The 67456-nt window shown below is 52.8% G+C and overlaps 6 protein-coding genes and 1 long non-coding RNA gene across 17 annotated transcripts in view; 4 read left to right on the top strand and 3 right to left on the bottom strand.

Moving 5' to 3' along the window:
- Positions 1-24975, top strand: part of luzp1 (leucine zipper protein 1) — a 28155-nt gene extending 3180 nt beyond the window's left edge. Inside the window, exons 2-5 of one of the 4 annotated variants that reach the window (XR_007382427.1) lie at positions 14571-17819; positions 21613-21826; positions 22097-23887; positions 24200-24975. Coding sequence is in view for 1 of the 4 variants with exons in the window: in XM_048975744.1 (XP_048831701.1) it covers positions 14847-17819; positions 21613-21783 (3144 nt within the window). In the remaining 3 variants the exon portion in view is untranslated. Of the gene's footprint in view, positions 1-14570; positions 17820-21612; positions 21827-22096; positions 23929-24195 lie in introns of those variants that run through there. The other 3 variants (XR_007382426.1, XR_007382425.1, XM_048975744.1) reach the window with 3 other exon arrangements.
- A 1296-nt stretch (positions 24976-26271) lies between these two features.
- On the bottom strand, positions 26272-34935 carry kdm1a (lysine (K)-specific demethylase 1a). Its single transcript, XM_048975745.1, is given in 22 exon segments — positions 26272-26987; positions 27078-27200; positions 27202-27225; positions 27319-27446; positions 27540-27654; positions 28661-28848; positions 28937-29069; positions 29180-29291; positions 29385-29458; positions 29551-29685; positions 29785-29875; positions 29970-30112; positions 30672-30689; positions 31222-31316; positions 31574-31655; positions 31856-31962; positions 32225-32317; positions 32412-32490; positions 32705-32838; positions 32928-33093; positions 33414-33725; positions 34834-34935. Coding segments are annotated over 21 exon segments (2514 nt in total). The 5' UTR covers positions 33702-33725; positions 34834-34935; the 3' UTR covers positions 26272-26801.
- Positions 34936-35054: 119 nt separating this feature from the next.
- On the top strand, positions 35055-39161 carry tmem30b (transmembrane protein 30B). Of its 3 annotated transcripts, none has more exons than XM_048975749.1 (8): positions 35055-35310; positions 36179-36386; positions 36542-36649; positions 36748-36849; positions 36927-37014; positions 37106-37243; positions 37429-37635; positions 38187-39161. In XM_048975749.1, exons 2-8 carry the CDS (start codon positions 36204-36206, stop codon positions 38363-38365), a joined length of 1005 nt encoding a protein of 334 aa, XP_048831706.1. In that variant the 5' UTR covers positions 35055-35310; positions 36179-36203; the 3' UTR covers positions 38366-39161. The 3 variants fall into 3 exon arrangements, with proteins under 3 accessions (XP_048831706.1, XP_048831707.1, XP_048831705.1); XM_048975750.1 differs by having other exon boundaries at positions 35055-35315; XM_048975748.1 differs by lacking the exon at positions 35055-35310 and adding an exon at positions 35322-35957.
- A 144-nt stretch (positions 39162-39305) lies between these two features.
- On the top strand, positions 39306-43681 carry LOC125708167 (dnaJ homolog subfamily C member 8-like). The gene is made up of 9 exons (XM_048975751.1): positions 39306-39784; positions 39963-40064; positions 40189-40245; positions 40421-40487; positions 40824-40918; positions 41360-41431; positions 42090-42181; positions 42282-42357; positions 42859-43681. The coding sequence occupies exons 1-9, from the start codon at positions 39710-39712 to the stop codon at positions 42979-42981; spliced, it is 759 nt and encodes a 252-aa protein (XP_048831708.1). The 5' UTR covers positions 39306-39709; the 3' UTR covers positions 42982-43681.
- Positions 43482-44081, bottom strand: LOC125708168 (uncharacterized). Of its 5 annotated transcripts, none has more exons than XR_007382428.1 (3): positions 43960-44081; positions 43690-43890; positions 43482-43555 (listed from the first exon to the last, which is right to left on the bottom strand). It is a non-coding gene; the product is annotated as an uncharacterized LOC125708168 (long non-coding RNA). The 5 variants fall into 5 exon arrangements; XR_007382430.1 differs by having other exon boundaries at positions 43757-43890; XR_007382431.1 differs by having other exon boundaries at positions 43623-43823.
- A 578-nt stretch (positions 44082-44659) lies between these two features.
- ptafr (platelet-activating factor receptor) lies at positions 44660-49684 on the top strand. 2 transcript variants are annotated; one of them, XM_048975747.1, is made up of 2 exons: positions 44660-46093; positions 46891-49684. In XM_048975747.1, the coding sequence occupies exon 2, from the start codon at positions 46895-46897 to the stop codon at positions 47960-47962; it is 1068 nt and encodes a 355-aa protein (XP_048831704.1). In that variant the 5' UTR covers positions 44660-46093; positions 46891-46894; the 3' UTR covers positions 47963-49684. The 2 variants fall into 2 exon arrangements, with proteins under 2 accessions (XP_048831704.1, XP_048831703.1); XM_048975746.1 differs by having other exon boundaries at positions 46088-46192.
- A 2970-nt stretch (positions 49685-52654) lies between these two features.
- LOC125708169 (uncharacterized) lies at positions 52655-57483 on the bottom strand. Its single transcript, XM_048975752.1, has 5 exons — positions 57329-57483; positions 54690-54977; positions 53696-53839; positions 53550-53577; positions 52655-53083 (listed from the first exon to the last, which is right to left on the bottom strand). The coding sequence occupies exons 1-5, from the start codon at positions 57366-57368 to the stop codon at positions 52963-52965; spliced, it is 621 nt and encodes a 206-aa protein (XP_048831709.1). The 5' UTR covers positions 57369-57483; the 3' UTR covers positions 52655-52962.
- Positions 57484-67456: the final 9973 nt, after the last annotated feature.

Genomic DNA, 67456 nt, shown 5'->3' with positions numbered 1-67456 from the left:
GTTGTCCGCCCGGAAGCGCCCCGGGTCCGCGGCACTGCCGGACCTCCGGACCGCATCGCCGAACTCTCCTGTTTCATAGTCTTCAGCTCCTTCTTCCATATAAGTACATTTCTCCGTGACTCAATACCTTTGGCGGGCTGAAGCAGGCGTCTCTGCCCCGCTGCCCGGAGTGTGATTCGGCCCTTGGTGCCGACTTCGGACCTCCGGCTTCGGACGTGCAGGCGAACACGCCGATAATGCAGATACATGCGTATGCGCTGCCTGCGCTGTGTACAGAAAGCACCGCCTGCAACTGCCCCATCCTGCTCTACGCGCTCCTGTCATTTCCCTGCTGCAGTTTTGGTTATTCTGGCGCAGACCCCTGGCTTGTTAAACCGAATCCCTGTTCTGTCTGAGGAAGGCTACTGCAGCCCACGCGAAGACATCGATGTCAGCAAACATTTAGGGTCTACTGTAGCATGCTGAGCCCAGCTCGCATCCCTGGGGGGCTGCACTTCATGTGCCCCCCAACCTCCCCGTCCCCCCTTGGGAGTTGTGTGCCTACGTCAGCCTCTGCTACGAGGGACAGCTGCACCAAGGTGCCTTTTCTGGGGGAGGCAGGCAGCATCGGTGACTGCGGACGGGAGTTAGACGCAGCATCCGGGTGTGCAGGCCCCAGGTGTGGTGAGTGGAGATGTGCTGTGACCTGTCTGAGAGACGCGGGCCGGTGAGCCACCCCCCCCCCCCAAGCCCAGAGGCGGCGCTGCCACGCAGGCATGGCTGGGCCAGGGTGGGGGCGCACAGCCGAGCCTGCTGGTGCTCTCTTCCTCTGCCTACCTGTCTTGCCTCCATTTAGCTGTGAGTGGTCGTCAGTGTCTCTGCTATTGACGGCTGTCTGGCTGATTAACGTTCCCCCCCCCCCCTGCCGCCTGGGTGGTAGAACATGAGTTTTCCATTTATCGGTGGCATGAGGGGCAGAGGTTGAGCATCATGGGAGTTCGGGGTTGGCGGCAGGTTCACCGGAGAGCACAGGTGGTGTCACGCAGACCTACGTCACCTGGCCGTCTATGACATGTTTACATAGTGCTGCGAGTTCAGTGGCCATGACCAGCGGGGGGGGCAGTGTCAGGAACAGTCTGCAGTAGCGGATTATGGCAGCTAGTGGTCTGTTCGCCGGGGCCCTGGGGGGTCGCAGGACCCGTTCCGCTGTTTCTGTGAAACGCTTCCCTCTGCTTGGCTTTTGTTCTGCTCCTGCGTTCGCTGAGTGACAGAGCGGCTGGATAATGGTCGCCCCACCCCGCCACGCCCGGCTGTGCCACGCCCGGCTGTGCCCCCCCCCCGCCTTGTTTTTGTTTTGCCATGTGAATGGCCAGCTTGCCCTCCAGCAGCCTGGCGCATACCTAGGTGAGGCTTGTGGCAGGGGATGCTGGGTAGTCCTGCATTGTTACCTGTCTGCTGGAATTGGGAGGGGAGGGCCTGTGTCATTCCTGTCACACTTGCTGCTTTGCTGCCTGCATCGCGACGACCATGGAAGAGGAGACACACACACACACACACACACACACACACACTCCGTGTTAGGAGGTGGGCCGGCTTTTGTGGAATCCAGCCCAGAGACACGGGTGAAAGTAGGCCGGTGAGCAGGTTTACTCACGCCGCTTCGTCGTCATGGTGATTGATGCCAGCGTGTCTCACGTCATGTGACGCACTGCTGGGGGTGCACTGACCTGAGTGGGGAGGCGGGTGCACGCTTGGCCAGGCTGTGGGTTTAACAGCGCCTTCCTAATTTGGCCCTGGGTACGAAGGCCCAGAATGCACGCTACAGCGGGTCGGTGGGGTTGTTGGGGACGGGTTTTTCTGGACATTTGGGTGAGCCATGGTAAGTGTGGGTTGGTGTATTGGGGGGGGGGACTTGGGGGGCTGTAAAATAGATCTCAGAGATGATTTGCCCATATGGTGAGCTTGCCGTGTGCTTCTTGCTACGTTAGCTGCCCGCCCCCATTACAGCCCAAATCGGAGACAGATGGGGGAATGTGAGCGTGTCTGACAGACCCAGGCAGGTCTACGTTTGTGTCTGAGTGATCTGTGTCACGCTGGGGGCCAGTGTAACGCAAGCTTGTCACCATAGCGGTCCCTATCGCAGCCCAGGCTGCGTCCTTCCTGGCGTGGGGGGGGGGGGGTGCTCGTGGTGGGCTGGCAGGCTGCTGTCTGTCTGAGGGAGGCGGGGGCCCAGGTCAGGGCCTTTGCATGTCGTCGGTGGAACTTCAGCCCAGAAGGGACTGGAAGCTGTCAGGACAGTTTTCTGTCTAAAAAGCAGAGGCTGGTGCCCTATTTTCAGAAAATGCTATCATCCACAACCCCCCCCCCCCCCCATGGGTCCCCCGCTGGAGGGGGAGAGGGGCTGGGTACCAAACACCTGTATCAACATCCTAAAATGGGCTTTCATAAATCGGCCCCTTTCCAGCCTTGCTTGGGAGGGGGAGGGGGGATGTGAATGGACCCCCCCCATCCCAGCTCTGGCTGTGTGGGCCCTCAGAATGAAGCCCACTCAGCACCCTGAGCTCACCCTAACTTTGTAAATGTCAAGTACACACAGAGCAGAGTTTCACAGGTAACACTTGACGCTGTGATCATTGTGCTAGTCTATTGGGGCTTCTGGGCTTCTGGGCTCTAGCAGAAATGGCCTGAGAGCCATTGCCTCGCTCGCCCCTCTCGCCCTTCCCCGCTCGCCCGCCCCTCTCGCCTTTCCCCGCTCGCCCGCCCACCCGCCCCTCTCTCCTTCCCCGCTCGCTCGCCCCTCTCGCCCTTCCCCGCTCGCCCGCCCCCTCTCGCCCTTCCCCGCCCACCCGCCCCTCTCGCCCTTCCCCGCTCGCCCCGCCCACCCGCCCCTCTCTCCTTCCCCGCTCGCTCGCCCCCTCTCGCCCTTCCCCGCTCGCCCGCCCCTCTCGCCCTTCCCTGCTCGCTCGCCCCTCTCGCCCTTCCCCGCTCGCCCGCCCCTCTCGCCCTTCCCCGCCCACCCGCCCCTCTCTCCTTCCCCGCACGCTCGCTCGCCCCTCTCGCCCTTCCCCACTCGCTCACCCCTCTCATGCTACCCTACTCGCCCGCCCCTCTCGCCCTTCCCCACTCGCTCACCCCTCTCATGCTACCCTACTCGCCCGCCCCTCTCGCCTTTCCCCCGCTCGCCCGCCCACCCGCCCCTCTCTCCTTCCCCGCTCGCTCGCCTACCCCCTTTCGCCCTTCCCAGCTCGCTCACCCCTCTCATGCTACCCTACTCGCCCGCCCCTCTCGCCTTTCCCCGCTTGCTCGCCCGCCCGCCCCTCTCGCCTTTCCCCGCTTGCTCGCCCGCCCGCCCCTCTCGCCTTTCCCCGCTCGCTCGCCCGCCCGCCTGCCCCTCTCTCCTTCCCCGCTCGCTCGCCTACCCCCTTTCGCCCTTCCCAGCTCGCTCACCCCTCTCATGCTACCCTACTCGCCCGCCCCTCTCGCCTTTCCCCGCTCGCTCGCCCGCCCGCCCCTCTCGCCTTTCCCCGCTCGCTCGCCCGCCCGCCTGCCCCTCTCTCCTTCCCCGCTCGCTCGCCTACCCCCTTTCGCCCTTCCCAGCTCGCTCACCCCTCTCATGCTACCCTACTCGCCTGCCCCTCTCTTCTTTCCCCTGCTTGCTTTCTTGCACGCCCTGTTCTCTCTCTTTTCCCTGTTGCTCCTTTTTCCGCTGCTCAGGCATTTACATTATAAATAGTGCCTGTTCTGTTTGATCCGGCGCGGTGCTTGCGGGCTGGAATGTTGCTTTTGGCCGGGCCTGGCCAGTGCTGGAGCTCAGGGGTTCTGCAGACGCACCGAAAGTGTGTGGCCCATTCCAGCGGACCCGTCTGTGATGTGGTGACCCCGTGCCTGGCACAGAGCTGACTCCAGCGAGCTCTGGCTGCGTTTAGGATCTGCCCCGACACGCCGGTGTGACGGCCGTCCTCGCAGACCCGCGTCACACGGCCTGTTGTTCTGGGTGCGCCCCGGATTGTGACGTCCTGTGCCTTTTGTCCATGGTAATGCAGCGAGGGGGGTGGGGCCAGCGCCCCAGACGGCCTTCTCAGGAATGACACACTTTCCCAGGCGTGTTTTGCTGTGGCATCTATTTAAGCTTTTTGCCCCCTCCCCCCTTGCCGACGTGCACAGTCAGAGATGCAGACAGATACAGGCACGCTGTGTCTGCCTTTGCTGCTTTCTGTACCATAAGGTTTCTTCTGTTGAACTGGTGTACCCTGTGATGTCACAGCTCACAGCATGGGGGGTAGTCTTTGTGCCTGTGGGCTATTCCCCCCAAGCGGTGTGTGGATGGTGTTTGAGGCCCTGGTTTAGTGTTGGGGGGGTCAGAATGGCCGTCCTGCGGTCCTAAGTTAGTGGTCGACTCACCTCCTGTACTGCCTGTTTCCTGTCCTCCCTCTCTCCCTCTGGCTTGCCCGCCCCTTGGCCCCAAAGACAAAACACCGGAGCCCCCCCCCCTCCCCCAAGCCCGCTAATCACGCACAGGAAGTGGCTTTCATGCGGAACAGTGCTGCCAGCATTTTTAGGTGTAGCACTGGGGCTCTGAATCACCGTGCTAGGCAGGCCCTCCTCCTCTTCCCTTTTTTCTCCTCCTCCTTTGCTCTCCTCTCCTGGTCCTGTCATTTTTTTCCTCCTTTGCCCTCCTTCCCTTTATTCCCCTCCTTTGCTCTCCTCTCCTGGTCCCTTCTTTCTTTGCCCTCCTCTTCCCTCTATTCTCCTCTTCCTTTGCTCTTCTCTCATGGTTCCCTAATTCTTTTCTTGCTTTGCTCTCCTCTCCTCATCCCTTCATTCTTTTCTTCCTTTGCTGCCCTCTTCCCTCTATTCTCCTCCTCCTTTGCTCTCCTCTCCTGGTCCCCTAATTCTTTTCCTCCTTTGCCCTCCTCTTCTCTCTATTCTCTTCCTCCTTTGCTCTCCTCTCCTGGTCCCCTAATTCTTTTCCTCCTTTGCCCTCCTCTTCCCTTTATTCTCTTCCTCCTTTGCTCTCCTCTCTTGGTCCCCTAATTCTTTTCTTCCTTAGCCCTCCTCTTCCCTCTATTCTCCTCCTCCTTTGCTCTCCTCTCCTGGTCCCTTCATTCTTTTCCTCCTTTGCCCTTCTCTCTGTTCTCCTCCTCCTCCTTTGCTATCCTTCCCTCTCTTCTCCAATGGGATATGCTCGTGAGGACCTTACACCCCCCCCCCAGTTCCTTTACATGCTGCAGAGCCCCTGAATGCTGATGAAACTCGACACCCGGCCTGCTGCTGCTACTAGGATTCTGAGCTTGTCAGGGATCCCGTCCTGGAACCAATTACAGTCCGGGCAGCCATGGTGGGTGGAGCCAGGCTCTGCCGCTGGCTGGTCGCGTCATAGGTGTGTCCGTCTGTGTGTGTTTATGTCTGTGTGTGTTTCTGTGTGCTGTGATGGTGTGGCTGGGGGGGTGGGGGTCCTCCACGTGTGCTGAAAACAGAGCTTGGAGCGAGGAGTATGTAAGGGTGGACTTGGGGGGGGGGCAAGGGGAAGATTTTAATGATTTTAAAGAGAGAGCAGGAGGAGGAGCGAGATTGCAGTGTCACAGACGTCAGTCACAGGATTAAAGTCTCAGCATGTAACCCTGTGTCTGTAACCCTGTGTCTGTAACCCTGTGTCTGTAGCCCTGTGTCTGTAGGCATGTGTCTGCAGTTCTGAGCTTACAGTGCTATGCCTCTATCCCTGTGCCTGTGGTCTCGTGTCTGCGGCTCTGCGCCTCTAGCACTGTGTTTGTGGCTCTGTGCCTGTGGCTCTGTGCCTGTGGCCCTGTGACTATGGCTTTGTGTCTATAGCCCTGTGTCTGAGGCTCCATGCTGGCGGTTTTGTTATTGTAGCCCTTTGCAACTGTGCCGGTGGCTCTGTACTTGTAGTCCTGTGTCTGTGGCCCTGTGTCTGTGGCCCTGTGTCTGCGGCTCTGTGTGTGTGGCCCTGTGTCTGTGGCCCTGTGTTTGCGGCTCTCTGTCTCTGTCTGTCTGTGGCCCTGTGTCTGCGGCCCTGTGTCTGCGGCTCTCTGTCTCTGTCTGTCTGTGGCCCTGTGTCTGTGGCCCTGTGTCTGCGGCTCTCTGTCTGTGGCCCTGTGTTTGCGGCTCTCTGTCTGTGGCCCTGTGTTTGCGGCTCTCTGTCTGTGGCCCTGTGTTTGCGGCTCTCTGTCTGTGGCCCTGTGTTTGCGGCTCTCTGTCTGTGGCCCTGTGTTTGCGGCTCTCTGTCTGTGGCCCTGTGTTTGCGGCTCTCTGTCTGTGGCCCTGTGTTTGCGGCTCTCTGTCTGTGGCCCTGTGTTTGCGGCTCTCTGTCTGTCTGTGGCCCTGTGTTTGCGGCTCTCTGTCTGTCTGTGGCTCTCTGTCTGTGGCTCTCTGTCTGTGGCTCTGTGTTTGCAGCTCTCTGTCTGTCTGTGGCCCTGTGTTTGCGGCTGTCTGTCTGTGGCTCTGTCTGTGGCCCTGTGTTTGCGGCTGTCTGTCTGTGGCTCTCTCTGTGGCCCTGTGTTTGCGGCTGTCTGTCTGTGGCTCTCTCTGTGGCCCTGTGTTTGCGGCTCTCTGTCTGTCTGTGGCCCTGTGTTTGCGGCTGTCTGTCTGTGGCTCTCTCTGTGGCCCTGTGTTTGCGGCTGTCTGTCTGTGGCTCTCTCTGTGGCCCTGTGTTTGCGGCTCTCTGTCTGTCTGTGGCCCTGTGTTTGCGGCTCTCTGTCTGTCTGTGGCTCTCTGTCTGTGGCCCTGTGTTTGCAGCTCTCTGTCTGTGGCCCTGTGTTTGCGGCTCTCTGTCTGTGGCTCTCTGTCTGTGGCCCTGTGTCTGCGGCTCTCTGTCTGTCTGTGGCCCTCTGTCTGTGGCCCTCTGTCTGTGGCCCTCTGTCTGTGGCCCTCTGTCTGTGGCCCTCTGTCTGTGGCCCTGTGTCTGCGGCTCTCTGTCTGTGGCCCTGTGTTTGCGGCTCTGTACCGCGGTTTTGATTCACTGTTGCTTTTACTAATAAAGTACTCAGTATGACATTTGTCATTTTCTCAGTAATTGTCAGAAATTGAGACGTTTGTCATTTTCGCAGCGCTGTTATATTTGCATTTAGTGGCATTTAGTGGCTGTAGCCCCCACACACACCCCTCCTCCCCCAAATGCAGTATGTGCAACCCCCTCTGTTACCGTGGCGCCCTTTATGGTTTCCCAAAAGCCCTTCGCTTAGGGCAAGCTGACATGCACAGTCTGACATGCACAGTCTGACATGCACAGTCTGACTCTCCGCGGCCTGACCAGTTTGCAGCCCTTTCTGTTTGCTTAACGCGGTGTGTGTCATCGGCCCGCCGCAGAGGGGGTCACACAGCACGGTATGCAAGGAGGCTATCTCTGCACCAGCCACAGTCACGCGCCTGCACACTGCCTGTGTTAACCCCTTGTCTATGTACTGCCTGGCTGTACTAAACACCATTGATTAAGGCAATTAAGGGAACCACACATTGATGAGGGTTCAATAATTACTTCTCTAGTCATAATTTAGTTTCTGACTGACCTGGGGTCTGTTTTCAGCGCTGTCCCCATTTGTGGCTGCCCCTCACTTCTCGCTTCACTCCTGAATCTTCACAGGTTTAAGCTTTGGGGAGCGGACCTTAATGAGAGCAGCAGGGCAGTCGTCTGTGTCTCAGCCAGTAGCTCTCCAGTAGCGGGCACACAGGGAGCACTTGAGGTAGAGAAGTAAGTGTGTGTGTGAGACAGGAAAGCTCATTAGAATGTCCGGAAGGTTCTACATTCCAGGCTCCTGCTTCTAATCCTTTGGGTGTGGAGTCAGCATGTGTGCTCACGTGTGTTCAGCTAATGTGATGCTCAGTGTCGAGTGTGAGTGACCCCTTGTGGCTGTGTTGACCTTCCCAGTCACGGCATTCACCTTAAAGTGGTGGTGGGAGCTAGTGTTCAGCTGAACAGAGTTGTGTTCAGTTGCTCTAGCCTGATCTGTGTTGTGTTTGATTGCTCTGGCAGAACAACCCACCAATGATGCTGTGTTCTATTGCTCTGGCCTGGTACTGCCTCCCCTTACTCTTCATTGTGCTGTGTGGGGCTCAGTCGGCATTGAGCTGATTGGTCGTCTTACTGGGTCACCGGTGTGTAGTGCAGCTCCGCTGTCTCACTTTGCATTGCTGTATTTTTCCGTCCTCTGCCTCCCGGTGCCAGTCCCCCACCCCCCCAGGAAGATGCGTGTGGGTCCTCCCTCTCTCTGCTTGGTCTCAGTCCTGGCACACGGTGACGCGTGCCCCCCTCCCACTGCAGTGCACTGCGGCGTGTCAGCGCTCTGCTCAGCATTCAGGAGCCACTCTTCATGGTGCTGACGCGTCTTTGCCCTCGTCAGTCATCCCACAATGCAGCAGCAGCGGGGGGGGGGGGGGCTGCGTCGTGTTGCTGTGTGTTTGGGGTGCTGGATCCTCCCTCCCCTCCCCCCACACCCACCCTAACCCCATCTTTAATTGCCTAGATCTCCCTTCACATTTGCTGCATCACTGTCCTTCTCCCTCACGCCGTGTCTCTCCTGCTTCTCGGGTATGTCTTTGGGGGAGTGGGGGCCTGCGTTGGTTATTGGGGGGCTTGTGTGTCCTCCATGTGTGTCTCTGTGTTCTGTGTAAGTCTGTATTCGGTCTGTTCTGCTGTGTCTGTGTCTGTGTTCTGTCCCTCTGTGTCTTGTGAGTATCTGTGTACAGCATGAAGACAAACCTGAATGATAGCCCCCCCGCCCATAATCGCTGCTGCAGTGAGGGTCAGGAGAGGGGGGCAGGGTCTGTGGTCAGGAACCAAACTTGGGTAGGCTGTGTTGTTTGTCCTTGAACACGGTAAAGAATCTGTGATTTCACCAGATGAACGGTATAATGTGCTTGACGCCCGCACGAGTACTGCAAGGTGTTTTCAGGAGATTTGTGGGAATCGGCGTGATGAACAGCGGAGATCTAACAGCCAGACAGGAAGTGTGCCTGTGAGCCTGCAGTGCTGTGTCCTGTGTGAACACCCCCCCCCAGAGGGGTGGTCTTGGGGGCTCAGTGGTACCTGGGAGGTCTCTGTCTGTCTGTCTGCTCCTTCACCATTCCAGAGGGAAGAAGCAAGCAGGTCCCGGCAACGGGGGGGGGGGCGACTGGGGGCTGCAGGGGGGGCAGACTGGTGGCTGTTGGGGGGGGGGGGGGGTGACTGGGGGCTGTGGGGGGTTCTAACCATGTCTGTGCGATGCAGCGTGATGTTCTGATTGGGGGAGGCATGAGCAGGTCACAAGCCTGATCTGAAATGCCTCAGGAGTAGCAGGTGGACCCCCCCCGATTCTCCACACTTTCACCTTCATACCCGTGGCAGGACGCCACCCTGCTCATGCTTACTGCCGCGTCCTGGTTTGTCGTCCTGGTTTGTTTTCAGCTGCATTCACTACCAGACAGCCCCCCCCCCCCGACCCCTGGTGATTCGTCCTGGGAGATTTTTGCAGAACTGAGAGTGAAATGTCGAAATGTGACCTTCCTCCTGAGAGTGGACTAGGGGGTGAGGTGCTTTCTGTCACCCCCCATGTCCGTGAGTGTGTCATATTTGTAAGGTCCTGCAGGAACAAACAAAAGAGACTCATCACAGACTCATCACAGACTACGCCTCCTAGTGGTCGATGCGGGTCTGTGCTGATTTCATGTGATTTGTTTAGAGAGTGTGTGTATATCTGTGTATGTGTGTGTCAGTGAGGCTGTGTGTATGTGTGTGTCAGTGAGGCTGTGTGTATGTGTGTGTCAGTGAGGCTGTGTGTATGTGTGTGTCAGTGAGGCTGTGTGTATGTCTGTGTGTGTGTGTGTGTGTGTGTCAGTGAGGCTGTGTGTGTGTGTGTGTGTCAGTGAGGCTGTGTGTATGTCTGTGTATGTGAGGCTGTGTGTATGTCTGTGTGTGTGTCTGTGTATGTGAGGCTGTGTGTATGTCTGTGTGTGTGTCTGTGTATGTGAGGCTGTGTGTATGTCTGTGTGTGTGTCTGTGTATGTGAGGCTGTGTGTATGTCTGTGTGTGTGTCTGTGTATGTGAGGCTGTGTGTATGTCTGTGTGTGTGTCTGTGTATGTGAGGCTGTGTGTATGTCTGTGTGTGTGTCTGTGTGTATGTGAGGCTGTGTGTATGTCTGTGTGTGTGTCTGTGTGTATGTGAGGCTGTGTGTATGTCTGTGTGTGTGTCTGTGAGGCTGTGTGTATGTCTGTGTGTGTCTGTGAGGCTGTGTGTATGTCTGTGTGTGTGTCTGTGAGGCTGTGTGTATGTCTGTGTGTGTGTCTGTGTCTGTGAGGCTGTGTGTATGTCTGTGTGTGTGTCTGTGTATGTGAGGCTGTGTGTATGTCTGTGTGTGTGTCTGTGTGTCTGTGAGGCTGTGTGTATGTCTGTGTGTGTGTCTGTGTCTGTGTCAGTGAGGCTGTGTGTGTGTGTGTGTGTGTGTCTGTGTCAGTGAGGCTGTGTGTGTGTGTGTGTGTGTGTCTGAGGCTGTGTGTGTGTGTGTGTGTGTGTCAGTGAGGCTGTGTGTGTGTGTGTGTGTGTGTCAGTGAGGCTGTGTGTGTGTGTGTGTGTGTGTCAGTGAGGCTGTGTGTGTGTGTGTGTGTGTGTCAGTGAGGCTGTGTGTGTGTGTGTGTGTGTGTGTGTGTGTGTCAGTGAGGCTGTGTGTGTGTGTGTCAGTGAGGCTGTGTGTGTGTGTGTGTGTGTCAGTGAGGCTGTGTGTGTGGCGTGTGTGTGTCAGTGAGGCTGTGTGTGTGGCTGTGTGTATGTCTGTGTGTGTGTCTGTGTGTGTGTGTGTCAGTGAGGCTGTGTGTGTGGCTGTGTGTATGTCTGTGTGTGTGTCTGTGTGTGTGTGTGTCAGTGAGGCTGTGTGTATGTCTGTGTGTGTGTGTGTGTGTGTGTGTGTCAGTGAGGCTGACATTCCCACCCAGAGGCTGCTCAGTATTCCGGCCCTGCTCTGTCCCGCCATCTCTCTCCCCGCATCCATCCTGCTCCCACCAGGCCGAGCCAAGCAGACACTCTGTCCTGCTTGAATTCCAGACCTCCTTTTCAGCTCTTAAACATTTTCCAAAAACGGTCAAGAAGGGGGTAGAAACAGACTCTCACACACACATGCAGTAAATTAGCAGCAGGTTTGGATGCTGTCTGCTTTCCTGAGTGGGTGATTTTGACTGTTAGGCACACCCCCCGCACACGGACCCGTGGCACGCCCGTGGCTCTGGGAAGTGCAGGGCCGTGGGACGGCGTCTGATGGAATGTCAAGTGCAGAGAGCCTTGGTGCTGTCCTGCTTCTCAGAGGAACAGAATGTGCTCGGCGATGCTGAAGGAAGCGTGCGGTGCGGTGAGGGCAGTAATAACATGCTGTGTGATTGTAGCCTTGCTTGTGGAAGCTTCCACAGTGGGCTGTTGGCATGGGAATGGGCCCCGAGAGACCCGCCCGCCCGCCCGCTCGCCCCCGCCCTGCCCCCGCTATAATTATGGGTCCCGTTGCTGGTTTTTCAGCCCCCCCCCCATCATGTTACTTGGGAGAGGCTCTCCAATTATTCCCCCCCCACTTCTTCCCCAGGGATACTTCTGCACTTTGCTTTTCATTGCAACACCCCCCATTAAGAAGGTAGGGTTAGGGTGAGTGTGATGAGAATTAGCCTGAAAACAAAATGAGTAACTCTTGGGAATGACACCCCCAGGTGGAGGGTGTGGTCCTGGTGATGAGTAGGGTAGGTGGACTCTCCCCATCGGGGGTGCGGGGTTCTGTCCGCCCTGCACCTGCGTCGCGTTTCAGTCTCCTGGAGCCTGAGCTCCAGTCCTTCCTCTGGCTGTGTGCTGTCTTGCCTTATTTTGCCATGGTGAGAGACCAGAATCATCAGATGGTGAGTTAAATATGAAGGAGCAGTGCAGAGCTTGTGAGGCTGGTCCCTGGTCATGTGCTTTTGGCCCGGTGGGTGACTGCACCATGAACTGTGTGACCATGCAGAAATGCAAAGACTCCCCTCATCTAATGTCTGGCCGTACTGTGGGCCACCCCGCGTTGACATGAATGGTACCGTGGGCTGTCCCCATGTCGACGTGTGTGACACCGTGGGCTGTCCCCGTGTCGACGTGTGTGACACCGTGGGCTGTCCCCGTGTCGACGTGTGCGGTTCTGTGCACCATCCCTGTGTCGATGCGTATGATGATAATAATAATAATAATAATAATAATAAATTTTTTAATTTGTATTGTACTTTATATTTTAGCAATCTCAAAGTGCTACAAAGTAAAAAAAAGTGTGTAATAAAATACTATAAAATAAAAATACTAGACTTAAAATACTTTACTAAATGTCTTTCTAAAAAGATAAGCTTTTAGATTTTGTTTAAAAGCATCAGTGGACTGTGGGGCTCTCAGGTAGTCAGGGGGGGGCATTCCACAGCCTCGGCACCCCAGACGAACAGGCCCTATCAGCCTTGGTTCTGGGGACTTGGAGGGTGTTGGTGTGTACAGAGCGGAGGGTGCGTGAGGAGGCCTGGGGGGGGTGAGGAGTTCCTGTAACTAAAGGGGGGCATGTCCATAGATGTACTGATGGGTGAGGAGGGAGACCTTGTACTTTATCCCGAGCGGGACAGTGGTACTGTTGGGCATCCTAAATGTGTGTCCTGCCCACCACATGGCCAAATGCAGGGCTTTTCCAAAATAAGCAGAATACATATAATTTTTTTTGTTTTTAACCCCCCCTCCACAAACCACCAACTAAGAGCCCTATAAGTGAATGCTCACCCCAACACTGACCACTACCTTTGGTTGTAGGAGTGTCGCAGTTGGGGCAGTGCTTTTTTGCTGCATCCCCCATGTGTTTGAAGCTGGGGGGGGGATGGCCAGTGATCATCTGACAGTGTGGCGGTGAGGGGGCGGTGGCAGGACAGGGCAGGCAGCCCACAGGACTTTGCCCCAAGCCCTTATCATTGACCATGAATATTTCATTAATTCAGGAAGCCTTAATGATGATTGCCACTGATCTGCAGTCTGGGTCACCGCGGTGATGTTGCCCACAGCGATCACCACTAAGCATGTTGACAGGCCCCCCTGAAAGGCCGACAGCCTGCAGAGATGTGCCCCTTGTGGCCAGACCTTCCTCGGGAGTGATTACAGCATTGTCGTTACCATGCCAACATCGGCAGGACTGTCTATCATTGAGCAGTGCTGCGATCAGCACAAAGTTGGCCAAGAAGACTGATTATATTGGCTGAGGAAGGTCGCCCAGAACGCAGGCCTACCAGAACGAAACTCTGCTGTTCTGAGGCCTCAGGAACAAGCCCCCCAGCTGGCTCTTATTTATCTTTAACAGGAACACAGACGTGCCTTTATTGCTGCTCTGTCGCAGTTATAAAATGTTTGCAAGTTATAAAGTGTGTGTACTCTCATGCTCTTTGATAGATGTGGCGTGCATTTGTGTGGGCGTGGGTGTGTAATGGAGGTTTATAATCACCAGAGGTCGTGGGGGGGGGGGTTGCCGTAAAATACCAGGAGTGCAGATGTGCCCCCCTCCCCAGCAGCCTGTGTGTTGTGCCAGTGGGTGGTGCAGAAAATCTGCGGCTTGCTTCAAGTGGCTCTGACAGCTTGTCTGTTTATCGAGCGCCGCTGACTGAAGTGGCGAGCAGCCCCCACGTGGGCCAAGGTGGGGGCTCATTAAATCCTCAGGCAAAAGTGCCTCCGCTCACAGGGCGCTTCAGCTTTTTACTTCTGGGGATATATATATTTTTTTGAATGCCCCCCATGCCCATAAACCCTCAGTGTTTAATGGCACTCGGTGCATCCGAAGCGGCCCCCTTTTAATGCAGCAGGAAGGGGCTCTTCTGTGCTGTACAGTCTCTTTCTCTCCATCTGACACCACATTTTGAACTCTCAACACTGCCCCGATCCCACCCACAGCCATGCACTGCACCCCCCCCACCTTCATAGTTCTTTAAATATGCTGTAGATATATACTGATACACTACATATACTGATGATATACAGAAATCATAGATGCTGAGTATACCCACACCACGTATACCACTGTGTCCATGTACCTTTACTAATTATCACACGTATATATTGTACAACTATTTCTAGCACTTTTTGTACCATTTTGCACTTTCATATCATGGCGTTTTTTTCCACTGGCACACAGGGACCAACCCGTACCTGAGGCGTACCATGAACAGACACTGGCCACAGCACTGTTGCAGCTCACTTTGGTGTACCACTGCAGCAGGGTCGGCTCGATAAAGGCATTGCTGGGTTTGGAGAGCAACAGTGATGTAAAACTGAACAGACGCGTATTTACTGTTCACATGGTCTACATCATGATTTACGTCGGCGCGTCGTGTTAGCAACAAATGCCAGTGGAATTAGTATTTGCTTGTGTAAATTTGCATTACGAATCTACTCCGTTCAGCTGTTACATATTTAAGTAGTTTGAGTTTTTAAAATTTTAAAGTTCTTTTGGCAGGGCCATATCAGCACAGGTACAGCTCAGGTATGGCTTGGTTCTTGGTGCCGGTGGAAAAGTGCCATTAGATTCCAAACTGCATTTTACACCTGTACTTTGTGCAATTGACTCCAATCTAATCTTTTCCATTACAGGTCATTGCCCTTCATGCTGACTGGCACTCCTTGTGACAAACTGCTGCACGAGTTTCACACAACGACAGGAAGACTAGGTCGTCTGGGCGGCAGTGGAGAACCTGGAAGGGCCCAGATGCCCTTAGATGGGGACGGTCCCCAACAGTGCAGCTTACTGATAAAACAAGAGTGTGCTGACTGGTGAAACAGGGGCCAAAGTAGATTATCACATTGTTGTGCAAATGAAGAGCCATCAGAGGGCTTTAAAGTGCATCCATCTGAAATAAAGCCAACGCGATGGCGGACTTCAAAGACACGACGAATCGCCACCTACGGCATAAGCTGCAGAGCCTCAGCCGGCGTCTCGATGAGCTGGAGGAGGCGGCCAGCAAGCTCCAGAAGTCTGAGGATGAGCTGCTGGACCTGCAGGACAAGATCATTCAGTCCGAGGGCAGTAGCTCGGCCCTTCTGAATGACGTTGATGCTCTTCGCAAGCGGGTGCTGAAGATTGAGGGGAAGGATGAGGAGGTGCGCAAGGCTGAGGACCTCTGCCGACTTGTGCGTGAGAAGCTGGAAGCAGAGGAGAACCTCACCAAAAACCTCAAGTCTGAGACTGAGCAACTGCAGAGGCGAATGTCTGAGCTAGAGAAGCTTGAAGAGGCCTTCAGCAAGAGCAAATTGGACTGTACTCAACTCTGCCTCAGCCTCAACGAGGAGAAGAATCTGACCAAGAAGCTCTCTTCTGAGCTGGAGGCCCTCAAGGCACGAATAAAGGAGGTGGATTCTTCTGAGAGTCGCCTGGACAAGGCAGAGCAAGCCCTCACTGTGGAGCTGGAGAAGATCAAGACCCTTACTCAGACCTTCGTGAGTGAGAGGAAGAGGCTGCTGGAGAAGCAGCGGGAGGATGAGAAATTGATCCTTGAGCTTACGGAGAAACTCGAGAACAACAACAGGGTCAACCAGAGCAGGAACACCTCCATTCTTCAGGAGCAGTCTACAGATACTGGTGACCCTCGCATTGAGGATGATCTGTCTCCAGGCTTGACTAGCAAACTTAGCCTTCAGAAAAAGAGCTTTGACTTGCTAAAACTCTCTGATGATGTTAGCCTGAGAAATAAATCAGAGAATGAGAAGAATAGTTCAGAGAACCAGGAAGATAATAAACTTAAAGATTTATTGCAAGAAAATGAGAAGCTGAAAAACATTGATACTGAGAGGCTTCAGAAGTTAGAGGCATTACAGGAGGATCTTAAGAAGACAGAGTACAAAAATGAAGAACTACTGGAGAAGGTTCAGCAGGAGAAGAATCGTAGCAAGGCCCTGAATGACCAAGTGGAAGAGCTGAAAATTCAGCTCGGCACATATACTGGAGGTGTTCAGGACAGGGTGCTTGAAAATGGAAAGGCAGAGAATGAGGAGATCAACGTGCGGGGAGGGTTTAGGCAAGAAAAACCCAAATACAGGAGTCTAGCTGAGTCTTCAGTCTCCAGGCACAAAATCAGAGAAGTTTCACCACAGCAGAGAAAGGAGAAACCACTGAGGACCCAGGACTTGGTAGAGAGCTCTCCCAAATCCTCAAGGCGGGCCCTTAGTCCAGCACATAAGCCCAAGAAATTACCAAGAACGAATCCCTCCAGTGATTTTGGGATGAGGGGGAGGACTCCTGAGGAAAGAAGCCCAAGTGGCACCTTGACCTCTACTGCTGTGTCGTTGGGTGACTGTAGGAAGCCTTCAGTGCTTAGCCGCTACCCTCCAGCAGCTAATGACCAGAAACCCTGGAAGTCTGTGAAACCAAATGAGAATGATAAAAGGGGCCAGGCTGACAAATTCTCAAGACATGGCAACGATGAATCCAGCAGTTCAGATGTGCTGCTAGAAGAGTCACGGAAGGTGTCAATCACACCCCCGCCTGAAAGGGAACTTTCGGAACAATCACAGGACCCTACAGCGACATCCAACCCCTCCAAAGCTAATGGACCCTATACTGCTTACAGGCCACGTGCATCACAGCTGTTGCCAAGTGACCAGGGGTCTGAGGGCCACTCCTCAGCCTCAGAGACTGAGTCCACAGGGTCTAGGCGCTCAGCAGGAGAGGGAGAGCCCACTCCTGATGTAACTGTGATGAGTGGCAGGACCACTACTTGTAAGTACCCCAGGCACACACGCTTGCTGGAGTCTCGGTCTGGGGGCTCGTCCACAAGAAGTTCCTTTGAAGACGATCAAAGTAGACCCCTAGTGGGAGAGACTAACTCCCAGGAACTGACGCACACTCCTTCGGGCATTGAAATTCGCAGAGTGTGTAGTCCAAGGGAAGCACTGATGTCGAAGGCAGAAATCAAACCGGCCATTGTAGAGATCGACAAGAAGGAGCTGATGGTGTCTGTTGGCAGGGCAGAGCCTCTGCCGTCCAATGGAAAGCCTAAAATCTCTTCCAAGCCTTCCATGCCTAGCAAGATGACCAGCAGTATCACAATTTACCCCAGCGATCCCAGCTGCTCTCGGAGCAGCAGTAGGAGCAGCAGTGTGTCAAGCGAACCAGCTAGAGAGAGGCACACAAGCAACATCGTGATAACCCCCAGTGAGCATCGTGGCAGCATCTCTATCCCCTATGAGATCTCCATCCCTAAGAGTGAGATCACCCTCCGGCCTCCATTGGACAGCGAAGACTGTGATGTGTCGAGTGTCGAACCAGCTTGCTCAGAAGCCCAGACTCTACCTCAGCGTAGCTTCACTTGGAAGTCGCCGGAGAAGGCACCAGATGTCAACAATGACACTGAGTCTGGGTTTGAGAGCAGCAGCAGTACCGGCACCAACGCCACAGTGACAAGCTGGAGGTCCCACCAACCTCATGGGTTGCGGGATGATTCTCTTCCTGAAATGAAGAATGTGACTGTGAGGAGCACGTGGAAGAAGAAGGGAGTGGCTTCGGTGGACAGCAGTGGTTCAGGAAGCAGGGTGGATGGGTCTGAGGAAGAAGCGGAGTCTGCAACCACGTGGCGAGCATATCGGGCCACTACGGTACTGGATGCGGAAGATGCAGTGACCGCCAACCCCAGCGCCACAACCACTGTAGCGTCACGGACAGCCAAGCCAAGCCCGGCCGAGGTCTACATGCGCAAGATCAACAGTACAGCAGCCAGCAAGGATGTCCCCGAACCCATCCGGAGGAGCCGCAGCTCCCTCTCCCCCACTGAGGGGCTGAAGAAGGGTGTCCCCCATGAGCCGGTTACCGCTCAGGAGTTACAGCCTTGGCACAGAGCACAGTCCCCGGTGAGTATAGCGGCCTGGCCTGCAAGAGCGCCCATGTAACCCCAGGCATGAATAATTTAGAACAATTCCATTTTGAGGTTTCAGCAGCAACACTTGCAAGCGTCTAACTGCAGTCGGGTTATAGAAGGCTAGGCAGCCTTCTTAGATATCAGGCTTCTGGTAAGGTGAACCCGGTGGGGTGAATCTGATGGGAAAAGGGGGTGAGGGAATCTGTTTTCGGGGTTACAGAGGAGTGGTCTGATAGGAATAGCTGAAACTAAGATCTGCTCTTCATACATAAACAATGACTGCATAAGGTGGTAGTATTTACATACATTTCTTACTTTTTGTTAAAAAAAACATACTGTCTGCAGATACATTATTAGATACATTCGTATTAAAAAGCATTTCTGGGGTGTTTCTTTTGTTTTGCTTTTGTTTCAGTTGAACTTTTAAAAAGCTGATCTGGTATCTAGTGTGAGCCCCCCCCCCCCCCCCCAAGTGCCCCCCCACCCGAATGCTCCAGTAGGGATAAAAACGCAGCAAAATGTAAACTGCAGTCCGAGGGAGGGGCTGTCGATGGATCTAGAAGCACATTTGATGCATCCTCTTGTAACCCAGGATGGAGAAGTAGCTGGAGAGCATCTGCTGTCTGCAGCCAGGTCCACAAGGAGCTCCTCTGACTCTGTCCCGCTGGGTCCCCACGATGACTCGGGAGTCCGTGATTTAGTGGGTTACCCGACCGGGTGCTATTGCCCCGCCCTCTGAGCGGGAGGAAATGAGTAGAGGATGTGACTTTGGGTCTGTCTTGGGCCATGGCTTGTCTCCTCAAGACTGTGGCACGCTGCCATTTCTTATTCCAAGAGCGCAATTCCAGGGAAGTCAGTCCGAGCCTAAAAACACCAGTGAAAATGAAAAGTCTACGAGAACCTCAAACAGGGGGGGGCACTTTGCTCCCTGCATTGTGCAGCTTCGGCCTCTGCTGTGTCCTGCCAAGCAGCGCGCTCGATCCAGGTCCAAACTGGGCATCGGGGCACTGAACGGGCTTCAGTTAAATGTCCCCAAATGCCAGTTCACTCTGTGCCACACGTCACACCGTCAGAAGTTCAGCTACCAGATTCAGGTAAACTTGAGGCGAGTGAGAATCGCAGGGTACGCTTTCTAAGTGGCAGCACTGTGCCAGGTTGGTCATGTGACCATTTGTGGTACGACTGGGAGACATGATGCGGCAGCTCAGGAATCCCATCTGTGACGACAGCAGAGCAGTAATTTAGGTATTAGCGCACAGTGATGTCATGGAGCGTGCATTTCCAGCAGGTCACGTGGATTTTAGGAAGTGCAGATGCAGATGGAGCCCGGCCCAGGTGCTTTGCCCAGGTGATCTCTGCTTGCAGCAGCTCATTATTTCCACATTACTCATTCATGGCATTCCAGGATCGGCCAATACCCAGTTTCTTGACTTTCCCTGGTTCAACGTGCTCCGCTCACAGCACCGGAACACGGCCACGACCCCAGTCTGATCTCTGTGGCTGCAGAACCTTCTAGCTCGTACACTGCCAGGGTCTCTGAGGCATTTTTCATAGTGACTGTTCTAGATGCACAGTTGCTAGTATTGTTGATTCTCGAGGGATTTATTTTAAGGGGCTGGCATGATGTTCTTCGGAATGGGCCGGTGCAGATCCGGCAGGCCTGACCTCCATGACGCAGTGTGTGTGTTATATGGGTTTGGTAAGGGGACCAGACACGCTTGGCCTGGTTTTCTGTAGTGAGGCCCTGCAGGGAATGCACTCCCATTAGGTTTAAGGGTGTGTCGCCGGGGATCAGGTCGTACCAAATGGGCAGGGGTGGCTTTGCTGGCCCCTCTAGTCAGAAATGTTATGCACCAATGGATGGACTCTTCCCCGTGATGGTTACATATTCCTGGGAATTCTGCGAAAACACCCCACGTGTTGTGTACATGTTCCCGATGGCTTGGGAATTCGGGAAAATGCCCTGCGTGTCGCACTGAGGTGGGTTTGTGGCTTTAAAGCGTTTCAGAGGCTGTTGCTGCAGCCCAGTAGAGGGGAGGTGCCGGCACAGTCGGTCTGTTCTGGCTGTGGCGTGTTCCGACATGGAGGAAGAAGCAGGCGGGGAAGGCAAAGGTGCCTGTGGCAATGAAGGGATGGATGACAGCGAAAGGAAGCGTCAGCTTATAGGCTCCATCTGAAAGAAGATTAGTGTTCTTGTCACTGTGCTTGTGGTGGAAGTGGGTTGGGTAGAAGGGGTGTGGGTGAAGGTGTGGGTGGGGCGCTGTGGGTGGAGTCATGGCCTCTCCGCTTCTTTGCCTCCCCAGCAGTCATTTCCCATTTTAAATCATTTGAATCTAAGTACAAAAGTTTGCACACGCCAAGCCTCCAACAAAGGAGAATGATAGTGTCTCATCACATGACCTGGTCACCTGACCTGAACACAGTAGGGATGGTTTTGGAGGAGTTTCACCAGAAAGTGAAGGAAAAGTAGCCAATGAGAGATCAGCATTTATGTGGGACCTCCATCAGGACAGCTGGAACAGCATCCCAGGAGGCCACCTCGTGCAACTGGCATAATGGGGAAAGTGATTGGGGTTAAGGGCTTGCTCAAGGCCCCAATGGTAGGATCAGTCTGCTGACCCAGGGATTTGAACTGGCAACCTTCTGAGTCCCAACCCACAGAATTGCCCCCCCCCCCCCAACAAATTAATTATTTTTTGTTGAATCCTTTTTTGGTCAGTGCATAATTCATATATGCTATATAACATAGTTTTTATGTCTTTCTTCTAAGATATAGAAAACCATTAAAATAGGGGTAGGTGTGTCCAAACCTTTACTGTAGCTGTACTGCAGTCTTCCAACATCCAGTCACCAGCTATTTCTAGAAAAGGGAACAAAGCAGGTTCACAGAAAACACCCCCCCCCCCACATACACAGAGCAATATTCTGTGAAATGAACATCAGTCTCGGAGAAGGACTCCTGGGTGGGATTGCTAATTTGTGGGGGGGGGGGGGGGCGCTTTCACCCTCTTCTCACCTTGTAGTAGTCTGGGCACGTCCAGGGACCTGTTTCCTGCCCCCGAGAGAGGGCGTGGTGCTGTGGGTAGTGGATAGGAAGTGTGAGTCCTGGCCAGCTCAGAGTGCCATAAAGTCAGCTGGCTGCCCTCGGAGGTGGGTCGATGCTGAGGAACAGGCTCTTTCAGGGCCAAGGAGAGTGGGCCGGTTCCTTGGGGTCGATGCTGAGGAACAGGCTCTTTGAGGGCCAGGGAGAGCGGGCCGGTTCCTTGGGGTCGACGCTGAGGAACAGGCTCTTTGAGGGCCAGGGACAGCGGGCCGGTTCCTTGGGGTCGACGCTGAGGAACAGGCTCTTTGAGGGCCATGGATAGTGGGCCGGTTCCTTGGGGTCGATGCTGAGGAACAGGCTCTTTGTGGGCCAGGGATAGCGGGCCGGTTCCTTGGGGTCGACGCTGAGGAACAGGTTCTGAGGGCCAGTGATGGGTCACTTTTTGACGTAATATAGCCCATAGCTTTCTGATGATTGCTCTGCATGGATAACATAACGAACAAGGGATCACGAGGCTGTCATCCTCCAGGACCCAACGGTGCAAACTCTCATGGCATTCGCAGGTATAAAGATGATTATGCCAGGGGCATAAACCACTTCAGAAGTGCTTCCATTCACACCTGCCTGAAGTCACACGCCTCCTGACGTAAACATGAGCTTCTTGGAGGTTCTGCACATGCTGGTTGTGGGCCGACAGATTAACAGGCAGATTAATGAATATTTCTTTTTTCCTTTTGCTCAGGCATTAGAAGAGACTGGCGACTCATCCATCACCTCATGGAGGAAGCAGGCGTCGGGATCCCAGGGGTCCTCCGGGTGGACGTCCAAGACGCAGGCGGGCAGGGAGCGGGGGCCGGTGTCTTCACGGGGGCAGGGGGGCCGACCCTGGAGCCACCGGCAGACTGATAACTAGCTTGGCCACACACCCCCATCCCCGGTGCAGGTGTGATCTGCAGGTGAGTCATCGTCTGGAGGTGAAGATGTAGCGCTTGCAGCAGAGTGTGAGGCGTGCCGTGTCTGGCGTGTTGTGTGGACCACGCCGCCTCCTTAGTATGTAGTGCTGGGAATTCCTGGCCGCTCCTCCGGACCTAATTACAGAGCCACGTGCCTGTTAGTTAACGGCGTGTTAATTAGCCAAACCTTCAGGGACGCAGCTCTGAGTTGTCGCTGTGTCATGTGACCACGCTGGAAGTTTCCACCACTCTCGTCTTTTTCTCCTCCTGCAGACCCCCGTCCCTATGAACCCACTTTTGTTCTGGATCATCTGTGAAGCAGCAACATCTCAAAGTATCTGCACACGATTCTGCTGCCCGAATGACCAAACGCTGCCCGAGCCCGGACCTCCTAGTGACCTTGCGGCCCGTCTGCATCCTGCCTTTGCTGTATTATATTCCAGCCAGCTGACAAAGGAAGGGCCCGTTTGGGGGGAGGGTTGGGCTTAGAGAAGGGCAGGGGTGGGCATGGCCAATGGCAGATAAACGGACCCCGTGCACCGTGCCCGTCCTGGCATGGACCCGGAGGAGACCCGTCCAGGTCAGTAGCAGACAGCGAGTGGCTCAACATGTCTGTCTTACTCATCGGACTTCGCTTGTCGGACCTTTTAATGTGTTTCTTTTATTTGACTTTCTCCCCACTGAACATGATGCTGACCATTGCTGCCATCTCTATTACACTGTATGTCAAACTAGGCTGTGCAGAGACTGTACAGAGACTGTATGGCATGTTCCGGATGTGGGGTTTGCCCACGGAGAGAGCTCTGCACACCAGTCTCACCGTTTTAAAACTTAAGAGGCGGGAAAGTGACTCTCGTTCTGATGTGTGAAGGCAGGTTCATCATCAAAGCGACTCCCCTGAGAACCAGGTATTCTGGTTTCGATAAATCCTTTGATTGGCATGCGGAGAGGTTTGGCCTCCATTCTGTTTCTGTGTAATGATCCGGGTTAAGAGGTCAAAGGTCAGAAGCTTTGGTCAGCGGCAGTCCCTGTCACCTTGTGGTTCATGCCGAGGTCAGGTGTGAAGATCCCCGTCTGGAGTTGGTGGTGGGAGGGAGCTAAAGCCCCCCCTGCACACGTTCACTGTGGGATGCTGTGAGATGGCCTGTTCCCTGACACCCCCCTCAGGTCTGAATTGCCCCCACCCATTTTGGCCCACTGACTGTCCTAGAGGGGCATATGGGTCTCTGGGTCAGTGTGGTGACTGCGGTTATGAGCCCTGTCACTGAGGGAGTCACTGAGGGAGTCACTGAGGGAGTCACTGAGGGAGTCACTGTGACTGTACTGCTGCTCTCTGTCCTGTCTCTCCTGTTTATTGTCTGGCTTTTAGGCAGGACGTGATCTGCCACAGGTGTCGGGTGACTGAGCAGCAATGGGGCCCTTGCCTGGCCCCGGGGCTGTCCATGTCCCCCCCACCTGCATGCCCTTCACCAGCAGCCCTGTACGTCCCCCCGGCCCCCACACTGCTCTGTAAATTCTGGTTAGAATTGCATCTGCTCTGTGTACAAAGTGTAAAAACAAAAACAGTCTGTCTCCCTGTTTGTAGTGCACTGTTATTGGCCCAAACCAGCCAAACATACTTATGTCTCTTCCACCTGATTTCCCGCCCCCCCCCCCCCCCCCCCCCCCGGGGTTGTAAATGGATTAATGAGTCAGATTTGAAGTAGCCTGTTTTGCATAATGAGCCCCTCCCTGATCAGAGTTTCTATGGGCAGCACAGGCACCTGGCCCAGCTCCGACCCCCCAAAAGACTGACTAGGTGCCCTGCTGCCCCCCCCCACCTGTAGCTGTCCCCGTTAGAGTCTGTCTCGTTGCAGTAGGTAATCAGGGAGGTGCCATGTTGGGGGGTGATGAAGCTGTACAGAAATCCCCCCTGAATATATTTGGGGGGGGGGGGGGCGGTTGTTGTATGTAAGGGAACCCAGTGAAACAACTGCACTGGCAAAGGTGCGTGTGTGAGAGAGAGAGAGAGAAACATGCCTGGGTGTGGGTGTTTGTGCGTGTGTGTGTGAGGGAGTGAGGGAGGTAAATGTGCCTGGGTGTGTGTGTGTGAGTGAGTGAGTGAGGTAAATGTGCCTGGGTGTGTGTGTGTGTGTGTGAGTGAGTGAGTGAGGTAAATGTGCCTGGGTGTGTGTGAGTGAGGGAGTGAGGGAGGTAAATGTGCCTGGGTGTGTGTGTGTGTGAGTGAGTGTGTGAGTGAGTGAGTGAGGTAAATGTGCCTGGGTGTGTGTGTGTGTGAGTGAGTGTGTGAGTGAGTGTGTGAGTGAGTGAGGTAAATGTGCCTGGGTGTGTGTGAGTGTGTGTGTGTGTGAGTGAGTGTGTGAGGGAGTGAGGGAGGTAAACACGCCTGGGCGAGTGGCAGCCTTGACCGCCTCTGTGGCCCATTCCATGTAAACGGCCTTTGCACCATGTGCCAAATCCATTCCATAGTATTAGAGTTTACAGTGAAATGTTTACGTGGGCAGATGGTCAGTCTTTCAGACCAGGGAGATGAGATAAGGGGTGACCCTCTTTTTTTTGTATGTTTTTAAATCTAAAGAATCTTATTTTGGAAGCTGTTGCATTTTATTTAAGCTCTTGTTAATTTTGTAAAGTGGGCCTTGTTTAAATACGCTGTATGTATCTCTCACTTCTGTTCACTCCTGGGGAGTGACTTTGTTGCTGCGTCTCCCCTGCACACTCTCTCCATCATAACGTAGGACATGCTAAAGCGATGCTGTATTGTTTATTCAGAACAGGATGTAATGCACATGATTAGCAACAGTGGGGCTGCAGTGAGGCATGATGGGAATCTGTCTTCCACGTTTCTGTCCCCATCCATTCAGGGCTGTTTCATTAGTAACATGTTTGTATATAGAGAGCTGCCAAAGACAGAGGTTTGTAAAGGCCCCTCCCCGGCAGAGACGGACCGCCGTTAGAAGCAACGGGACAGCGGGCCCTTTTGGCCGTGCGGCCATTGAGGACGAGGAGGGTCACATGACTCTCCGCTTCCCATCTTCTGCGGCTGTTTCTGCATGTTTAACCTCTCCCAGGCCTGCATGTAGGACTCAGAGGCTGCCTGCCACCTGTACAGCAGAGTATGTATTCAAATAAAAGCCTACATTAAGAAGCTGCCCCATAGTCTGTCGTTCCTGGCTGAACCCTGACAGAAGCCCTGCAAGCCTGGCTCCAGGGTGACGCCGGAAAGGTCCCGGTGCCTTTCCTATGCCGGTATGGGCTGCCTGCTGTCCCCGACTTACCCAGAATGCACTGTGGCTTTGGGCCATGCCTCCTCATGCCCTTGTTGGAAGTAGGGTTGGGTCTCCCTGATTTGCATATGACGATGTCTACAGTGAAACACATGACGGATGACATCAGGGGGGTTGGCCCATCTTATAAAGGTACTGTTCATTTTTATACCTTTTATATATATATATATATATATTTTTTTTTTTTTTATTTAAACGACTTCATAGATTCATGAAGTACTTATATTTTTTGCACATTCGAGCCCATTCACAGCTCATCCTGCCCTAGTTACATGCTCTTTCCTTTCCCACACATATCGCTTAAGATTGCGTACTTCAGTACTTACGCTCGTCATTCTGAATGCATAAGTTACTGCACTTGCGCACCCAAATACAAGTTTAAGTACAGAAGTATGCGATTCGAGGCTTATAGGTCATGGTGATGTAGTGCAGAAAACCTACAGCAAACTGCTGCTTTGCTTTTCCTAAATAAAGGTGATTGGGAATAACTACTTATGTCGATTTATATTTTGTCTTTTATGGCTCCTATTAAAAATAATTTGACGCCTGGCCAGATTGGGTAACCAGGGCCGCAGAAATGCCATGTGGAAAATCAGGATCACAGCAGCCAGGATTTGACAGTACAATCAGCAAGCTTCCTCTAATCATTGCAATATTAATAATACTAATAATCAATTGATCATACTTTTAATGTGAAGGATTCACAGGTAAACGTGCAGGGTGAGAATTGGCAACATGGGGTTACTGTAATATAACAATTTGTCTTAAGATGAACGGGGGAGTTTGCTCTGTAGGAAAAGTTCTAACCCTCTTTTGTGAACAGCCCCCACCCCCGCCTGAGTTACAGAAGCGGGTGCAACCAGGTATATTTAAAGAAATTGCACGTGTGCCTTGCAGAGCCGCCGGGGGGGGGGGGTCGCAATGCTGGCTGGTGTCTGTCAGCCAGTGGGAGCTGCCCCCAAGCCCGCCTCGGGACGTGTTATACCAGCAGCTGGCTGTCACCAGGGTGGTGTGTGGCTTGGGGGGGGGTTAGGAGACCATGCCTGTGATGGGAGGGGCCCCAGAGGACGGCCCCTAGCCCCCAGCGTTTCCAGGAGGGCTGGCTGAAGTCTCTCAGAAGTCACTTTGGACAGAAGCAACCAACAGATGTGACACACGACGTTAGTTTGTCTGTCTGCCTTTATTTGTACGTTCATAAAATATAAAAAAAAATCTGCAGCAAACAACCTGACTACTGCAAACCATCCGCTAATGGGAAGTGAAACATTATATTAAAACAAAAATGCTCTTTTTCCAAGAAGTTCGTCAGCTATCGTCAGCTGCCTACTGCCGCTGACCGCGAGCCCTGGCGGCCCGTACAGCTACTCGCTAACCGAGGACCCCAGGAGGGGGCGGGGGCCGCAGCAAGCCCAGTTCTGGGGGTGGGGTTCCCGGAAGCCTGGCCTTGACTTTCCCAAATGCGACTTCTGCCTGTGGTCGGGTCAGGAATGCCAGGAACGTGGGTGGGGCAGGAGGGGGAGTAGTTTCCTGTATAACCCGCCTCTGAAGATGGTGTGAATCACACCCTGGAAACGGACGGCCTGGGGGGGGGGGGGGGGAGATGGAGGAGGAGCAGCACGGGGTATCGCGGTCCACCATCGCTGGATATCCCCAAGTGTCCATACCCCTGAGAGTCAGCAGTTGGGGCGGGGCTACAGGCTGGGGGCCGGCTGCGGGTTGGCCGCGGGGGTGGCCTGGCGGGGCAGCGTGTACATGGCACCCAGAAACTGGTCGGCGATGCGGCCTGCCTCCCTGAGGCCGCTGAGCAGGGCTCCGTGCACCGTGGCTGGGTAGTTCCGGATCGTGTGCTCACCAGCGAAGAAGAGGCGGGGGACGGGCTGGGGGCAGAGAGACACAGAGGGGGCTGTTAACCTGAGGAGCAGGAGGCCCAGTAGGGGGCGGGGAGGGGAGGGGGGGGCGCGGCTCACCTGGGAGGTACCAGGGATGGCGGGTCCGGGTGTGATGGGCTGGGCCATCAGGTCGTAGTCATTGCCTGAGGAACCCGCAGCCACGTAGGAGTAGGAGCCGCGCGCCCAGGGATCTGCACGCCACCCGCGTCACCACCGTCTCCTTAGGCTGCCATGACAAGAGAAATGGGCAGGCATGAGCTCTTCTGTGGAGAACGCGGAGGGTCGCAATTCTGGGAGCAGCCAGAAGGGGGTGTCAGACCTGAGGGACCGCGCTGCTGCCAAAGATGCCCTTGAGGATGGCCAGGCAGCGACCCACGATGACATCGTCGCTGATATTTTCCATGATGCCGGCGGCTTCCCCGGCCATGAGGGCCAGCAAGATGGGGGCTGCGGGAGGCGGAGTCAGAGCGGCGGCCAACAGCAGAAACCCGCATCCGCGGGAGGTCCACAGCCGGCGGGTCAGGACAGACTGCTACTCACCTTTGTAGAGGTTCCAGAACAGGAAGAGCTCGCCCCGACTTGCAGTCGTGCTTCCTACATGGCCGAACAGATTGACACTGGGGTCCCAGAAGACACGGTCGAAACACAGCACCACCTAGTGGCAGGGAGGACACACAGGATCTTGTGACAACAAAGTTGACACAAGAATGACAGTTTAACAGCCCCTCTAAGGGATAACCCAAAAGAAACATGCGCTGGGTGGCATTAAAGCACATCTGTGTGGCGGTGGGCAGTAACGGGTGGGGCAAAGAACAGCAGTAAAGCAGCCCGTTAAAAAAGCCTCTTTTGCTGACCAGACACTCAAGCCGCACAATTTGCTGCACTCAGCACTCTGCAGCCACAGTTACTGAGGCTGTAAAAGGCAGCTGAACACCTCAGCAACGGCAGCAGGAGAAGCAGGGGGGTCCGGGCAACACCCACCAGCCCAAACGGCAGACTGCGAGCAGAGAGCACGACAGGAGAAGTCGGAGAAGAAGCATGATCCATTTCAGGCTGTCCCTCTTCTAGGAGGCACTGCCACTTGGGCGAGCACAGCTTTTCCACACAAGAGCTTTTTGAAAATGTGGAAGTTAAAGCCCTTCAAACAGGCCTCCTCCCAGGCCCTCACACCAGCACTTCGGCTCCAAGGTGCCGACAGCCGGGATCGGAGTAGTAAAGCACGAGTGGGGTGCCCTCTGGTGGCCACGGCACGATACAGCATGTCCTGTTGTGTAACACTGCAGTACTTTTCTGCTGCAGCAGATTTACGAAAATGAATCCGCAGCGGATGATGAAAATAGGGGGCTGGGGGGGGCTGGGGGAGGAGGTCTTTCATCAGAGGCTGAGGGGGAGGCGGGCACCCCAGTGCATCATAGCATGGCCCTCGCCTGCTCCTATGACCTTCACTCCAGTCAGGAACATCAATGAAGAAAATACAGGTATAGAGTGAATATAGAGAGAAGGTGTGGGGAAGGCCGACCTGTCCTGGACAGCGGCCTGCGCAGTGCGTCAGGTGGGAATGGGGGTGGGGGACAGTGAATTTTAGCTTTGAGACAATTTCATCGGTAGCTTCCGACTAAGAGGTTCTATCCCTGAAGCACAGTGCTGCACAAGCGCCGCACCTTGTTGAGGTTCCCGAAGCCCATCCTCTGAATGGCCGAGGTCTTCCACTCGGGCAGGGGGGGCACGAACTGCACTGCGGGGGGCTGCTGCTTCATCACGCCCAGCGGCAGCGTGCACAGCACTGCGTCACATTTGTAGATGAAAGTCTGCGTGGTGGAGCGGGTGTTTACAGCAATGACCTCGCAGCCTGCAGACGGAGAGAGGGACTCAGAAACGTCCGCAACATGGGACCGTCACGTTCAGCTGTGCTTGGAGCGCCACGGAGCCGGACTCACCGGAGGCGGTGTAGCGGACCTGCCGCACGGCTGTGTTCAGCTTGATGTCCAGGCCCTCCGCCAGGGCCACAGGGACGCAGGAGTAACCGTTTCGGACAGTCAGGTGACTCCCCGTGAACTCAAAGTCGTCATCCTGTGTGGGGAGAGGAAAGACCTCAAAGTCATCATGTCCCTCTCTGCTTGCCGACGATGCGCAGTGGAGCTGAGCTGGGATCAGTGTGGGGGAGACTGCTGCATTCTCACCTGGTCCCAGTGCTTCAGGGAGAGGGTGGACAGGGGCGTTGCATTGGCAAACTCCAGATTGGCAAAGTGCCAGTCCAGGATTTGCCGATCCCGTGAGGACAGGTACACGTCGCTGGGCCAGAAACAGACAGACATTTCATTTCCTCTAAGCTGAAAGGTCAAAGAGAAACCCCCCAAAGGGTCAAGCAGGCCACGCTGACCATACCTGGGGGGGTTGGCCTCCAGCTCCTGTAACTTCTCCTCCAGCTTCACCTGTGCCTCTGCCAGCTCGTCATACTCCTGCAGGCAGAGGCCAGAGGTCATACCTGCCAGGTTCACGCGCATTCCACACCCCCCCCCCCGCCGAGCACAGCGCACAGGTCGCGGCCCACCTTGCAGAGTGCGGTCAGGTCACGGTGTTTGCTCTTGACCAGGAATTCTGCTGTGATGTCCCTTGGTGGCTTCACTTCGCAGGCCTCCTTGTACTGCTGATGGAGCTCCTTCACCCTTTCTTTGGTGGCCACCATCTGGGGCAAGGAACAACATACGTTCATTCCTTGAAGGAGAGGCCCATATGGGAACTTAACCACAGCGGGATGCACTGTCCACTTTTCTGATACACGCACCTTATTTAGCAGATCTTTCAGCTCTTCCTGCGTCTTTACAATCTTCTTCCAGTGTTCAATCTGTTCGTCCTTCACATGCTTCTCCTGCAGTCTGAAAATACAGGAATTGATGGACTACATTACCCAGGGTGCTTCCCTGCACCATGACAGATGTATGGTCGGGTGACATGACGGCTACCACTCACTGGATAACCACCTCCAAGGCCTGACCAAGAGACACGGGCTTGTTGTTGAGGAAGTTGAAGTCTAACTGGTGGCTGAGGTAGGACGTGGCCTCCAGCAGCCGGTTGAACTCCTGCTCCACCATCTCGTCCTTCTCCTTGGGCACCTGAAGCGATGGTGAAGCGCAGTCAGCACGTCGAGCACCAGAACTCCTCAGCGCACCTTTCCTCAGGCGACTGAGACGATCTGAGGGCTGTGAACGTGTGGAACAGCCACCTTCTGATGACCGTGTCACCCACACTTGGGCGGGGACCAACATCCGGAGCTGGGCCCACTCCAGAGTCTATCTCCCTGGTGACATCGGTGACTATGGCAACGGTGATGATGACGATGAAAGTCTAAAGCAGCCTCCAGCTTCCCACACACACACTCCCATATACACACACACACGTGCGCTCGCATGCACACTCCCATACACATGGACACACATTTCCATGCACACACACACAGATACACACATGCTTGCTCGCTCACTCCTACGCACATCCTGACATCATGCCTGATGTTATGGCCTTGATTTAAATGGCAGCTAGTGACCGTCACTTCATTACCAGCTGTGGTGAAATTCATGCATCGGCATCTTGCTTAAAGATTAGAGAAAACTAGGAGAAATTAAGAAAAAGGAACAAATAAGGAACAAAAGAAAGGCTGAGGCCGGTACATACGCTGGTGCATCTCTCGCCCTTTTTACACGCCGGGGAGTCCGACAGACAGAGAGAAACAAAAGGGAAGGGGAACAAAAAAACATGTTAAGTAAACAAACAGAAACGAACGTCAAACTCAAACAAAAGTCATCCGGCACTCTGCCTACTCAGATAATCAGCTCAAAAGCGGCCTTCAGTACCCCGTACCCAGAACCCCACGGGGCGGCGCTCACATGCCCCGCTAAATCCGCACGGACGACCTTTTTACAGAAAAATCTGCTCTTTGCTCTTAGCCACTCACACACGGTACAGCTCCAGGTCAGTCAGTACTGCATGTTAAGGTTTTTTGAATAATAATAAAAAAAGAAGTTAGTCTAAAACTACAACGGTCTGGAGGGAGAGTGAGAGGCTCGGAGGCTAGGCGAGGGGGCTGGACGCGAGGCCAGCGAGGGGTTGCTCAAGGGCTGCGTCAATCGTCACACGCAGCCACCTCAGCACGTTTAACGATGGCTTGCCGAACCAGGCCCACGACACCCCCTGTAGGAGCAGACGCCACCCTACAGACACTCACCGCCTGGCCGTTGGCTTCGTACAGTGGGCACTTCTGTTTGATCTTGGCCAGCTCCATGTTCACCTGCTTGCTGACCACAGCCATGGGGTTCCCACCTAGCAGCAAACAAGCACCTCCGCGTTGGCTTCCCCTCTTTTCAGAACATTTGCAACCATCTCCTTCTCAGACAAATCATGCTAAACATACATTTACCTACAGGTCGCAGAAAATGTAGACTGGCCACCAAAACAAACCGACAGTTAAACAAACATGCAAAGTGAGCAACAAAGAATTTCCTAGAGAGTGGCAGCTTGACTACTTTGACTGTGCTGCCATCTGCTGGGCAACAGAGGTGTCACATGCAGTGTATTACCCAGGCCGGTCACCACCATGGCCCCCAGGTCAGCAACGTAGTTGCCCTTCCGGAAGGTGGCCACTCTCCCGCCCACACGATCCTGATGGGATGGGAATGAGAGACAAACACACACACACATATATATATATATCAGTACAGAGGGTTCGACTGGACTGCCTGCATCTGGCAAGATATCAGGGGAAGCCACAGAGAGAGATTAAGGCATTATCTGTGAGAGCGGTCACACGACAGACATTTCGGTGAGTACTGCGAGTGTGTGTGTGGGGGTGTCACACTCACCCGGGACTCCAGCACAGTCACGTCCATCCCGAAGCTCTGCAGCTGCCGAGCGGCAGCCAGCCCAGAGACCCCTCCCCCGATGACGATCACCTTGCCTGTCTTCTTGGCTGCACCACACACACAGACACACTCAAACTGCCGGCCGCGTCGGCGACTCTCCCACCAGCCACCCTCTCCCCCGAGACACTGCAGCCTTGCAACCAAAGCACCTCAGCAGTGTTTTCCCATTTGTCCATTTACACGGCCGTCACGCAGTCAATAGCAAGCTGCCCACTCTCAGGTAGGGCAGAAGCTGCCTGTTTCTATCAGAGTGGCAGCACTCAGGCAGCCGACGCCCCGGGGAGCGCAGTGAGGTGGCACTGCACTTACTGGGTAGTGGCTTCACACGCTTGTACACGCCGAAGTTAATGAGTCCGTGTCTCTCCAGGTAACTGTGGATCCTGTGGACCAGCATCTTGTCACCTGAGAGAGTGAGACGGACGGGTAACAGGAAATGACAACATAGCCCTGCAGCCTGAGGGATCCTCGCCGCCCAATCAAATCAGGATCAACTCACTGTTATATGGGGCCTCCAGCTGCTGCACCGTGACCTCATACGTCAGCTGGACCTTTGGGTTGTCCAGCCAGAGCTGGAGCTGTGGGCAGGGTACAGAGTGAGCCGAGCACCCCCATCCTCAAACTGCACAGAGTATACATTTATAAACGAAACTGGTGGTTTGTCCCCAAACACAGCCACAAACAAGGACACACTGCCCCCTACTGTCCATGAACATCACCACACAAAAGACTCATCCATCATCGAAACGGCCGCGCAGGCTCCGTTTCACAGTCGGGTCAGGCTGGGCTCACCGTGCGGTTCCGGATGTACAGGAACACCTTCTGTGTCTGCTGGGGGCCGCTGATGATGTCGGGGAAGCAGGCGGCCTCCTGGGAGGTCATGCGGTCGTGGGGAAGACGACTCTGGAAGGCGGCGCCCTCCACCCCTGAGGAGAGGAAGGTGCCGCTGGGTGTGACCATGTGGCAAGCCGCCTGGAGCAGTACCGGGTGGCAACGCGGCGGGAGGCGCACTCACCCGACGGCTCCTCCGGCTCACTGTCATTCTCCTCCTCAACAGGGGGGGGCGGGGGCGGGGCCACCTGCTTGCGCTCCTTCTCTGCCTTGGCGTTCCTCTCCTCCTCGGAGTAGTACTCATCCTCGGAGAGATTAGCCAGGCTCTCATCCATCTCGCGGTACTCCACCTGCAGCAGGAGGCACATCGCAAGCACCATTAAAACCGGGCCCTGCGTGGACATCTCCATCGCTCCGCCCTAACCAGCCTGCTCGACTGTTTACTAAAAACCATCTGGTTCTGAGCTTGTATCTCCAGCCAAAGCGCCCCGGTTCTGAGCTTGTATATCAAACTAAAGGGACCTAATTCTGAGCTTATATCTCCAGCCAAAGCACCCTGATTCTGAGCTTGTATGTCTTAAATAAAGGACCCTAATTCTGAGCATGTATCTCCAACCAAAGCATCCTGAATCTGTCATGTATCTCCACAGGACCCCGCCAAGGTGTTTACTTTCGGCCTTTTCCGCCGACTGGTCCTGCGGCCCTCGGCCGAGTCCTGGTCAATGGCCCCTGGGCCTGTGGGGTGGGACAGCAGGGGGCCGCCCTGCTCCCCGCTGGGCGATGCACGCTCCTTCTTCTTCAGGGAGCGGTCACTGGGTACCCCACCCTCAGAAGAGCTCGAGGAAGAGTTGGGGGGCCCCAGCTGGCCTGATGCTGGTAGCTCTGGGGCTCTGTCCCCTCCAGATCCTGAGGTCGATGACGATGACGACCCAGCATCTGACTTTTTACTGGACAACATTGTGGAGGAGTGCCGAGATCTCTCCTGTGAAAGGAAAAACATCCTTTTTTACAAGCATAGCACCCCAGCACTCTCTTCTGCGCAGCAATGCAGTTAATGTGTGGAATTTGATAGAATATAGGGATGTCCTTTCTGGACTTGTTTTGTTACCGATAGTCACACATTAATTGATACAAATTTTGGCCCTTTAAAAAAGGATCCAGTCGCCAAACATTATTCATACCCCCTGAAGACCACCCAGAGTAACAGATACCTGTCAGTGTGCAAACAAAAACCAAAGGACAAGAGAGGGGGGTTATTGCCTAAATTACCCCTTAATCAGCACGGGACAGCAGTCCGCGTTCATTTAGGGACAGGCTCGATGTTTCTGCGCTTTAGCCGAGTGTTATCAATATTGACCTCTTCCTTGAATTAAACACCATGTCTTTGTGACTAGCTCACCCAGCAGGAAAACAAACATGATGGTAAATGAATGAAGATGTTAACATTTACTGATCTTTTACTGAATATTTTTAAACTACATCCAAGACAGACTACGCTGGAAGTTACTCTCCATTTAACCCGATTAACATGACCGTGCATAGCGCTCACAGTGGCTCACACACTGGTTTAGGGTTAGCTGTTCAGGCACACCAAGACTCTCTGATAATCATTTTAAATTCGCCAGTTTTTATTCTCTCAAAATGATTAAGTTCATTTCAGTCAAATTCACCATGAAGATGAGGACCGAACCAGCGACCCCCACCCCCTGCGTCGCAAAGGGTGGGAGCTACTCGTTTACCAATTTGCTATATACTACCTGACAACTTTGTCTTGCGAGTCTTATGGAATATGCATTAAAAAAAAGAAACGAAAGCGGGTAACTTTAGGCCCATAGGCAGAAACTGCACACGTCTTAGAATTGTACTAAGACAGTAGTATCACGCTAAGGCTAATGCTAAAGCTATACAGAGTAGCAGGCTAGTGAGGTAGCTTCACCACCAATTCACTAGCACGACGCTAAAAATAACGCCGGCCTAAACTCGAATATTCCCCAAAACAAAGCTGCCTAAATGGGCACAATCAGACCCAATGCGATGGCCCTGACATAAAACTAGCGCAGTGATCATGAAGCAAAAAACAAGCACCTTACCTCTAAAAGCTCGCAGTTATCAGCACAAAGAAAGCGCCGTACGCGACCCTTCCGTCCCACAGCCTCGCCTACTCTTTAATCCCATTGGCTCATAGAAAAGCGATACAGGGTTTCACACACGATGATTGGGTGCGCAAGCTATCAATCGCGAACAGGGAGGCATCTCTTCAAGTGACCGTTTGTTAAAGAGAGCAAACGCGGGTGCGCGCATCAGCGAGATAAAGACACGTTGCGCGTTCACGATTAAAACCGGTTTGGAAAAATTCTCACCAGCGCCAAAGTGTCAACATACGAAGTGCGCAGAACACCTCGTTTATTTGAAAATTACATTCATCTGGGCTGTCTAATTGCTTTAATTAAAATCCATGCTGCATGTTAAAATGAAGATGGCACGAGGCTTCCATTGGAGACGTCACTGAGGAGGGTGATCCGGAAGTAAGCACATACCTGCCCCAGCTCTGGGCTGCACCTGGACAGGTAAGGTACGCTCTACCAAGCCAATATACGCCTCTTCCTTAAGTAAATAAAGAAACAGCTTTTATTGCAAGAATATGTTTCCTTCGAAGAGTACTATTTAATTTGTTTATTTTTGGAGATGTGATTTGTTTGTTACTTTCCGGAAAAGGTGCGAGTCGTTGTACCGGGTTGTACCGAGTGCTCGGGCAGTTACGGAACCGGCGATATTCATACATCCGATAAGCAAATAAGTGGTACATATGACGTGTACTTGTATTCTTTCCTGGTTAATATAGTGCGGTAATGTCCATGGTATCTTCTACTCCTTCACGAGAAGCTATGATTGTAAATGTTGGTGTTGCTGGTACAATAAGCGACCTTCATTTACTTTTTAACTGGAACTGCTTTGCTCTTCAGCGAGTGTTTTATAGACACTGTCGAAGTCAAATTTAATGTAGTTGTGTTATAGTGCAATTATGAACTACTGTTTATTATCAGCCTTATTCTTAATTTGCCCTATTTAATGTTATAGGTTAGGGGTGGCCAATCTTTTCTAGAACGAGCCGTTGTTTGTGCGGGTTTTCACTGCAACTCTAATTACATTACTAATTAGAGGACTGATTTGGCTGAAGATTCCTCTCGCCTGGGTTTGAACAGCTGACCTAAAGGTTATCCCCAAAACCTGCATGCACCCACACTTTTTTCCTGTCTTTATTTTTACTACCAAAATCAGTTTTACAAAACCAATTTAATCACAGAAACCACATGTACAAGCAGTGACAATTAAGTAATAAAACCGGTCTATAAAAGACAAGGGGATTTGGAATGACAGGGTCTTGAGAAATATATATGACACATAGTTGACTTGCTGTCTTTCGGCTTCCTGTAGCTGCAGCACCTTTTGACGCTGCACCATGAAGAACCAGCAGGCAGCCAACCGGCCAGACAACACGGCCTTCACGCAGCAGCGTCTGCCTGCCTGGCAGCCTATGCTGTCTGCCCATGTCGTTATCCCGGGCTTCCTCCTCATCGGCATGGCCTTCATCGGCATAGGGGTGGCCCTCTACATCACCTCCCAGAACATCCAAGTGCTGGAGGTAGGTGTGGGGAGTGATGGGTCCTCTGCAGCTCATCCAGATGATCGTTAGCTCATGTCTAGTCCCGAGTGCTCACCCGTTCTGTATCCAGGGGTTGCTGAATGTAGCTTGGTGGTGCTCATTAAGCAGGGTGTCTGTTCTGTCTGACTTTGCAGGCGGATTACACGGGTACGGGCCAGTACACTAACTGCTCCGAATGTGCCAACATGCAGACCACTCCCTGCATCTGCAACGTGACCTTTTCGCTGACCACACTGTTCACGGTAACGTGCAGCACCATCTTGTCGAGCCGCCCACCCTGCTGTGCGGGCAGCTTCCTGGGCTCTGAGCCACGGACCCGCGGGCCCTTTCTCCTCCACAGGCGCCTGTGTTTCTGTACTACGGTCTGTCCAACTACTACCAGAACTATCGCAAGTATGGGGTGTCGCGAGATGACGTCCAGCTCTGGGGAGATCCGACGAGGGTAGGGAGGCCTCATGATCGTGGTGATGCCATGAAGGTTTCCACCGTCCTGCCAAATGTGTGTTTGCTGTCCTACAGAGTCCTGCTGATGCCTGTGCTCCGTACCAGTACATCGACAGCAAGCCTATCGCACCATGTGGCTCCATAGCCAACAGCATGTTTAATGGTAAACTAAGCGCCTCTGCTGCCCCCATCTTGTGCTGCCGGTGGCTTATTGTGCAGATGTACGACACCACCTTTGATTTATTCCTCTAAAGACACCTTCAGCCTGTATCAGATCATCAATGGCACCAAGAAAGAGGTTCCCTTGGATGGGAAGGGCATTGCCTGGTGGACAGATTATAATATAAAATTTCGGAATCCTACCCAGGGCTCCCTGCAAGATGCCTTCAACGGTAAGTGCTTTTCGGGCTGCTCACTGCTGTCCTGGGTAACTGCGGCTTCTGTACGAGGCTCTGTAGCTTGCACTGGGCTTCAGAACCACTTGGACCTGGCACTAGTTTCCCTTGTCCATCCACCTCCTTTCATTTCCTTTTTATATCGGTTGTCAGTTTACTGATTAGTTTACTCTATGTTCTAGGCACCATGAAGCCTGTGAACTGGTCCAAGCCTGCTTACGAGCTGGACCTTGGAGACCCGAACAACAATGGCTTCTTGAACCAAGACTTCCTGGTCTGGATGAGGACGGCGGCTTTGCCAGATTTCCGGAAGCTGTACCGGCGGATCACCGGTGGTGACTATGCGCTGGGCCTCCCTCCTGGGGACTATGTCCTCCAAATTGAGTACAGTATCCTTTTTGGTACGAGTGTTTGTTTCACTTGCCGGTGGGTCTGACCCACACCTTACTCGGTTCCTGCTCAAAGTACATTATGAACCTCCCTGTCTGGAACTTCCTGCTAAATTCATAGTCTGTCAACATTCCAGTTGACCAGATATCCATCCACAGAATCTGCTTCAGTCCAGATGTTCTGTTGGGGTCTTGCTCAATTCTTTTAAATAGGCTTTAATGGTGTCTGATTCTTTGGCCTATTTACCTGCGTGGATCCAGCCTCAGGCAGTAAGCCGGTCTTGCTGGTTTAACCACTTGGGTGTAACTTCACAAACAGCATAGAGAATGGAATTTTTTTTTTGTTTTGTTTTTGGGGCATAGTGAATGGGGGGAGGGGCACCCAGGTATAGAGATTTTCTTTCAACAGATGGGACTCCTCTTGAGGGGGTTAACAGGCCACCTTCAGTCGTTCTTACAGGTACTGACTGCTTGTTTCCTGTTCCCGGTCTGACAGCGATATGCCGTAACAGCTGTGTTCCCAGTTTATCCTTAACTTGTCCTTTCTCAAGACTACGCCGTAAAAGACTTTGGCCGCAAAAAGGTGGTGTTGAGCAATGTCACTTGGATGGGAGGGAAGAACGAGTTCCTCGGGATCGCGTACCTGGTGGTCGGCTCCCTCTGCATCGTCATGTCTGTCGTCATGCTCGTCGTCTACGCCAAGTACAAGTTTGCTGACGAGAACGCATGAGCGAGCGGCGGGACCTGCTGCTTTGGCTAATTTTGGCCTTTGCTCAGTTCGTCTAAGCCAGGGTAGGGGAACCTGTTCCATGGAGGGCAGTATGGGTGCAGGTATTTGGGCTGGCCTCTCAATCAGCCAATAAGAGGGTCCCCTGGACTGGAGTTGAAAACTACCATTTCATTATTGGCTGGCTGATCATCCCAAAAATCCACACATGCACTGGCCCACCATGGATCAGGTTACCTACACCTGCTTTGTCTTAAGATGGCACAATTAAATTCAGACCCAGCAAATAAGTGCCTTTCTCACTTGTGTAATGTTTGAGTCTCCATCAGCTTCCAAAGGTGCTTAATGGTAACTTTATGAAAGCAGGTATGAGAATTGGGATATTGACTGATCCCCATGTCTGAATCCTCATAGATTCTGGCTTCAGTTGCCCTGGAGATTCTCTTCCTGGTTTTGCTGTTTAATTGCTCTTCTGGGTGCTGGGGCTTTATACTCTGTTACAAACAATATATTTGCATTTTTAACCATTTTAAAATTCCACAAAGAGGAAAGTATCACATGTCTGTCCCTTAATTTTTGGCTCCCGGTTGCTGCACAGTAAATCTGTACTGTTTGTTCTCAGGTACTTTTTTTTCTTTTAAATTTCTGATTTTTGCCGTTTTGAAATACTTGAATTTTTTTTTTGTAATTTTAAATGATTCTCTGTATACCATTTTACGTATTGTAAAGCTGCCCTTTGGACTATTTGTTTAAATTGTCATGTCTGACTTTTTTCCAGAAAATAAACATGAAGTATTTACCTCTTTCTCGATTCATTTTCACGCCATACTGTAACACCGGCTTGTTTCCTGAGACAAAAGTCCGATCAATGGGCAGGCAGTGTTCTGGAATGACAGGCACGGTCGCATGTACTCTGCAATTTGATACTGCTTGCTTGGGAGTTCCGCGTATTTTCTTGCAGGATTGCCTACTCTCTCACGCAAATCTTACGGCAAGTCTGTTATTCCATTACGAACCTAATACTAGCTGCATCAAAGGCTTTGGAGAACTTTGCAAACCCTTCCGACTATTTACGAAGTAAAAAAACCTAAGTCTCACTCCAGACAGCAAAGCAGTGTTTGCAACCCTGCTTAAGTAAAGCAGAGATGCCTAACATTTTAAAGAGTCACTATCCAGGCACTCGTGCCACAGATCATGCTCTTAAACGCTATAATTTGTTTATTGTTAATGATGTGCGGCTTAATTGCGCGAAACGAGCCGAAAACGCTCCGGCCAATCAGAACGTGCTAACATTAGGACCTTCTAAAGGTGCGCCGCCGGACGTCATCATCGTAAGCCCGAGCCGACATGGCCGCTAGAGAAGGCGAGATGGCTACATCGGCTGATGATGATGATGCTGCTTTTCAGACGTTTTACACCGAGGTGGGGTGAAATGATTGCAAATAAGTGTCGTATGTTCTCATTTCTGAAATATTTCTAAATATTACGGCACTTCCATGTGAAGTGCTTACTTGCCATCGAGTGAGTTTTCCTCCTAAGTAACCCCGCCTCCGTACACTGTTATTGAAGGTGCTGTAACTCTCCTGCATTTTCTTATTAGGTGAAGCAGATTGAAAAGAGAGACTCTGTCCTCACACCGGCACAGCAGATAGAAAGGCTAACCAGGCCAGGATCTTCCTATTTCAATTTGAATCCCTTTGAGGTAAGTTTGCGTTCCTTGTACCCTGACATTGTGACAACGTAAGAGGAGCAGTGAAATGGCAGCAGGTGTTAGGAGGCTGTCTTCCCATGTGCGATCTCTCAGTCGTGGTCGTTTGAATTTTAAGGTCCTTCAGATTGACCCTGAAGTAACGGACGAAGAGATAAAGAAGAGATTTCGGCAGGTGACTGCTTTACCCATCTTTTTTTGGTGCTGAACTGAAATTTCAGATTTACTGATAGGGGTCTTTTAGGGCTTTTATTTAAAGAAATGTAGTGATTATGGCTAATGTTGGATTTCTTCAGATAATACTTACCACTAAATATCTTTGGATAATAATTGGAGACTCTCTTCCGCAGCTCTCAATTCTAGTCCATCCAGACAAGAACCAGGATGATGCTGACAGAGCCCAGAAAGCTTTTGAAGGTATTGTGCTCCTGGAGAAGTTTAGCACTGACCAGTTCATTTTAAGCTCCCTGCTAAACTCTTTCCTGTCCTGTGGTTGCATCAGATGTCCAGCATTTGAACACAGAACCTTCAGTCTTTTTAACGATGTTAGATAGTCAAATATTATTATAATTATGTATTAAGTCAGTGTTGACTCCTGACGGCCCGATAAATGGGTTTTCTCAGGAATGTTCCGTCTTCTGTCTGGATGGTGACAGATTCTGTTCCCAAAACACTAAACACTGTGAGATGTGCTTATTCCCTGGATCAGTCAGAGCTGCACAGTCTTTCCATGATGCGCCTCCACTTTTCTAGCGGTGGACAAGGCATACAAACTGCTCTTGGACCAGGAACAGAAGAAGCGAATCATAGACGTGATCCACGCAGGGAAGGAGCACGTGGAGCACATGGTGAGCAGACGCCTGGACAGTATTGGGTCAGAGTGATGTGTATAAGACAGGCTGTTACTTAAATGCCAGGTGGGCCCCAGTTGACCGTGACTGATGGTGCTGGCTTGGCAGTCCCCCTCCCCCAACGAGATGAGGGATCCTGTCCTTTTCCTCGCACTGACACGGGATGCTGTCTGGTCCTGATAGCTGTCATGCGTGTCCTGGGAGTGTGGCGTGCAGGTCCCGGTAGCTGTCTTGCGTGTCCTGGGAGTGTGGCGTGCAGGTCCCGGTAGCTGTCTTGTGTGTCCTGGGAGTGTGGCGTGCAGGTCCCACATGGGGTGGTGCCACAGGAGCCCGAGTGAGAGCTGCTCCCAGAGAGTATTTGAATGGCATCGACTGAAACCGGCTTCGGGCTGAAACTGCCCTGAATGTTTCATGCTGCTGCCTGTTGTCTTGGGTCAGATGGAGAAGAAGAAGAAGCAGTTGAAGAAGGACGGCAAGGTCATGGTGGTAGAGGAGGACGACCCAGAGATGGTATGACGACCGAAGCCCTTAGAGCAGGGGTCGGGAACCTTTTTGGCTGAGAGAGCCATGAACGCCATATATTTAAAAATGTAATTCCGTGAGAGCCATACAATATGTTTGAAACTAAATACAAGTAAAAGACCAACATTTTTAATGTACAATAAGTCTCTGAATTCTTTTTAATAACGCTGTTATGCTGTTGCTAACCAATGATGAATAAAGTACTTCTTACCATTAATGCGACTTATGGTGCTGAATGGTTCTGCTGGTGGCTTTGTAGTCTGGGTGATACGTCGTGAGGTTAAGCTTCATGCAGGCATTGAGACTTCCATCCGTTAAACGTGATCGTAGGTTGGTCTTAATGTTCTGTGATTGGCTCCAGCCACCTGCAACCATGAACATGAGCGGTAGGAAATGAATGGGTTGAAATACATGAGCATGTTTTATATTTTTAACGTTATTATTTTTTTTATTAAAGATTTGTCTGTGAGCCAGATGCAGCCATCAAAAGAGCCACATCTGGCTCGCGAGCCATAGGTTCCCGACCCCTGCCTTAGAGATTTACACGCCGGCAGTCGCCATTGAAAGTTCTCAGGTGCAGCGCCCCCTTGAGGTTCCTTGCGCCACTGACCTGTAGCGCTCTGTGTGCCGCTTCTCGCCTGCGCAGTTCAGACAGGCAGTCTACAAGCAGACCATGAAGCTTTTTGCAGAGCTGGAAATCAAGAGGAAGGAGCGGGAGGCCAAGGAGATGCACGAGAGGTGGGTTGGGGCACTGCAGAGTCTGGGGACGGGGGGTTATGGTCTGAGACCCTTAGCGATAGCAACAGTTCTTTTATTTGGCTTTCCCCTCCCCATGCAGGAAAAGGCAAAGGGAGGAAGAGATTGAGGCTCAGGAGAAAGCCAAGCGTGAGAGGGAATGGCAGAAGAACTTTGAGGTAACACAGCATCCCCCAGTGCATGGGTTAGACATGCTAATGCACTCACTGGCCACTAGGTCGTGCTACAGAGCTGGTTGGATTAGCAGTGACGGCGGCTCAGAGCAAAGTGCTGGGAACTTGAGGTAGCTATAAATGGTCTCACCCCACAATGTGGCAATTTTGCTCGCCACCAAACAGCTTCCTGCCTGCCTAAAGGAAGTTGCATTATCTTCTGAGTGGAGAAGTTCCCTTTATTGGACCCCTCTCAGTGAGAGACATTCTTTCCTCCGCCCAAAGCAGAACTTGTACCTATGTCAGTCGTTCATATTTTTCTGATAAACGTGTGCTGAGTGTGTTGATGTTAAAACTAGTCTTTATCCTGCACTTTCATTCCCATAAACATGCCAGAACATTCTGGAATAACTTGGCTTCTTGGGTGGTAGCGCCAGGCCCGGGTGCCTGTCGTCTTTCATGGGTATTTCTTGTGGGGTCTCAGCCCATGTGGTCTCTGTCTCCCAGGATACGCGGGATGGTCGCGTGGACAGCTGGAGAAGCTTCCAGGCCAAAGGGAAGAGCAGGAAGGAGAAGAAGGTGCGGACGTTCCTCAAACCACCGAAGGTCAAGATGGAACAGCGGGAGTGACCCCCCCCAGCCCCCCCTCCCAGTACTCTGCTCTCCTGTCTTCTGTTTAACGCCTGCTCTTATGAGCAGATGTGCACGTATATTTATGAAGTCCGATTCCCCTGGCAGAGCTCAGGGGCACATTTTTGAAATTGTCCCATTTTAATTTATTTTGGCCTCGATCCTTTCCTCCGTTTCATGGATGTGGTTTTCCAAAGGCTCCCCCGACTGAACCCTTGCCTCTACCTCGCCGTTGCCTGGTGCCGTCTTTCTGGGCCGGGCCGGGCTGGGCCGGCGGACCCATCTTGATAGTTTTGGATGGAATTCAGACTGCTCCTTGTTGCTGGACAGGGTGCCTGTCAGACTGTGATTTTCATTAAAGTGCTTCACTGTCACCCCTGCCGCCACCCTATCAGTGTGCGGGCCGCCGCCTCCACATGTGACTCTGAGAGGCTGTACCTGCCCTGTGTGTGATGTGACTTGCTGAGGTGTCGCCGCCTCTACATGTGACTCTGAGAGGTTGTACCTGCCCTGTGTGTGATGTGACTTGCTGAGGCGCCGCCGCCTCCACATGTGACTCTGAGAGAGACTGTACCTGCCCTGTGTGTGATGTGACTTGCTGAGGCGCCGCCGCCTCCCCATGTGACTCTGAGAGACTGTACCTGCCCTGTGTGTGATGTGACTTGCTGAGGCGCCGCCGCCTCCACATGTGACTCTGAGAGGCTGTACCTGCCCTGTGTGTGATGTGACTTGCTGAGGCGCCGCCGCCTCCACATGTGACTCTGAGAGGCTGTACCTGCCCTGTGTGTGATGTGACTTGCTGAGGCGCCGCCGCCTCCACATGTGACTCTGAGAGGCTGTACCTGCCCTGTGTGTGATGTGACTTGCTGAGGCGCCGCCGCCTCCACATGTGACTCTGAGAGGCTGTACCTGCCCTGTGTGTGATGTGACTTGCTGAGGCGCCGCCGCCTCCACATGTGACTCTGAGAGAGGCTGTACCTGCCCTGTGTGTGATGTGACTTGCTGAGGCACTGCGGTCAGTTGCTAGCATGTCTGAAAGTGTATGTTTCACTGATGACGCCCTATCTGGCAGGAATGGGGGGTTTGAACACCAGAACACCAGAATCATTGGTTAGTCAGCATTACCATTATTACTCTTTTCACCATTTAATAGACACAAATAAGGCTCATGTAATTATGTAAATGCTGATGTGAGTTGTGGTGATACGTGCTGCTTCCACTTGCTGACTGTAGTCAGGTCACAGGTCATTTTCTCAAGCTGTTTATATCGTATTTCCTGACTCTTAGGTATCAGCACTCAGATGGGGATCACACTGGCAAGCTGTACTAAGCTGTTTTTTTTCTGTGTGTGTGTGTGCGTGTGCATGCGCATGTGTGTGTTTCTGTGTTTTTTGTAATTATTACTTTTTGGGGACCAGATTTCCCCACAATGTAATACAAAACTGTAACCTTTTACCTTGTGGGGACATTTTTTGGTCCCCAAACTACAGACTTATTTTTAATAAAATAAATACTGTGAATGCAGTGAAAAACTAAAAATGCCAAAAGTCTATTTAGTTTGGTTATTTATGGTTATGGTTAGGGCCGGGTAGGGGTTAAGGTTGTTATTGTTAGGGTTATGCTCATAGAAATGAATGAAGAGTCCCCACAAAGATGTGTGTGTGTGTGTGTGTGTGCGCGCGAGCCCACAGTAAGCAGTAAGTTGCAGCTCATTTAAATGAAATGCTTCGTTTAAGATACCTGTGCAAATTCTGCCCACAGCTAACTAGCTAATTAACGACCAAATGTCTGCTATTAGTAAGCAGATGGTTTCCTCCGAACCTGCAGTAAAACACACCCCTGCTCTGCTCTCACCTCTGACCGGATGCAGCCTCCTGTTTTTACCTGCGCGGCCCACTGTGGGCTTCGGTGCTTCAGCTGCCGTGCCTCTCCCCTGTCGCCACGTATCTGCGTTAGGGCCAGTACTCAGTGGGTGTTCCTGTTGGCCCTCACACCTCTGCAATGTGGAGGGGGGTGGCTCTAAAACTCACTTCCTCTCCCCCCTCCCATGAGATACAGGTTTCTCCCAGATACTCCACGTTTACGTCTGTGTGTATATAATGCTGCTTACTACAGGGTGACAGTTAATCTACTAGGACTAACGGTAACTGGATAACCATCCGACATCCACTTCCCTTCCTTAGGGATGGTCCCTGTTTACAGTTCATTGCTAAATCTGACTTGTAGATCGATCTTTCGTTTTCCTTAGAATGCAAACATAATTCTGCTAATCTGCAGCGGCCCGCTGGACAAGTTTCACCGCTTATTCTGAATAAAAACAAAACATCCGCTTGTCCTCAGGCACTCGGCTTTTCTTATTGTGACGATGTTGCGGTTTGATGACGTGTCTGACAATGCTACATGCAAATCTGGAAGTGAATTGTCTGATGTCTGAGGTGGGGGATTTTAAAAGATGTCCATTCTTTGAATATGTGGTCTACACATCTATCGTTCCATCCTCTGTACCCACTTGTCTAATTCAGGGTCAAAGGAGGCTGGGGGTCTGGAGCCTATATCAGAGTAGAAGGAAACCCCATGACGACTGGGGGAGAACATGCAAGCCCCACACACACGGCCATGGTGGTGAGTTTGGGTGAGGTAACTGCCAGCCACTGCACCACCCTAGCAAACGTGTCCCTTCAAAACATGTAAAACCATAAATTTATTATGAAATGAGCGTAATGAGCTTATGCCAAGTTAAAGAATAGCTTTTTATGCTCATTATAATTATACTCGGCACTGTACCGTTATGAAACGGATCGAAAAATCCAAGCTTGCAAAACAGCAGTAGAAATGGAGTCAATGTAAGTTCATAACAATGTGCACTTGAGCATGACGTAAAAGGCCGTGCCCGAGGATGGTCGGGAGGTGCGATCCCCGGGCTGATTGCTCAAGAAGGAGTTGCTGAGAAGCCGTAACCGCGCAGGGGGAGGCAGGGGGAGGCAGGGGGAGGCCGTCACGTTCTGCACTTCAGACAGACAGGTTGATGTTTACAGCCGTCCTCATTCGGCGCAGACAGAGTGGGTATTGCGATCAGACCCAAAGGCTTCCAGAGCAGCGGGGCTCCGGCCGGGTGAGTAGCAGCTTGGCGTCTCTCTTCGCCTTCAGTTCATGCTGGTGGCTGCATGTGGAAATCAGGAGGTGCTAGATCACCAAGACAAACTGTCATAAAGTAAGGCACTGCGACAGCCTTGATCTACGCGCCCATGTAGGAAGAGTATAAACGCGAACATTTATCATTTATAAACGCGGTATGGAAATATTTGTCTACATTTAATGAAGACTTTGGAAACGATGAATGTGATGTAGGTTTAATGTTTTTTTTTTTTATTTCCATTATTTCTTATCTTACGAATGACAGACTGCAGCTGCCAGGTCAAATGTATGTGGTTGTCTCAGTTTTTTTATGTTTTGGACGAAACAAGAAGACTAAGCTATAGACTGGGTTAGTATTATAAGCGTTGTCTGTGGGTGGACTGTCTCGCATGTCCTCGAGGGTAAAAGACGCCGGCGTGACATGAAACACCCAAGACAATCAATCAAAGATATACTTAATAACCGCCAGAGGCTGGACAGTCCTGCAAATGCTCCTTGTATTTTGGTAAGATTATAAACAAACACCTGGACAGTAATCTGCGGCTTATCGGCAGCGTAGAGTAACGTGCTGATGGTTGACGATGGCATTAGGTACAGAGCCCGTGATGCTTACAGGCTGCTGACGTCGTGATGTTTGGATGGCAGCTGTCTTCCTCTTGCAGGCTATTTGGGACTTTTCGTGTTTTTTTTTGTACTTCAGTTACAAGTTCACTGTGGGATTTGCTTTGTGCTTTTTTGTCCTTCTGCTCACAGTGTGTCCTCTTTCCTTCAAAGGACGATGTCTTCGGGGAATATGTCGCAGAATTACAGCTTCCTGGACTCACCGTTCAGATATTCTGTTTTCCCAATCTTCTACAGCCTGGTCTTCATCTTTGGGCTAATAGCTAACTGCTATGCTCTCTACATTCTGCGCAACATCCGCGATGTCAAAGCCGTGAACGAGGTGCGGATCTACATGACCAATCTGACAGTGGCGGACCTCCTCTTCGTGATCACTCTGCCCCTGTGGATCGATTACTACAACCAGAGGGGCAACTGGCGTTTCCAGGAAGCCATGTGCAGAGTTTCCGGTGCTTTGTTCTTCATCAACACCTACTGCTCCATCCTCTTCCTGGCCGTGATCAGCTTCAACCGCTACTGGGTGGTGACGCGGCCACTCAGTGCCGCCACATCTGACCACTGGGGCCGCGGGGTGCTCGTCTCGCTGATGATCTGGGTCTTCACCGTGTTGGCCTCAATCCCGTATCTGATCCAAGATGGTGTCGTCAATGACAAAGGAATATCACGCTGCTTTGAGGGATACCAGGAATCGGACGAGAGCAGGAAGTGTTTCCTGGTTACCACCCACTTCCTCATCATCTCTTTCTTCTTTGTGGTCTTTCTGATGGTCGTCATCTGCAATCTGTTGATCATCCGCGCCCTGCTGGTTCCGCCCGTCGCTCCACACGGGACCCGCGTCAGTGTGCGGAGCTCGGGCCTGAAGAGCCGCGCCCTGGGCATGGTGACGGTGGTGCTGGTGGTGTTCGTGGTGTGCTTCGTGCCCCACCACCTGGTGCAGGGGCCCTGGACGCTGATGGTGCTGCAGCTGGCGATGAAGGGAAAGGAGCAGGAGGCTAGCAGGAGGTTCCTCAACGACGCCCACCAGGTCACCCTCATGCTCATGGGGCTCAACTGCCTGCTGGACCCGGTGATCTACTGCCTGGCCACCAAGATGTTCCGCAGCTTCATCTCCATGCACTTCAAGAAGGTGATGCGAGGGAGGAGCTGCCCCAGGAACAGCTCCCAGACCACGGTGTCCATGGTGACGCGGGGGCCGAAGGAGGTGATGGGGCCCACGGTGCACTGAGCGGGTGGAACATACGTCACACACGCACGCACACACGCACACACGCACGCACGCACGCGCGCACACACATGCACACACACGCACACACACTTCACACACGCACACACACTTCACACGCGCACACACGCGCGCACACGCACACGCACACACACTTCACACACGCACACATCTGGCATCCCTGCACACCCAGTATCGTCAGACAGGGACACAGTGGGCAGACCGGTGTTCAGCACACTGCTGTGGCGTTCAGGTCACTGGACGCACTTCGGCTGCTGGCAGGGAGCGCAGGCAGTTCCTGCTCCTCACGCAGTCACTGCATTTACAGTAAACTTACGAGGTTAATTAGATCAGGTCATTTAGAATGGGAACTATCAGAGTTCACTGCATCCTCGTCTAAAGTTCCCCCCATACCGCCTTCCCGCGTCGGCCCGGGGGTGTCCTTACACGGCGGTCATGACCGATTTCTGTGTGTGAACCTTGCCGGAGCCACTCTGATGCTCCTGCTTTATACAGCTCTGGAAAAGAAATTTCATAGTTAAATCCTGGTTTAATCCAAGTTCTGCTGGCAAACGCTGCATTTCGGTCTTTCAGGCAAAAATTTCTACGGCAAAAATTTACGATGTCAGTATGAACTGTGTTTTTAACCGAGAGAATGTATCCTAATAAGGAAATGTACCCAATCTGAATAAAATGTCTATGGTTTTTAAACGGTGGCAATGCGTTCTGATAAGGAAAATGTATATTATCGGCACAATATACCTCTAGCTTTGAACGCTGGTAAAACATACTGGAAAGGAAATATATGCTAACAGAACAAAATTCCTGTGATTTTTCACAGCGATAACAATCTGATAAGAAAATGTGTGGCATCAGATAAGCAGATCTATAGCATGGAACGGAGCTGAGAGTCCTCATTGTTCCTGTAGCTGCCCGAAATTGTCTTTGTTTGGAATATTAAAGAGTATGAACAAAAACGGACTATGCAAGAAAATAAAAGAACGTGTATGACAGAAAGCTGGAGTATTTTTGGAACAGTGGGTTTAATTTATGCACTAGCTTACATTCGAGAAACAGCATAGATGCTACATATACACAGTTATAACTATACCCACACATAAAAACGAGAAAGTATAATCGCTTACTTTCCATCGAATATTCTTGCAACGGTCTGCTACGTTTAAGGGCCGTCGGAGAACATTGTTGTTCTGTTCTACGCATGCGCTCTAACAGAGTACGCTATTCCATGCTGTAATGTCAGAACACAGACAGTGCCTCATAAATCAGAGGAAGACGTCAGGTGACCTTCAACAAAGAATGGCAACCATTAAGGGCAGGTGTGAAGTGCACTGCCAGGGCTGAAGACCGGTGAAGCGAGGAGGAAGCCCTTGGAACATAAGAAAGTGACAAACGGCAGGAGGCCGATTGGTCCATCCGGCTCGTTTGTGGAGAACTTGGCTAATAACCCAGAGTTGTTAAAATCTCGTCTAGCTCTGATTTAAAGGAACCCACGGGTTCAGTGAGTAGCGGGGAAGAGCGAGGCTGGAGTTTGCAAAAACATGTATTTTATAGACATAAATTGAGTGAAAGTGAAGATTTTGCTGTGATCTCTTAATCTTTCCCAGAGCCGCATATACATCCTTATTTAGGAGTATGAAATCCGGGCTTGTATGCTCATTTATTTTTCTATGTCTCCATTAAAGTGTAATAAAATATGGGATTTGGCCTCTCTGTCCTTATTTGCCTTTTCCTGCATGACAGTGCGCCTGGTCTCGTTCCTGGGGACATGGTCACCCGCAGCTCCTCCCCGCATCCAGCCTCTCACTCTCTGTTCTCACGCAGATTTGGCCTGTTTAGATGTTTCTTTCATTAACTTATAGTGATGCGGATGGCGTGACGCTAATCAGCTGCGTGACTCTGCCTGTTGGTCTCCTCCTCTCTGCGTGACTCTGCCTTTCGGTCTCCTTCTCTCTGCGTGACTCTGCCTGTCGGTCTCCTCCCCTCTGTGAGACTCTGTGAGGTGCTTCTGCTGTCTGAACACATTCCTCAGACAAGGGACTCTCAGGGAGCACTCTGGGAGTCACTGCTGTGGGCCCTGGCTGCTCTGTCCTGGAACAGAGACCCCAGATAGGCCATCGGAGGCTGTTAGGATCTCCTCTGCTTCACCAGGTGGACTGTGAGCTTGTCCAAACACCAGAAGTATGCATATTCATTTTGAAATGTAAACCTTTTCTGGGGAGTGTCTGGATAATAACCATCCACACGAACGATGAACCACATGGGATCATACACTGCAGCCTGAAGATCTGCCCGTTATCCTGGGCTCTCCTGATTTCCATAATCAAGCATGAAAGTAACGGTAATGATTTCAGCAGAAACTGGAAGCATAGTCAGCCAGAGGTTAGCATTCAGAGCCTCCGCCAGTCCCTCCTGTGCTAATAACCTTTTTGAACCATTATAATCAAATCTGAGATCACCTTAGGGTTAGTCTGAAATGCTCACCACCAAACTCTTTAGAGCTGAAACTCTGCCCTCTTTGTGTGCAGGGGGGCCTGCCTTAGACCTAGTGATTCCGAGCCTTCACAGAAGCCTGTCCCGCAAGGTCCATGGCCCAGGACACAGAGGGAGCCTGCACACCCCCCTAATGGAAGCTTAGGGTGGACCTGAAGCCAGCATTGAGCTCTGAGGATTAGAAACCCAGACATCTGCATATGTACGCATGCTCTTAGCTGAACTGGTGACCTGCTTTTTAACTCTTTCGCACATTTACACAAAGCTGTAATATCAGATCTTTTTATCAGGCATGATAATTTCACCACAGACAGAGATGAGTGCGTAGGCTGCCCCGCTCTCACCCTGCAGACAGTTTCGATGCTCCGCTCTTGCACTCTGCAGACAGTCTCGGTGCCCCGCTCGCACCTTGCAGACAGTCTCGGTGCCCCGCTGTCACCCTGCAGACAGTCTCGGTGCCCCGCTCGCACCCTGCAGACAGTCTCGGTGCCCCACTCTCACCCTGCAGACAGTCTCGGTGCCCCGCTCGCACCCTGCAGACAGTCTCGGTGCCCCGCTCGCACCCTGCAGACAGTCTCGGTGCCCCGCTCTCACCCTGCAGACAGTCTCGGTGCCCCGCTCTCACCCTGCAGACAGTCTCGGTGCCCCGCTCGCACTCTGCAGACAGTCTCGGTGCCCCGCTCTCACCCTGCAGACAGTCTCGGTGCCCCGCTCGCACCCTGCAGACAGTCTCGGTGCCCCGCTCTCACCCTGCAGACAGTCTCGGTGCCCCGCTGTCACCCTGCAGACAGTCTCGGTGCCCCGCTGTCACCTTGCAGACAGTCTCGGTGCCCCGCTGTCACCCTGCAGACAGTCTCGGTGCCCCGCTCTCACCCTGCAGACAGTCTCGGTGCTCCGCTCTCACCCTGCAGACAGTCTCGGTGCCCCGCTGTCACCCTGCAGACAGTCTCGGTGCCCCGCTCTCACTCTGCAGACAGTCTCGGTGCCCCGCTCTCACCCTGCAGACAGTCTCGGTGCCCCGCTCTCACCCTGCAGACAGTCTCGGTGCCCCGCTCTCGCACTCTGCAGACAGTCTCGGTGCTCCTCTCGTATTCTGCACAGTCTCGGTGTCCCACTTGTTTTGGCTGCTTTCCTAAACTTGTATTTGCATTTCCTCATTTTTCTCCTTTTCCCCAGAAACCCTCATGAGCCCTTCTGACTGTCTAGTGTCATTATTACAATAATGCACCTCATTGTTATTAGTATCATTTTTAAAATTCTTCCAGTGAAATTGATAACATTTGACTTCACTTATTTCAGCTATTAATTCTGAAAGAAATGGGCTTGATAATGGACCAGCATGGCTTCTGTCCAACGTAGAAACCCACTTAACCCAGAGCCGTTGGCCACCTGCTGTTTTCAAAGCTAGCAACTGACTTGTTTTGTTTCACGGTCATATGCGGCTTGCCTGGGCCTGTCCTGCAGTGCTCTTTTCTTAGATCAAGGAGAGTCTCCACATTTCCGATGTCACCAGTCAGATGCGTTTCCATTTGTGGAAAATGTACAGAAACAAGAAGTGAACATACACCCATACACTGATGACTCAAAGCAGCAGCCGGAGCGCCTGTCATTTCCCACACAGAATTCTCGTAATCTTCTTGGCTTCTCAGAAATGTACTTCCTGCAGTTCAGAAATCTTGCAAAGACCGAGGCGACTTCTCTCTCTAGAAGATAATGAAAACTGAGCACCTGGCCTGCGTTTATCCACAGCGTCGAAGCAATGTTGCCACACTGTCCACCCTGCAGCTTCCTGTTAAGTTCAGCGTGGTCCCTAAATAAACAAACAGCGTTTGTGGTGAAGGCTCCTGTGAGGGGGCTGATGGAATGGGGCCTCCTTCTCTGCCCTGGTCTTTGAATCCCCATCATCTCAGTCTCTCAGCCAGAGAATGATGCTGGTTCTACTGCATCTGCTGACAAGTATCCCTGCACACGACGGTGCCAACGCCCGGCTCCTTCCCGGCTCTGTGCCGGTGTGAGGATTAGCGGGGTGCGGGCTGTGACTCTTTGGGGTAGGCTGGCATTCGGAACCGGATAGTTATTTGTGTTGTTGTACAGTGATTCTACCCAGTGGTGATTTAATTAATAATTTGTAGGTTCTGCACAGTTGTTATTAGTGTGTGTTAAACACTCTGCCAAAGTGATTAAATAATTTCCTTTTTAATCTTTGTCTGTTGATCTGCTCAATACATCAGCATACAGAAAAGTGAAAGCATTAGAAAGATATAATAGATAGTGACTCCCCCTTGCAGTGAAATAACCCCAGCAAGGCAGCCTAAGACGAGCACCATGCCTGGCGAGCAGCAGGAGCAAAGCGGGACGAAGCGGACTGAGAGACAGCAGGACAGCTTGGAGGGACGGAGTCAAGCGCTTTTGCTTCCGGCTTTGCAGTAACACGGCTTGGCTGCTTTGGCAGCGGCGCTGTGCCGCATCTGGGAGGCTGCCGGCTGTGACTCTCAGGTCAGTTTGCCATAGAAGTTCTCCTTCTTCCTGGAGGGGTTCAGGTCACAGTAGGTCTCCGCCAGTTCTTTGCAGTTCATGTAGATGTCTCCTCCTGCCATCGGCCCCTGCACTGTCCTGACAGGCGGAGAGGCAGGATTTAGGTACAGCAGCACTACGGGGTTATGGGCAGCTACAGCATGGTGCAGTGACATCACATACACTGGCACACATGGACCCAGCAGGGCGCGCACACACACACACACACACAGGCACACACATAAACATACCTTTATGGGGACCGCTCTTTCATTTCCAGTGGAGAAATGCTAACGCTAACTATGACGACCTTAACCCCTACCCCACACTAACCATAACCATAAGTAACCAAGCAAAATACAAGAGTTTTTGCATTTTTAGTTTTTACATTGCAGTCACAGATTTTTATAAAATTGAGGGAACTGGTCCCCATAAGGGGAAAAAAAAACGGGTATTCATCACTTTGTGGGGACATTGTGTCCCCATAAGGTAAGGTATACCCACTCACACGCACAGACACACAAACACAAAGCTGTATCTGCTATCTGTGTGTCCTACTGCTTACTGTATGCAGGTCTGAGAACCCGGGAGACCTAAAAACGAACAGAAAGGATCCGTTACTAATGACCTCCTGCCCTCACAGGGCTGCTCAGCCTCCTCTCGGCAACCTTGACGTAACCGTAATGCGATGCTACACTTTGTGTCACTCACCTCCAGGGGGCGCTTGTCTGTCCAGGTTCTTCAGGGCCTTGCTTGCTTTGGCCCGTCCCATGTAGAGGTACAGAAGTATCAGGAGCAGGATGGTCCAGGCCAGCAGTACCAGGGCAAACGCTACGATGCCGATGGTCAGAAGCCCTGTGGGCACAGTGGCCGCCAGTCAGTGCAGTCATCTTCTCTTCAGTCATCCTGATTGTCATGGCAACCATTAGCGTCGTCCGGGACCACCGTTGCGTCTTACTGTCACTACATGGTCATCGCCTGGCTGTCGTTGCCATGACGATGCCTCTCCAATATTGTACTGGCCATCAATATCAAAATGGCTGCTGCTTAACTGCTGCTATCGGGGACCGTTGGTCCCATCGTTGTGGAGGCCCTGTGCATGGCTCCTGCAGACGCGTGCTGATCTAGCATGCGGAGGGAGTGACGGCTGGCCCGCTAACCCGCCTTTCTGTTTCACTACATTTCTGTTCCGAAACACACAGTCCTATTCTCATTTGCCTGTGAGAGATGCCCCCCTCCCTCTCCAGCCTTGGTGTTCAGGCATCAGTGCCTCTGCGGGGAGGATGGGGGGGAAGCAGTGTGTCTGAAGATCAGCCGATGAAGTGCACCCCCCCCCCCAGTGAGAAACCCTTGCTACTAGTCTTTACAGAGGAGTAACGCAGAGACACGGTGACTCACACGTCTCCTGTGAGACAAAGACGCACACCCACACACGCACTCTGGAGGGCGCTCTCACATGTCTGTGTTTGTGGGGAATTTCCACTGACTCATGCAAACCTTCCTGTAAAGTCTGTGATGAAAGATCTGCTATCTGTGGACACTGCAATTCACACAAGATTAAATACACTCACACATGGGCACACACACACCCACACTGACAAAGGCAGACACACACACACAGTCACACACAGAGACATACACACACACATATGCAGACTCACACAGACACAGGTACAGTGACGTCGCCCATCACCTGCAGGCTCACCTGGCTGGGGGAGGATGTGCACTGCGTGGAGCTTGCTTTTCTGCTCGATACCCTCCATGGGCAGGTATGCCTGGCAGAGGTAGTTGCCGCTCTGCTCCACGGCACTCAGGCTCAGCTTCTGGCCCGAACCCACGCTCTCGGAGGTGTTGACACCCTCCCTCTCCCAGCTCCAAACCACGAGAGGAGAGACGGCCCCCCCCGAAGCTGACACGCAGCTCAGGGTGAGCGTCTGGCCCTCAAACACAAAGTCGTTGGGCGTGGCAACCACCGTGATGGGGGGGAGCACCTCTGTGGAGATAGCGACAGCAAGCCTTGTCAGGGGGGCACAGCAGCTACGGGAAGGGGGAGTGCGCCTGTGCGGCCGAGCAAAGCCCATGTAAAGCAGCACGTACCGATCACTGTCAGGTTAACAGGCTGGCTGACATCTTAGCTTGTAGTGTACGTACAGGCATAGCTTCCGGAGTCTCTCACGGTCACGTTATGCAGACTCAGGACTTTGCCTGACATGACTGTGACCCACAGCCCGGTCCCATTCTGTGGAGTCAGCCAGTACCATGTGGGGCCTCCCAGGCTTCTAGGCCAGGAGTGACAGATCATCTGCACCTCTGTGCCAACCAGCACAACTGGCACACCCTTGCTGAAGGAGATGTTAAACCTGGGGGAGATCCCTGTTGGGCACAACATCGGTGGATCGGTGGAAGGCCCTGGTGTACAGCTTCTGACGTCGATGTGGGAGAAGGAGCCATCTCACTGGCGGAGACGCAGCAGACGACTTGGCATCAGCCTGGAGGCCTCCTGAGGGCACTCTTTGGAGGGATTGGAGTGGGGGGTGACAAAGGGCCACCATAGAGACAAAATGCCCCCTTTCTAGGCTGCATCTACACCCACAGCATGAGACACTGGAGGCTGAAAAGACTGGCACTGAAGTGGCCCTGGCGATTCTCCGAGGCGGAGCAGAGGCACGACGAGGCCCTGGCGATGCTCCGAGGCGGAGCAGAGGCACGACGAGGCCCGGGCGATTCTCCGAGGCGGAGCAGAGGCACGACGAGGCCCGGGCGATTCTCCGAGGCGGAGCAGAGGCACGACGAGGCCCGGGCGATGCTCCGAGGCGGAGCAGAGGCACGACGAGGCCCGGGCGATTCTCCGAGGCGGAGCAGAGGCACGACGAGGCCCGGGCGATTCTCCGAGGCGGAGCAGAGGCACGACGAGGCCCGGGCGATTCTCCGAGGCGGAGCAGAGGCACGACGAGGCCCGGGCGATGCTCCGAGGCGGAGCAGAGGCACGACGAGGCCCGGGCGATTCTCCGAGGTGGAGCAGAGGCACGACGAGGCCCGGGCGATTCTCCGAGGCGGAGCAGAGGCACGACGAGGCCCGGGCGATTCTCCGAGGCGGAGCAGAGGCACGACGAGGCCCGGGCGATTCTACGAGGCGGAGCAGAGGCACGACGAGGCCCGGGCGATGCTCCGAGGCGGAGCAGAGGCACGACGAGGCCCGGGCGATTCTCCGAGGCGGAGCAGAGGCACGACGAGGCCCGGGCGATGCTCCGAGGCGGAGCAGAGGCACGACGAGGCCCGGGCGATTCTCCGAGGCGGAGCAGAGGCACGACTAGGCCCTGGCGATAGAGCCGCAGCTGCTGGGTAGACTGACAGGAAGCCTGGGGTGACAGGAACCTTGCCTGTGCTTCCACTCCTCTTACCACACACATCAACAACATGACCCCACAGTACAGTGCGGCACCAGATGAGGAACATATTTGAAACCAGCGCTCGGCTTCCCCATGGCGGTGGACCTCGGTGCAGCTCGCCTGGGGCGCCCGCGGCATGTGCTGTAACTGCCTCTTTTAATACCTTCCGGGGCCCGTAATGGTGCTACAGGTGCTGAAAATAAGCCAGGATTCTGCAAAGCCTTCAGAACGGGTCAGAACAGGCCCAGAATACAATGGCAGAGCCTGGACCGAAGCCCAGATGCCGAGAGGGAAGCTGCCTCTATGAAAACAACTTTAAACACAAACAAACCCAGGAATGCACCCATAAACGCTCCCGGGTGGCATGGTGATTGAGTGTTAGCGCTGCAGTATGGTAGTAGCTTTGAAGGAAGCATTTTGGTAGACGGTGTTTGGCTTAGCTGGCATCCGTCTGTCAGCTCCCTCTCTGACAGTGAGCAAACAGTCAGTAACCTTACAGAGAAACGTACAGTTTACCACCTGACAATAGGGAGATGCGAAGTGAAACTGCTGAAGGCTGAAGCATAGAGCTGCATGGACGCGCCCTGTGTGTACGCGGCCGACATGTTCCCCACTGCTGATGAGGTGGACAGTTCCCCACTTGTAGAATTACATACTTACCCCTCCCCCGGTGTCTGTCTTGTAAAAGTGGCACCCCCCCCCTCCTCCCGGCCCCAGCCCCGAGAAAGGGGCTGTCAAGCAATTAAAACTGAATAAAATAGACATAAGATTACTTCTGCTAACAAGGACAACAAAAATAAGCAAATGAACAACAAAAACAACAGGAAATAAATTCCAGTCACCTGTGAGCTCATTACAGGTATGACAGTGTTGTGCCTTCCTGTCATAAATGCCTATGCTTCCCCACTAAAGAGGGTTTAGGGTCAGGGGGTCAGGGGGTCAGGGGCTTCCTTACCTGCCACCGCAGACGCGCACAGGAGCAGCAGCAGCAGCATGCTGTGAGAGGACACCTTGCCGGCGATGCACCTCGTCTGCACACAGCGGGAGGAAGCTGGCTGTCTGTGTGAGGAAGCTGTGCTTCTCCTGGATGTGAACACTTCACCTGTGCAAACCGGAGCCTGTCCTCCCGCTGGCCCGTCCTCTCACATCACAGCAGAGCGGCACCTCCCTTGGCGGGGAGCTTTTGCGGTCATGTTTAGGGACGTGCCGATCCCATGTTCAGTATCGGTATTGGTCCTAATCTGGCCTAAATTACTGGACTGGATATTGGGGAGGAATAAAAAATATGAACCAAACCATTAAACGTCATGGGGATGCTGGCAAAACTCGCAACAGGGTGTAAGCAGAAACATCACGCTCTCACATTGGAGCAGCTGCGTCACGTGATAGGAACCTTCTGATAGGAGCCTTCTGATAGGAGCCTTTTGATATGAGCTTTTGATAGGAGCCTTCTGATAGGAGCCTTCTGATATGAGCTTTTGATAGGAGCCTTCTGATAGGAGCCTTCTGATATGAGCTTTTGATAGGAGCCTCTGATATGAGCTTCTGATAGGAGCTTCTGATAGGACTTGAGACCCATCAGCATGTCCATTCATGCATCGTCTCTGACTCCCGATTCCATTCATGCATCGTCTCTGATTCCCAATTCCATTCATGTGATCCGTCTCTGACTCCTGATTCTATGCTTTATCTTTGACTCTCCATGCCTTTATTGTCTGCTGTTAGCAGGTTGGGGGTGAGGCTGCTATCCAGCCACAATCCCCTGCATTGGAGCAGTGTGCTGCCTGTCTGTTCTCCTATCATCATTAATTGTTTTTATTTTACAGCCGAAGAAATTCACTCATTTGACACACATCCTCCAAATCCCCTTCAGAAGCGTGAAACAGGAGGCCTGCGCTGATATGGCCCAGTGTCCTCTCAGGACCCCCACTTCATCAGTAGCACATTCACCTGGGGCAGTGGTGGGGAGGGTAGCTGGGCCCAGATGTTCTGTGCCTTCATGACTCAAAATGTGGTTGTGAGACTCTGTGTTAAGGGTGTCCTTGCATGACTCCACAGGTGATGTCGTCAGGCAAAAGCAACAGGGGCCATAGAGCAGCCCAGCCAATGAAGACACTTGGTGCATGACTGGCGGTAGCCCCAGCCAATGGGCAGGCTCCTAACACCTCACCATTTCATCCCACCTAGAGTGTGGCAGATGCACATTGTAAGTAATTGTGTGTGTGGGGTGGGGTGGGGGGGGGCAAACTGGGCCCTCAGCAGGATATTTTGGGGGTTAATAGTATTTCATATATTCATCATACATTCACCCCAGGGCGTCACAGCATAGGGACTCTATAATAAAGAGCAGAATATGGGTTTTTGTTGTATTATGCACCCTTCTTGTCCAACCCGCAGTCCAACTTCTTGGTTCTATTGTGTCCATGTCCCAGAATCCCCCAGGCCCAATGATAACCCTCATTCCTGGCCCTTGTGTCCCCTGTGCTGCTTTGCATGGCATTCATAAACTCGGCCACTAGATGGCACACATCACTCACACATGCAGCCGCCACGTCTCCTTAGCGCTCAGGTCTGCTGGAGGCGCCCCCTTCCCGCAGCCCCCTCTGCCCCCGAAGCCTGTCTGACAGTGAGAGGCAGCTCTGCCATCTGTGCGCAGCTGTGCCTAAGGAGCCACATTTCAAAATGGTCGATTCAGCCCTGGAGCTGAAATAGGCTGCCTGATTCTCAGGTTCCTGTGCGGGGGCTGGGGGGGGGGTGCCGTCCCGCGCGGAGCAGCAGTGAGGAAACGAGAGTAACTCTGGCCGCTTCCTGCCGTCCCGCAACATCAAAGCCCCCCAAAATGGCTGGGGGGGAGATGAATAATGTTCAGCAAAAATTGTCCTCTCATCACCTTCTTGACGGGAACAAGAATGAAGCTGCTTTCCTTCTAAGAGAAACTGGGTGAAATCCCAGCTTCACGGCCTCCTGCTGAGGACAGGGCTTGAGGAGGACCAATGGTTTGGGGGGGGGGGAGGCACTTGGAGGTGGCCAATGTCCCCACAATGTTCAGTCTTTGGGGACATTTTTAGGTTCCCACAAGAGAAAGCTATTTTTTTAAATAAAAAATCTAATGTGTATGTGCGTGCATGTGTGTGTGTGTGTGTGTGTGTGTGTGTATGTGTGTGTGTGTGTATATGTATGTGTGTATGTGTGTGTGTGCGCGTGTGTGAATGTGTGAGTATGTGTGTCTATGTGTGTGAATGTGAATGTGAGTGTGTGTGTATGTGTCTGTGTATCTGTGTGCATGCGTGTGTGTGTATTTGTGTGTGTGTGTATTTGTGTGTGTGTGTATTTGTGTGTGTGTGTATTTGTGTGTGTGTGTATTTGTGTGTGTGTGTATTTGTGTGTGTGTGTATTTGTGTGTGTGTGTATTTGTGTGTGTGTGTATTTGTGTGTATGGGCATGTATGTGACTCCAGTATTGGCCTCCCCCTCACGCCTCTCATTCTTCCGTTTGCTCACTTCCCTGCCCTGTCTTGTTCCCCACCCCCCCCCCCTCCCATACTCACCCTCACCTCCCTCTGTCACTCTGCGTGACCTCTGTCCCAACATGGGGAGAGAAAACGGATATTAAAGTGAAAACAGAGAAGGGAGAAGGGAGGAGAAATGAGGTGAAGAGAAAATGACGTCATAGATAGGGAAGCAATAAAAGCACGAATGGAGCAGGAAGAGCCGAAGTCCATTAGATGTGTGTGTGTGTGTGTGTGTGTGTGTGTGTGTGTGTGTGTGTGTGTGTGTCTGGTCCAGGTATGCATTATATTATGGGAACCAAATGTGCCCAGAATCTGATATCCACCAGTTATTTTGACGTTTTGGTGCATTATATTATGGGAACCAAATGTGCCCAGAATCTGATATCCACCAGTTATTTTGACGTTTTGGGGGATAATTTTTCAAGTCCCCACAAAGATCTGCGAATGCAATCAGAAAAACCAAAAAGTCTCCTATTGCATTTGGTTACTTGTGGTTAAGGTGAGGTCAGGTCAGGTCCTGTCTGCATGACTCCCACCTGCCTCCTTCCTCCTTTGCACAATAGCTGGTGCATCACTGCCATTTTCCAGCATCAGTTCTACTAAGACAACTTCAGCAAACACCTTTGCTTCCTGTTTCACCCTCATTCCATCCTCCCTCTCTATCCCATCTCCCTCTGACTGCCCTTGTCCTCTTGCTGATCTATCTCCCCCTCCCTCTATCCTATTCTCTCCCCCTTCCCCTCTCTCTCCCCACCCCTCCTCTCCCCTCCCCTATTCCCACCTTCTCTCCTCCTCTCCCCTCTTCTTCCCTGTCCTGTGCCCCCTTCCCTGTCCTCCCTGCTCCCATTTCGGAGTCACTGCCTCGCTTTTCCTCGTTGTTCATGCAGGGAATATTAATACAAATGATAATAACCCTAATCATGGTGCCATTGAAATTGGGAGATAAGAAATTCATTAGGAGGCAGTTGGCTAATGACAGTCAGGGAGATGAGACTTATGAAGGGCCAGTGCTGGCTTTGGCAAATGTACTATTGCAAGTGAAACATGTACTTTACCATGGTCACCAACACACATACCGCAGTCAGCAAACCTACAGGGCCTGGACACCAGCATGCGCGCACACACACACACACACACACACACACACATATACACACACATACACACACACACACACACACACACATACACACACACACACACACACACATACACACACATACACACACACACATATACACACACACACATATACACACACATACACACACACACATACACACATATACACACACATACACACACACACACATATACACACATACACACACATACACACACACACACATACACACACACATTCACACACATACACACACATTCACACACATACACACACATACACACACACATACACACTCACATTCACACACATAGACACACACATTCACACACACACACACACACATATTCACACACACACACACACATATACACACACACATACACACACATAGACACACACATACACAAACACATTCATGCACACACACATTCATACGTGCACATACTCACACACACACACTCATACACACACACATACACAGACACATTCATGCAGACACACATTCATACTCACACACACACATACACAGACACATTCATGCACACACACACACACTTACAGACAGACAGACAGACAAACAGACACACACTTACTACTTTGAGGTATAAATAATGTCCTGCTGTTTCTCCGAAGACCAATTTGGTGTATGACGTTATCAGCAGGTTGCCAGATTAGCGGCCAATCCAGGCGTTTTGAGAAAGGAGCCCAGTGGGAGGTGCCGATCTGCACGCCTGCATGTGTCAGTCTGTGTGGATTTTGTTTATATTACACTGTGAGGACCAAACGTCCCCCGCAATGTAATAAAAAAGTATTTTTCTGATGTTGCGGGGGCCACTTTTCAGGTCCCCACAAAGATCTGTGATTGCAATGAAAACAATGAAAAATGCCAGAAGTCTCATATTTAGTTCGGTTACTTATGATTACGGTTAGGGCTGGGTGGGGGTTGAGGTCGTCATTGATGAGATTAGGGTTTTGCCCATAGGAATGGATGGGGAGTCCCCACAAAGATAATTACAAACCCGCGTGTGTTTGTGTGTGTTTGTGTGTGTGATCCTCTGTCTAATGGGCCTTGTCAGCCTGACACCTGACCAATGTCTTACTCTGCAAAACTCACATCCACTCACTACCCGACAGATAGCATAGTGCTCCCAAACTCAACCTCAGCACTATGGGATTCTGGAATGGTGACAGAGACAGGAGTCAGACCTCCAAGTGACCTCTCTGGGTGTCTGTTGAGATCCCTGGGGATCTGACGCGATCTGAGGGGATCAGAGAGGATCAGCTGCCTGTCCTGATCTCACACTCGCGTCTGACTTCGGAGGAGAGCTGCTCTAACACCCACATGTTAAGGCACTGTGAAAGTTATCAGTCAAAGGGAGGCTTTTAACAAGATAGGGGTTATCAGGGCTGGGGGGCAGGCCTCACACCCCCACAGCCTGACTTATCCGTCTGGCACTGAGTGACCGCCCCCAACCTCCAACTGACAGTCCCCATTTAAATACACAAATCCTCCATGCACCTGCCAATCAGAGGCTCCCGAGTGCATGGCCCTGCCCACTCCTCCACTCCCACCCAATCAGAGGCTCCCGAGTGCATGGCCCTGCCCACTCCTCCACTCCCACCCAGTCAGAGGCTCCCGAGTGCATGGCCCTGCCCACTCCTCCACTCCCACCCAGTCAGAGGCTCCCGAGTGCATGGCCCTGCCCACTCCTCCACTCCCACCCAGTCAGAGGCTCCCGAGTGCATGGCCCTGCCCACTCCTCCACTCCCACCCAGTCAGAGGCTCCCGAGTGCATGGCCCTGCCCACTCCTCCACTCCCACCCAGTCAGAGGCTCCCGAGTGCATGGCCCTGCCCACTCCTCCACTCCCACCCAGTCAGAGGCTCCCGAGTGCATGGCCCTGCCCACTCCTCCACTCCCACCCAGTCAGAGGCTCCCGAGTGCATGGCCCTGCCCACTCCTCCACTCCCACCCAGTCAGAGGCTCCCGAGTGCATGGCCCTGCCCACTCCTCCACTCCCACCCAGTCAGAGGCTCCCGAGTGCATGGCCCTGCCCACTCCTCCACTCCCACCCAGTCAGAGGCTCCCGAGTGCATGGCCCTGCCCACTCCTCCACTCCCACCCAGTCAGAGGCTCCCGAGTGCATGGCCCTGCCCACTCCTCCACTCCCACCCAGTCAGAGGCTCCCGAGTGCATGGCCCTGCCCACTCCTCCACTCCCACCCAGTCAAAGGCTTCTGAGTGTTTGCCCTGCCCACTCCTCCGCCACCACCCAATCAGAGGCTCCCAAGTGCATGGCCCTACCCACTCCTCCGCTCCCGCCTCCCAAGGCTGTAATCCAGCTCCAGATTAGCTGGCTGAGAGAAGCTCTGTAACCTTCTGCTGTGTTTAATGTTCAGGGATTGGTGCAAAGCCTCCATCATCCACCCCCACTTTACCCCCCCTCCCCCTGGATGCACCATCTGTTTCATGCTCAGGCGGAATGATAGATGAGCTGTAGATGTTTCAGTTTATCTGCTGCAGGCCTGGGAGGAGAAGCATGCTGAAACCACTCCCCTCCCCGAAGGTTGGTCACTGGTGTGTCTGATGCCATCGTGTCCCAGTGTGACATCACACTCTGTTCCCAGTAGACAGCAAACAGGACAGGCGGGGCCTCCTCACCTTCTCCCCTCTCCTGCCTTCCCATCTCCCCCTGCCTCTTCTCTCTTCCCCCCTACTCCCCCTTCCCCATGTCCCTCTGCCTCTTCTCCACCTCCCCCTAACTCCTCCCCTCTCCTCTTCTCCCCTTCCCTCACTACTTATCCACCCACCTCCGCTCCTGCCTTCCCATCTCCCTCTGCCTCTTCTCCCTCTCCCTCTAACTCCTCCCCTCTCCTCCCTACCCATCCCCCCTCCCACCTACTCATCCTCCTCCTGCCTCCACCCCTCTCCCACAGCAGGCGGGTGCTGTTCAGGTGTGACGGCGCACTTTGCAGGTTATTATCCCCTGTCATTGTTTAATTCATTTTCATTAAACACGCCAGACAGTGATGAAGCACTCTTCCTGGCCCTCCGCCTTTGCTTGTTTCCTCTCCCTTTCTCTCCCTTTCTCTCTCTCATTTTCTCTGACCCTTTCCCTCTCGTACTCCTCGTCCCTCTATGGCTTGTTGTGCAGCAGGCAGGCACCTTCCCATCAGTGTGGCCTTGGGGGGGGGGGGGGGGGGGGCGTTCCAAAAACCCCCATCCCAGCACGGCCCTGATGCAGCACCCGTGACCAGCTCATTAGGCCAGATGAGCTTCTCAGCGACTCAATGACACAGTGGAGCCCCCAGGATCCACCCCTTCAGCTAGAGGCCGGTGCAAGCATGATGTTCTGTAGAGGAGGTCAGGTGGTCTTTGGGGGGTTTGTCTAAGGGCTCACTGGGGGCGGAGTCAGACCTGGGTATTCCAGAAGGTGGGACCTCCGCAAGGGGCGGAGCCAGCGAACTGCGTGACGCTCCAGATGCTGTCAGGCAGCCTTCAAAGAGCCCGTCCTGTCCACATTACTTCAAAGTGGCTAAATCGAGCCATGGGGCCACCAGCCCCCGTCTGCGGTGTCACCGTGACAATGAGCGGATCTGAGGTGGCCCCTGAAGCTCTGCCCGTTGCCATGACAATGGGAATCATCCAACAGGGAAAAGAGAGGCTTAAAGGAGACGCGTGGATGGTCCCTGGACACACACACACACCACCAGGAGGCCCCACTGGCAGAGAGACCATTGTTTCTAAACATGACAACAACTTTATAAAATTGTTTGACTGCTGGGCTGCAGACCTAATGGTCATTATTTCTGTCAGTGTAAAACCGTGGGGGGGCTTCTCCCTCCACTTTGCCCTGGGGGAGGAGCCTGCCGCGTTATCCTTGAGATCAAGGGTTTCCTGACACGGTGGAGAAAGTGTAATGACAGAAAACTCAGAGAAGAGTGTGTGTATGTGTGTCTGTGTGTGACTGCGGGTCTGATTGTGTATGTGTGTGTGTGTGTGTCGTGCATGTGTGTGTGTGTCTGTCTGGTGTGTGTCTGATATGTGTGTGTGTGTGTGTGTGTGTGTGTGTGTGTGTGTGTGTGTCATAAATGGAAGCCGAATGTAATTAAGCCAGACACCTGCATTATGCCAGCCTGTCTGACATGTATGACATCACTAATCATCTTTGCACTGGGGTAGGCTTCAGTACAAATTGCCATGGCAACATGGCCTCTGACAGCGAGACTTTGCATTGATGCTTGGGGCCCATTACGTTTAGCGGGGACTCGCTAAGGTTAGCGCCTGGGGCCGACAGCCTCGGCAGCATCACTCGTGATGTTTAACGTCAGCGCTGACGCTGAGGGCCGCGGCTTCAGGGGGCTGCTTTCCTGACACAACGTGAAGCAGCAGCCCTGCCAGTCCGCACTAATCTCTCCAATTACGGCCCTGAAAACGAACATGCATAATGAATGATCCGTCTGTGCAGAATTCGTTTAACGTTCAAATCGCCGCAACGCTCTTCTATCTTTATTAGCAGGTCAGGTAGATTTTGAAGCGTTCGTGACTTTAGTCCGCACCTCCATCTCGCGCCTCATTCCACTGTCCCCCCCCCGCACCTCCCACCCAGCTGCCCAGAACAAGCAGAAGATCGTCGAAACATCCCAGAATCCAGAATTAATTTGTTGTACATATGGTACCTGTAACGAGGTAATTTATATTGGAAGTGGTCAGCCTGAGGTCAAGCCATGTTAGATTACTGCTGGATCCCTGATATCCCAGCATCTAAAAGCCAGCATTTAAGTCTGTGCTCTTCATTTCCAGGTGGCGCTGTGGCACAGAGATTCCCTGAGTGTCCTTTCAGGCTTTATCGACAGCAGTCCCTAAGAACGTCTCACTGTAAGTCTGTCCCCTCTGTGGATTCTGTTCCTTAAGCAACATGCCCTCTGCTGGCCAGCTGTTCTCACTGGCATGCTAACCCCAGAAACAGCTCCCGTCTCTCTCTTCCGTAGTCTGACAGAAAAAGGCTCCGGAACATTCCCTGGTCATGACAGGCCGCGATGCGGCTATACGCTCAGGCCGGGCTATGCGCGACGGGCCCCATGTCTGCTGGCTGGTGTGATGCAGATTCTCAGTCTCAGCCGTGTGAATGAATGTCTGTCGGCACGAGCATTATGAAGCGAGATGAGTCTGTAACCCTGGTGAGTAACGCGCGCTGATGTAGCCGCCTTCAGAGTGTGAAACTGCAGGCTCATTCATCGTCACGGCTGGTGACCGCAAGCAGGACGGGGTCGCCTCTCCGCGCATCTCTCATGCTCACCATGGCCAATCGTGCGGCCTCTATTGGGGATGAACCAATGGGAGCCAAGTTCATTGTCCGGCGACCTGGTCAGGTTGGTAGGTGGGGGGGGCCCTGAGGGCGGGGTCGGGGTGCCAAGCTGGAGTGATGCCCGGGCTGTAATGAGATCTTAACACGGGGAGTTCGCAGGCCAGCACACACCTCTGAAAAAGTTAATAAAATCCAAACTGTGCGACCCAGGAATGAAAGTAATAAAAAGCAATATGAGTGTTATTTTTCGCAGCTGGAGGGTCGTGACCAGGAAGAGGTCATTACTGCCTTGGGGGGAAAGTGTTGCAGGCAGGCTGGAGCCCTAGATGCCCCGCTGTTGCCAGTGCTACCGCGGTGACAGACAAACGTGCTAAATGGATACCGCATTAATGGGAGCTAATGGGCCAACGTGCTAACGGGCCACTGCACTAACAGGCTACCATGGTAATGGGTACCAACTGGCCAACGTGCTAAGAGGCCACTGCACTAACAGGCTACCGTGGTAACGGGCACTAACCGGACAACGTGCTAACGGGCCACTGCACTAACAGGCTACCCTGGTAACGGGCACTAACCGGCCAACGTGCTAACGGGCCACTGCACTAACAGGCTACCCTGGTAACGGGCACTAACCGGCCAACGTGCTAACGGGCCACTGCACTAACAGGCTACCGTGGTAACGGGCACTAACCGGCCAACGTGCTAACGGGCCACTGCACTAACAGGCTACCGTGGTAACGGGCACTAACCGGCCAACGTGCTAACGGGCCACTGCACTAACAGGCTACCATGGTAATGGGTACCAACTGGCCAACATGCTAACGGGCCACTGCACTAACAGGCTACCGTGGTAACGGGCACTAACCGGCCAATGCGCTACAGGGCCATTGATGACACACTGTGTAGCAGATCCTGATGGACGAGTCACACAAGTTCGGGATCGAGGGGCTTCTTCCCCTGAAATGGTGTCAGCAGTTTAGAATCAGATCAGCTGTGAGTGAATCTCCATCTGACGGAGTGGCCAAACACCAACACGCTGCACTGACCCAGCGGCAGACACAACTGTCAGGGAGGGGGCAGCTTTGAGGTCTGAACTGCCCTGATACACCTACATACACTCAGACAGACAGAGAGGCACA

This window comes from Brienomyrus brachyistius, chromosome 14 (assembly GCF_023856365.1).
Source record: "Brienomyrus brachyistius isolate T26 chromosome 14, BBRACH_0.4, whole genome shotgun sequence".
NCBI lineage: Eukaryota > Metazoa > Chordata > Actinopteri > Osteoglossiformes > Mormyridae > Brienomyrus > Brienomyrus brachyistius.
Note: the sequence above shows the minus strand (reverse complement) of the source record. Positions and strands in the feature narration are given on the sequence as shown.

What these genes read in the sequence shown, in the direction of transcription:
- tmem30b (XM_048975749.1), top strand. Translation starts at nt 36,204, where the DNA reads ATGAAGAACCAGCAGGCAGCCAACCGGCCAGACAACACGGCCTTCACG. An exon ending in CCTGCAAGATGCCTTCAACG is followed by an intron (nt 37,244 to 37,428) that starts GTAAGTGCTTTT and finishes TCTATGTTCTAG; the next exon opens with GCACCATGAAGCCTGTGAAC. An exon ending in TGTCCTCCAAATTGAGTACA is followed by an intron (nt 37,636 to 38,186) that starts GTATCCTTTTTG and finishes TCCTTTCTCAAG; the next exon opens with ACTACGCCGTAAAAGACTTT.
- LOC125708167 (XM_048975751.1), top strand. Translation starts at nt 39,710, where the DNA reads ATGGCCGCTAGAGAAGGCGAGATGGCTACATCGGCTGATGATGATGAT. An exon ending in AGGAGGACGACCCAGAGATG is followed by an intron (nt 41,432 to 42,089) that starts GTATGACGACCG and finishes TCGCCTGCGCAG; the next exon opens with TTCAGACAGGCAGTCTACAA. An exon ending in GCCAAGGAGATGCACGAGAG is followed by an intron (nt 42,182 to 42,281) that starts GTGGGTTGGGGC and finishes CTCCCCATGCAG; the next exon opens with GAAAAGGCAAAGGGAGGAAG.
- ptafr (XM_048975746.1), top strand. Translation starts at nt 46,146, where the DNA reads ATGTGGAAATCAGGAGGTGCTAGATCACCAAGACAAACTGTCATAAA. An exon ending in CCAAGACAAACTGTCATAAA is followed by an intron (nt 46,193 to 46,890) that starts GTAAGGCACTGC and finishes TTTCCTTCAAAG; the next exon opens with GACGATGTCTTCGGGGAATA.
- LOC125708169 (XM_048975752.1), bottom strand. Translation starts at nt 57,368, where the DNA reads ATGCTGCTGCTGCTGCTCCTGTGCGCGTCTGCGGTGGCAG. An exon ending in CAGACAAGCGCCCCCTGGAG is followed by an intron (nt 53,578 to 53,695) that starts GTGAGTGACACA and finishes GTTCGTTTTTAG; the next exon opens with GTCTCCCGGGTTCTCAGACC. An exon ending in GGTTCTCAGACCTGCATACA is followed by an intron (nt 53,084 to 53,549) that starts GTAAGCAGTAGG and finishes TCCGCCTGTCAG; the next exon opens with GACAGTGCAGGGGCCGATGG.